General features: G+C 37.7%; 1 protein-coding gene and 2 long non-coding RNA genes across 3 annotated transcripts; 1 reads left to right on the top strand and 2 right to left on the bottom strand.

Annotated features, from left to right (window-relative positions):
* The first annotated feature begins 6,315 nt into the window (after positions 1 to 6,315).
* LOC125261813 (stonustoxin subunit alpha-like) lies at positions 6,316 to 27,758 on the top strand. The gene is made up of 5 exons (XM_048180361.1): positions 6,316 to 6,391; positions 11,161 to 11,253; positions 11,417 to 13,129; positions 24,605 to 24,646; positions 27,018 to 27,758. Exons 1-5 carry the CDS (start codon positions 6,316 to 6,318, stop codon positions 27,623 to 27,625), a joined length of 2,532 nt encoding a protein of 843 aa, XP_048036318.1. The 3' UTR covers positions 27,626 to 27,758.
* A 17,013-nt stretch (positions 27,759 to 44,771) lies between these two features.
* Positions 44,772 to 46,148, bottom strand: LOC125261815. The gene is made up of 3 exons (XR_007183442.1): positions 45,991 to 46,148; positions 45,727 to 45,901; positions 44,772 to 44,940 (listed from the first exon to the last, which is right to left on the bottom strand). It is a non-coding gene; the product is annotated as an uncharacterized LOC125261815 (long non-coding RNA).
* Positions 46,149 to 55,731: 9,583 nt separating this feature from the next.
* Positions 55,732 to 56,755, bottom strand: LOC125261818. Its single transcript, XR_007183445.1, has 2 exons — positions 56,624 to 56,755; positions 55,732 to 56,387 (listed from the first exon to the last, which is right to left on the bottom strand). It is a non-coding gene; the product is annotated as an uncharacterized LOC125261818 (long non-coding RNA).
* Between the last annotated feature and the right edge of the window lie 7,214 nt (positions 56,756 to 63,969).

The raw sequence follows: 63,969 nt of genomic DNA, 5'->3' as shown, positions 1-63,969 counted from the left end.
AACGGAGCGTTTTCATAGGAAAACGCTCACAACTCTCACAGCCAGCGTCCTCAAACGCTGCCCGTGCATGCTCTTCTCCCAGACAGATAACACATAGGGTGTGAGGATCCTCCGGAGTCAAAAACCTTGGGCAAGGATCCGCACACTTTCTAAAAAGTTTGACTTTGTCCTCAGACATAGCTCAACAGGGAATACTCACTTGGAGAAATAGACAGTGCAGTGACACGCACAGTCCCAAAAGACGAAAAAGATGGAAACTGTCTCTCCAGGCACCCCCTTTATACTTCCGGGTCGCGCCATATGACGTCATAGGCTGTCGCCGGCCAATAGGAATTGGAGTTGTTGGATAGTGCTTTTGACACCTGGGTCACGTGACGGTTCCCCAATGCGTTCTGGCAAACGCAGAGTGGAGTTCCCTTTCGAAAGGGAAACACAAACTATGAAGGAACAGTAAACGTTTTGGATGTTGTATAGGCAACAGTTTAGAGTTTAGAAATAATATGTGCTGCAACCAGGGATGCAAATTTTGATTTTTAACTGGCATAACTCACTGGCAGTGATGGAAAGAGCACTGAAAATCCCCTAGCTACAACCTGCACAAAATTCCCTTTATAAATTCCATTTAGCAAAAGAAAACAAGTCCTCCCTATCCCGTCTTTCACCCCAAAATAATATTAAATTAAAATAACAAGCTTTAAGTTGTATAATTAATGTTGTGACAGACATTTCATTTGTTTGTAATAATGATATTCTCAGAATTCTGAATTCAGCTCAACTTCAGGGAGTCTCACTTGCAAAATTCTGCTAGTTCACTCCATAGAAAATCCTACAATGCAATGCAAAAACCAGGAAGCATCGATGCTCACTTTGTTTGCTTACTGGAAATTTGCTCACATTTTCTGAAGCATGAAACATCTAAATCATTCAAGCCAAATCAATAAACATTATGCATGTAATAGAAGTAAAAAAAAAAATAAAAAAAAGACATTTAAATACTTTTCTTTAAGCCTGGACTCATTCAGCCTGATTACACCCACCTGTGTCTCATCAGCTTGTGAACTCTGCCTGTATAAGCCCCGTTTATTCAGTCATTCATTGCAAAGTAAATGCCGCTCTGCAATTCCGAGCATTCTCCTGGTTTCCCGTACCTTGGTTTTCGATTCTCTGCTTGTTGTTTGGTTTTCTCTGTTTGTCTCTGCCTTGGACTCTGTCATTATTTGCACTGTTAACCATGTGCTCTTGACCTTTCATCTGTTTGGATTATGTCATTGGATTAACCTTTAATACATTTCTGCATTAGGATCTGTGCGTTTCAGAGCAGTTCATGACAAGTGAATGAATGTTGTGATAAACTAGTGTTTAACATTGGAAGTGTTGTAGATAAATTCATTAAATGTAGTAAGATGAAGATGCTAATCCATCTGAGAATATAGAGGATAAATGTTAATTTATATGAAATACAGGAAGTTGATCAATCAATAATCATGAGAATTAATAATGAATTAAACTACGTATTCTAAAGATATATATAATCTTGATACTGCCTTTTTTTATTATTTTTAACGTATTTTAGGGGGAATATATTTTAGTTAAGCCCCTTATTCATCTTATTAATGTTTCTATAAAAATGTGCAGTTCCCTGTTAATTGTATAAATGCATTGATAAAGCCTATTTTTAAATCTGGGAATTCAGATAACGATTAATTATAGACCAATTAGTATTTTTTCCAGAGTTCTCCAAAGGAGAACTGGAGAAGGTTTTATTCAAACCATTTTTGCATAATTTAGAGATAAATAATCATTTACATAAAAATTAGGTTTTAGAAACAATTATTCCACAGAATCAGCTACTTGCTTGTTATTGAAAAATATTAAGGGGTACTGATAAAGGGCTTATAGTTGGTGCAGTATACCAGTAGCCTTGGGAGAACCCAGTCGGGGACCAATTCTCCTCTGGCGAAAGTGCTTTATTATTCAGGCAGCTATCATAGTTATACAATCTTTTTTTTAATTATTATTTACAATCTTTACATTAATAAGAAATTACTTTAAGTCTACTGCAGCAGAAGGCACATTGAGATGCATGTACGTTGTGGTCACTGTAAGTCAGCAAAACCACAAGAGCACATGAAGTGTGCCATTTGGGACAGGGTGTACTTCCAGATTGAATCTGGATACTATTTTCAGAAAGAACATCTTTAATAAATTCTACTTGTTCCTCACACAAAATGATTGTATACTATCAGAAAGCATTTCAGTGTCAGAGGGGCAGAACTCAGGCACCTCCCCTCCAACCTCCGGCCCCTCGACGTCCCTGTAAGGGAATGAACAAAAAAGAAAATTTTCAGAATACACTTTTTCTGAGACATTAGGAATACGAATATTACTACAGATCTCTGATCAGCTTCAGACTTCATCTCTTACCATACCAAGAACAGAGACTTTCAGGTAAGATGTGATTTTAATATGAACAGGTAGTAAGGAAAGCTTTATTTTTATAGCACCTTTTTAAACCGTGTTTACAAAGTGCTTTACATAAGAGAAATACACAGAAAAAAACAAAAAACAAATTCACATATAGAAATAAGATAAACAAAACTAAAATCACATAATTAAAATAGAACAATAAAAATAAACCAAAAAAATAATAAATAAATAAATATAAAAAAAGCCCTTGAACAATGTGTTCTGAGATGTTTTTTAAAAGTGCACAGAGAGCCGATGGCTCACAGGTTGTCAGAATGAGAGTTTAAGTGTAGGAAGAAAAATAAAGACTACTCGCCAGTTTAGCAGCGTTTTTGACACAACCAACAAATTCTATTTGATGTTCAGAGCGATCTTGCTGGAGTATATTTATTCAACAAATTAGAAAGGAATATTGGGGCCGTTCCATGAAGAGTTTAAAACTAATAAAGATCTTGAAAACAGGCAGCCAGTGAAGGGATTTGAGTTTGAGTAATGCGATTTCAGTTTTAGAGCAGTACAAGTTATTAATTCATGCCGTGCATTCTGAACTCTTTATAAGTGTTTAATAGAGCTCTTTGGTAACCCAGAAAAAACAATATTGCAAAGTCAAGACTAGATGTAAGCATGAAAAGTTTCTCATTTTCAGAACAAGAGAATATCACACTTTGATGTTTCTGAGTGTTTTTTTTTTTTTTTGCAATGCATTGTGTTTTTTAAAACTGTCACTGTCACACATGACAGTTCTTGGTGTCACTTTTAGTGATAGAAAGTCAAGATGTGGACAATAGATGTTCTCTGTGTGTCATTATTAACAAGACCTCTGTCTTATCTTTGTTTCTAGAAAGTTCTGAAACATACAGATTTATGTTCTCTTTTCAGTAGGGTGGAAATTGAATTGTAGATCTGGTGCAATGAGAGAGAGAAGTTGTGTGTCATCTTTAATAAATTCTAATTAAATACAACTAACAGAAGCTGAACCCAAAATTGAGCCTGAGGAACACACAAAATGACGACGTCTGGAGGTGTATACCCATTTGTCTAGAGCAGGTCGTTAGGGACCAAGGGACGAAATAGAGGCAAGCATGAACCAGGATTCAAAGAGTATTTATTAATCCACATGCAATAATTTACTATTTCAAGTATGTGAGTAGTTAAAAAACAAAAAAACAATAAAGAAAAATTTCTTTACAAACGCTTTACTCAGCATACACTTGTCCTACTTTACAGAACAAAGAAGTTGCTCAGCATAAACGAAAATTCATCTTAACTCACACCCCTCCTCCTCCCCAAAGGTTGAGAAGGTCTGGCTTAAAACCTAAATTCCCACCAGGGGTGGTTTCCCAAAGTGAACTATGGACCAAGTTCCGCGTTACAATAGAGTCAATGGGACCTGTGACAAGGACGACAACATTGTTTTCAGTTTAAAGGAACTGGTTCTGTTGAACAGAAATAAAAAAAAGCAATTAATTAACAAACATTTGAAATTTCTACACAACACATTTGTAAAAGAATACAAAAAAAAAAAGAGAGAGAAAAAAACTTTTTCTGAAAAAAAAAAAGATGATTTCAAATAAACTCTGTTCTTTTGAACTTTCTATTCATCAAATAACTGAAAAAAAATATACACAAATATTTTGTACAATTGTACACATTAAATGTTTCTTGAGCACGATCAATATAGAATATTTCTGAAGGACATGTGATGAAGACTGGAGTAATGATCTGAAAATCAGCTGCCATCAGAATAAATTACTTTGTGAATTATATTCATAGAAAACAGTTGTTTTAAATTGTAATAATATTTCAATATTACTGTTTTTACTGTATTTTTAATTAAGTAAATACTTTGGTGAGCAAGAAACTTCTTTTAAAAACATTAAAAACAGATCCCAAACTTTTGACGATAGTGTGTGTGTATATGTATGTGTATATATATATATATATATATATATATATATATATATATATATATATATATATATATATATTTATTTATTTATTTATATATATTTAAAGCAGTAATGTAAGTTTATACAATTTTAATATATGTTGTAACAGGGATCCACTGGAGGCGAGCGTTAATATGAACAGGTAGTAGAAAGAACAAAAACAAAGAAAGCAACCACTTGACATGAACAGGTTTGATTGAGCTACTTACCTGAACAGACAGCAGGTTACATTTACAATACAGGACAAAAACATGGGGAAGACAATGGCTATAAATACAAGAACTAAGAGAACACATGACTAAGACAACAATGGGAAAGTGACACAAGGAACAAGAGAACCTGAAAGAACAGAACTGAAAACCACATACATAACCAACCAAAGAACAGAAATAGACTAAGGGAGAACATGAGGAGCAAGGGAAGCAAAACAAAAAACAAATCAAACTCAAAATAAAAGACATGAAATCAAAAACAGAACACAAAACCAAAAACCCGTGACAAGTATATATTTTATTGTCATCTCAAATGGATCTGCTTTTTTTCCTTTTTATAACAAGATGTTTTCTATGCTAATTTTCTATAATAAAATACATATGTGATATCTTATAAATAAAGCATCAAACAAACAATGTGATTCTTATTCTCAGTGAATAAATATTAAATATTAAATAAAAAGTTTGAAAAAATGTAGGTTATGTATGTAAATCACATTAAACAAAATAAGAAGGAAGTAGTATGGTGCGTGATTTCTTAGTGTCTGTTTCAATGGTGAATCGTAATTTGTCGCTTTATAAATGTCTTGTGTGTTAACCAGGAAATACTCTGGGTTGGCTGAACTTACTCCCGGACGCGTTTTTGGAAAGCGTACCTCGAAAGAAACCAAGAGTTCAGGGTATATGAGACGGTGAACCTTGCTTCCTGGAAACCCCCTGTGATTTTCACATCGTTTTGAAACAAAAAGTCAAGATGATCCAATAATTTTTAAAAGTCTTATGCAAAAATACAGTATGGGTTTTATAGCCTTATTTCAGACTTTTAAACAAACCAGCATAAATACAATTTTCTCAAAACGCAAACTTTTACATACATGGCTCATATTATTGTAACGTCTAAAGTCTGTACACTGTATTCAGCACAAACTCTATGAAAAGTAACCAAGGCCCCGATATACTTCAAATGAAATCGAAGAACATATGTGACATCATTTTGAACAAAATTAGGCCAAAGGATTTTGTGTTCTTTTTGGAAGTTCAAAATGGTTTGCCAAAGCGAACTCAGGAAAATTTTGCTTCACTGCAAAACACTCGCCACCATTGGTCCGTGACAATAACGTAACAGGAGATGTGCACAGCTCCGCCTTCATTTTCACGGAGTCTTCTCACATTTGACTGTTGAGGTCATTGAGGTAAATCTCTGCGGGTGAAAAATGAATACTGGATAGCTGCTTTTGTACAAAATTAAGTTGTGCTTCTGATTAAATGAGGCACTCACTGTTTTTTGTGAGATACGTAAATCTTGCTTTTGCAATCCATTGAATAAACACCTGTAGTGCTATTTGCAAATTCAACAACCCATTAGAAAGCTTATGCTTTCTAAAAAAAAATCTTGCTGTTTTTCTCATTTTTGTTGTGTTTATTGTTACTGATCAGAAACTGTACAACCGTTCCAGGTTTTGACAGGATCTCCTTCAGATCAAACAGGTCTCCTTTTGACGAAAATGTCGGCACTTTTATGTATGAAGCAGCCGAGCTGCATCTAGGATCTATGGTTGCAACCCTAGCTGTGGTGAAACAGGTAAGGAACTCCCTCAGCAAAATGCAGAAGTGTAACCAAGTATTTCATTAAGGATTTGAATTTTTTTTTACTTAAAAATAGTATATATTTTTTTAATCATTCCTTTATGGAGTACAACCCAAACCTGGTGCGATTGAAGACTCTAGACTTCATTTTTAGACCAAGAAACATAAAATATCCAGGTAAGATTAAAATGTTGTTACAAAATTAGTAACTATCAACAATATCACAAGATTATAAATCATTAGAAGGAATTACGCTCTGGATTCACACATGCAATGCGCCACCACTGAATAAAAATCCATGAATAAATTCTGTTAGGATGTAAAACATCAACATGAAATTGAAATTTAAATTAATGTGAAAATGTATTAGTTCTTTATAAGTGCAAAAAAATTTTAATAGTTTCTTTTCAGAAATATCTCTTTGGTAATTTGCCTATATGCATTAGCAGAAAAAACATAATAATAATAATGATGATAATGATGATGATGAATATTGCTTATATATAATAATAATAATAATAATTATAGCTTATTATTGATACCAGCCAGAATCTTTACTACCTTAAATGCCTTGATTTTACTCATGAATATTTTTTGCAACCTCCGTTGATGACCTCCCTGTGTCTGTAGATGGGCGGTTGGTGCAGAATACATGAGGCTATAGTGAAAAATTCTTCTGTGTAGTTCTGCTCATATCCTTTGGTGAACGGGCCTCTCACTTTAGAAATTCGAACGACGTCTCCGATTTTATATTTAAATACATGTTTCTCATTCTTCTTTATATCACCGTACAGATTTTGAAACACCACAGCCTCATTTTCTCTGTTGACGTCCACCGGTCTCATCCTAATACTTCTGTAATATCTGGTGTTGTAGCGCTGCATAATATGTATGTATCGATGGGAATTAATAGCTGTTAAAAATCTCCACATTCAACTTTTTAGCATTCTATTAAAGCATTCCACAATGCTAATATTGTGCTTTTTCATTACATCTTGAAATTGTTTGTTGAAAAATTGCCTTGTTCAAAGCATTTCTAAGGATACTGATTTTTAGAAGGCAGCTGTCTGACTCTGAGATGGTAAACAGAAACATATTTTTTGTAACCTTAGTAACACAATAGGCTATTAGCTGTTTGATAACATAGTCAAGCAAAAGGCTAATCATATTCGTTTCCATTACGTATCCAACGTTGTAGAGAGCAAAACATAAAACGCATTGCCATTCTGATATATCGACTTGTAGACGAGCCTGTATCCGTCCGAGTGGATCTCTGATCTGGTGAGTGGAGGCGGGGCTAATCTGCACATTCCCGTGAAGCAAGGGTGTAGAGATATATTGAAGCTATTTTAAGGCATGAATTTTTTATTTATTTTTTTTCACAGGAAAAAAAAAAAAAACGTTTAAATAAGTAACTTTAGTGATAAAACTGACTACAGGGGGACTTTAAATAATGTGACCCTGGACCACAAAACCAGTCTTAAGTTGCACGGGTATATTTGTAGAAAATAATAGCCAACAATACATTGTATGGGTAAAATTATCGATTTTACTTTTATGCCAAAAATCATTGGGATATTAAGTAAAGATCATGTTCTATGAAGATATTTTGTAAATTTACTACCGTAAATATATCAAACATTTATTTTTGTGAGTGGATATGCATTACTAAGGACTTCATTTGGACAACTTTAAAGGCAATTTTCTCAATATTTTCTCAGTTTCAAAAAAATTGACCATTAAGATGTGTCATATCTCTATGGAAATGTGTAATTAAGGGTTCCACAAGATTAGACACTAACAGCTGCTGACTAAAATGTGTAGTTTAAAGTATAGGTCTGGCCTACCACTGGATCCTTTTGGAACAGCAAATCTGGTGCTTGATGCAGTTGGGAGAGGCTCCATGACATCTCCTGCCAGCTCTGGCTCACTGTCTTGCTCAGAACCAGAGGTCTCTGTTACATGCCTTGATCAATCTATAACACAAGAACCATTCGTGTATCTACAGTACAACAAGAACACACATGAACCAACATTTTAAAGGTCCAAACCTGTATCTTCTTCTGCAGAACACAAAAGTAGATATTTTGAAGCATGTTGATCAAATTTCGTACTATAGAAAAAAAAAAAATGCAATTGATGTTGACGGGAACCCAAAAATATTTGGTTACCAACATGCTTTAAAATATCTTCTTTTGGTCATACAGGTTTGGAATGACATGATGGTGAGCAAAAGATGACTGAATTTTAATTTTGGGGGGACTATCCTTTTAATCTGTTAAGTCATCTCAACTTAAAATCTTGAACTTGGCATGTGACTGACTGACTGTCTGTGTCTGGAGGATGCTCTGATCTGTTGGTGATCCAGAAGTCTGACCACACTGACTCTGACTAGCCTCAGGTAGGGAGCTGCTCTGGGTTCCAGTGGTGATGCAGGGGCTTGGGGTCTGTTTACACCCAATCTGCCTGTTTGTGCTTCTTTACAAAGAACTATGATATGTCTCCCTGTCTTTTCATGTTTGATGGATCCTGAACAAATATATGACAGCCTATGGTTACATCTAATCATCCAATTACCAGCATTCCTCTTTTTCATAACTGTATATTAGCCTAAATTACCAATTTGATCATTGCAAGCCCTCATTAAATGAAGTAACTGATCAACCCGATCTCTCTAATCTGATTAATCTGGTAACCTCTTGGAGCCTCACACAGTGTCTCATAGAAGTTATTCAGCAAACAAACCTAATGATAAACCTTAAGAACTTACTTCAAATATGATGTTTTCTTGATCTTTGTTACCTTGCAACCATATTCTCTCGTCCTTGGAAAAAAAAAAACCCTCTTCTTTCGACATGAGTTAAAATGAGATGTCAGTCAGCAAATGCCGGTGGCGAATAAAATGTTGGGGCGTCCAATTGGATGTCCAGTGCTTGCTGCTTGTATCTTTATTTTATAACAGATTTCTTCAGTATTAAAGGTGCAATATGTAATATTTTTACAGTAAAATATCCAAAAACCACTAGGCCAGTGTTATATATTTTGTTCACTTGAGTACTTACAATATCCCAAATGTTTCCAACTATTTGTAAACCGTGAGAAAATTGCAATTTTAACCAAGGCTCTGGGACGTGTGAGGAGTCGCCTGTCGATTGCGTTATACCCGCGTTACCCTCAGTTTCCGGTTTATTTTGTAGAAACCATGGAAACACCAAAGACGCTTTAAAATATTACATGTTTTAATAGACAAGGGAACAACTGTTTTGATATATTTATAGACAGAAAACTAATTGTTGTTATATATAGCTCAACATGTTTAGTCTTATTGTTTAAATCTAATTTTCTTGATTTTTTTTTTTTGCGAGTACCATGCTTTACCATGCCTCAGAGAAAAACACTATTCTGTCAAGTAGCTAACATAACATAATCAGATGCAGCTTTATTTTTAGTAACAGTAATACAGCATTTTCTCCATCTCACAATACGTTTTAAAATTAATTGCATGTCATCTATCAACACAAGCCATCCAGTATTTAATATGATATTGTAAAATCGATCTATCTTACTGCAGTGTGTAACAGTGTCTCACAGCAGCTGCCGAGCGAACCCACAGAGTTACGTTATAACATCATTTTCAACACACGCAAATGTATCTAATATGATAAACAGAGCTGTGTTACCTCATACTCATGACCGCAAAAGTGGAAGCAGCGCGGGCGACTGTGTCATAATAAAAGTTCCTCTGCTCGTGAGGCGTGTGTTGATCAATCGCTCCAGCTCCTCGTTCAGCTCCACAACACTCGCTCCTGCTCTGCTTCATACTACAGTAACGTTAATAATCGCATCCATGAACATGATTTCTTCCTGAGTCCAATCCCTATTCTTTTGCACCGTCCTTTGAGATGGAGACCACATGTCCCAAGATTCCGTTCTAAAACTTGGCGTCATCAAGCTTCGCCTTTGTTTTGAATAGGCTTCTAGTGACCTCTAGAGGACAAAATTATTACATACTGCACCTTTAACTCTTTCCCCGCCATTGACGGAAGTTTCCATCATTTGTAAGAAAACTCTTCCCCGCCATTTTTATAGGAATTTTCGACTTTCCACTGTCATAGGGTAGGGGCGCTATTACACATCTTCTAAAAGAGTACTTTTAGAATCTCCTGATCAGAACACAGGTGAAAAAGAAGCAGAAACAAACAATATCTTATGTAAGCAGATGCATATGTAAAAAAAAAAAAGAAAAAAAAGAAGTGATTATTAACATTAAACAGCACATAAATCAAAACTGCTAATGTTTCTGAATGAAATGTTGACCCAGGATGAGCTATAGGACTGTGAAGCTCTGGGGGTGTTGATGGAGTCGATCTACACCATCTGTGTTTTGACTATCGTTCTGAATCCCTTCTGGGTGTAGTCTTTGACTAAAACGCGTTTTTCTCAGCTTCTTGCTCGAAATGTTTTGATTAATTAAACTTTTTTTATGAAACTTACTCATATTAAAGTGTTGATAAATGCACATAGCTAGAATATTTTTTTGTTTAAAAGCAGAGACTCTGTTCTTTACGGAGCCCCGTACATGACATGCAAGAAAAAAATAATTGTGCTCACGATTTACTAATTTGTTCCCTTGATTTATAAATCATGTGCACGTTTTAGTAAATCGAGGGAACAAAATAGTAAATCGTGCACATGATTTAGCCTACTATTTTTTTCCTGCATGTCATGTCCGGGGCTCCGTAGTTCTTTCTTTTGATATATTGGATGTTAATACAACAAAGTATTCTACGGGCCATGAAACTTCTGTGAAAATGATCAAAAATGCTGGTGGTGGCTGGCAAATTAAAGAGTTAAACAGTATTCTTTATCATCAGATGTTATTTTGTTAATATATATTATAAATATTGTAAGTATAAATATTACCTTTTATTTGTCATTTACTGCAGCCCTGGCATCAGAGCCCATTGAAGTGGCAGCTCTAGGAAGACCTCTGTTTCCTGGTATGCTGTATGACTGCCGCAAGGATACCTTCATTCCAGGTGCTTTACCAACATAAAGAAAGAAATAAAGAAAATAAAGAAAAGTTTGTTATACTCACTTCACTAAATGCTGCATCACCAATTACCATTATAAAACCTGCATGTTTCTTCAACAGTACATCACTTCTTCATATGTAACTGTTAAAGACATTTCTCATTTCAGGTGTTACTCTGTGGAATAAGAAGTCACTGAGTGAAGATTTGGACACTCGTTCACAGCTCATGACAGATTTGAAGTTCAGTAGCTCAGACTCTCTCTCTAATAAGTCCAGTCTCCTGGATGTAAGTGCTTCCCTGAAGGCCAGCTTCTTAGGAGGACTGGTGGAGGTGGGAGGATCTGCCAAGTTCCTGCGTGACACCAAATCTTCAAACCAACAGTCCAGAGTTACAATGTATTACAAACAAACCACCAGATTCGAACAGCTCACAATGACTCAGCTGGGCCAGATCACCTACCCTCAGGTGTTTGAGCAGAAAACTGCAACTCATGTGGTCACTGGTGTACTATATGGAGCTCAGGCCTTCATGGTGTTTGATCTCACATTTTCAGAAGAGGAAAACAAGCAGGAGATTGAGGGAAAACTAGATGCCAAGGTCAAGAAAATCCCTGGATTTTTCACTGAGGGAAAAGGTGCTTTAAACATGACAGATATTGATAAGGAAATGACTGAGAGCATCACCTGCACATTTTATGGTGACGTCCGCCTTGATCAGAACCCCACCACTTACATGGAGGCCCTAGAGGTGTACAAGAAGCTCCCCAATATACTGAAGGAGAATCCAGAAAATGCAGTTCCAATAAAAGTCTGGCTCTATCCTCTTTCTCTACTGGATACAAAAGCGGCTCAGTTGGTGAGAGAAATTAGCACAAGTCTGGTTTCCACCACTGAAGATATAATAGAGGGGCTGGGACATGCGGAGAGGGCATGCAATGACCTCTCAAGAAAACCACTGGTAAATGTTTTCAGAGACATCAAAGAGAGGCTACAATCATTTCAGAGATCATTCAGCATTTACAAGACAATGCTCCTGAAAGCTGTCAGCAGGGTCTTGCCTGCTATACGACGAGGAGGGATGGAGGAGAAGTCACTGGAAGACATCCTGAAGATCCACTACAGCTCCCCTTTTAATGCTGACAACCTTAACCAGTGGTTAGATCGTGCAAAGTCTGAACTCAACCTCCTGAGTACTCAAACCAAGATGCTGGATGGAATCAAAACTGAAGACTCAAACCATCTCAAGGCCATCTTCCTTAATCCTGTTATTGATGTTGTGGTGTGCTTGACCTTCACATCTCTGAAGTATGAAGACCAGTATCTTTCAACCCTGAAGGAGTTTGTGGAATCTGATAAGTTTAAAGAGCTAGATGTGGGAACGAAACCGCATTCTGGCATGTTAGCATCAGAAGAGTGGTTCAACAACACTGATGTCATCTCAAAGATGAGAGAGAACTTATCTCTTTTCAAAAGTTTTTCAGAGGCTAATAAAGATGAAAAGAGATACCGATTCTTTATGTCTGTCATCTCCGATCCATCCAGTCCAGGCTCCTCCATCTATCTGTATGAAAAAGGGAAGCTGACAAACAGACAGTTCCAGCCCGTGTCGAAGCCTCCCCCGCCAGAAGCGAAGGAGGTCCTGGAGCGAAGTGTGTCCCTGAAACTGCAGAAGTCCCCATCTGGAGAAACTGTGCAGTACAGAGTGGAGTACCAGCAGGTGAAAGCAGCTGAGGAACAGTGGCTTGTCATAAACACACCCGATAAAGACTTTAATCTGACTGAGTTGGAGTTTGGAAAGCAGTACTTGATCCGCTACAGGATTGTGGGAAAAGTGGGAGTGAGTGAAGCCAGTGACACTATCAGCACCATACTGCCTTTAAGTAAGTGCCATATGCAAATTTTTTTGCATTAATGTTTATAATGTCATCAGTTTTACCATATTAGTTGGAGCCCGAGTTGGATTCTGAAAATGCAGATAAACAAGCCGATCGATCAGAACCTGATACTCATAGGTATTACAGTAGAAGCCGCGGTTCAGCTGAACGTGACAAACTCTGCATTTGAACAGCAAATACTTTTACAAATAATAAAACATACATTAAGTCTCTAGTTCAGGAGTGCCAGATTGCCATAGCAAAGTTGGAATTATCATTATTATTATTATGCAAATATTTCCACAGAGTGACGTAGCTTGGTGAGGGAGGATTCGATCTAGGTGTTTGAGCTGGGTCTGATTCTGCCTTCTTTTTTTAAATTGTTTTGTTGGAGACTTTGAGCTTTGTAACATTGCAGATACATGCACAAACAGCTACATAACACACTCAAGAAAAAGGAACGCATCATACGACCCCTTTAACTATATGAAATTCACAATTAAAAACAATACAAAGCCTTAAACAAGTGAAACGCAATAAAATATAGCTAATGTGATGGATCTGGTCTTTTTTTTTTTTTATTCTGCGTTGCAATTTGATCAATCCATTCATATGATCATTCCCGTGCTCTGATGAACATGAGTCGGCAAGCCCCATTCCCTCATATATGAGAGGACACAACATTCTGGTTGACGTCTGTTTACTGAAAAGTGAAATAAAACAGCTTCTCAGTGGTGTTTCACTGCAGACATTAGGCATCTAAAAAAGTATGAAAATTAATGAACTTGCTAATTAGAGCACTATCCAACGTAAGTTCACAAAAAGCCATATAACTATTAAAGTATACATTACTGCTCTCATTAAATGTTATTAGCTAAACCAAATCATAAACAAAATAGGTGAAATCGCTACTCATTTTGCATTATCATCACATAAATATTACCAAATTGTGTCAGAGCATGAACGTATGAACCAACAGTGTGCATTCCTCACCACAACTGCTGTGTTACGTCATCTTCTGCCAAACCACACATTTTTGTCTGCAGCTCCCAGACCACATGAGGGCACCATTACTTTAACGGTTTAGTTCTGTTCTTGTGTTTCTAGTTTGGTTTTCATTGTTTTTATATCTGTTTCTCTGTCATGTTCATATTTGAGTTCCTACAGTCTGCTAATTTCCTCCATTCTCTCCCTGTGTGTTGCCATGGTTATTTATTGATTTGATTAGAGTTTGAGTTCAGGTGTGTCTTGTTAATGTTGCTACCCTGGGGCATGTTTCCCGAAGCGAACTATGGTCGCAAGTTCGGTCGTTACCAATAGAGTTCAATGGGAGTTACGACCATGGTTTACCAACGATGCTTTCGGGAAACGCACCCCTGGTCTAGGTCAGGGAAGCAGCATAAATAAAATGTTCTGGAAAAATCAGTTTCAATAATTTCTTTCATTTTTTTTTATTTTTCTGTTTAGTTTCGTCACAAAGCCAAGAAAATAAATGAAGCGATTTCTTCGGGGCTGGACAAGGCCAAAACAATAACCAAAACGGCCACTAAACTAAACCCGAATTATTACTAACTAATGCTGCGTTCCAGGCAGGTTTTTGAGCCTGTAAAGCCGAGTTCAGACTGCACGATTTTCAAAGGAGTCGGGTCACTGTTCTTTTCACACTGCATGACTATCTTGGCCAGCATTCAGTCGCTGCTGTGTTCAAACTGCACGATGGATCGGCGACAGAAGGTTTCACACTGTGTGACTTTACAATAGGAAGAATCGCCGACAACTCTGTCTGGCACGCAAACTACATTTCACAACCAAACACACGTGAGACGTGACAAGGAAACAATGCGATATCACGCGTGCAAGACCGGAGTTCTCACGTGAGACTGGGATTATTATTAAAAATGGTAGCCCGCAAAAAGCTTGCAATACAAACTGCCTGTGCGCTGATTTGCAGCGAAAACAAGAAAAAGAAGAATATGGAGGAGGAAATGGTTGGGGAGACGCGAGGAACAAGGATTGTGTGTTCTGCAATGAGAGTTGTCTATAACTCCTCCCCGAACTCCCCGCTGCTCTGCATCTTGCTCTGTCATTGGCTGTCGGTCATCGCCGATGTAGTTTTCAGTCACAACACTTTTCACACAGCAGGATTTTCAATCGCCGACAGGTCCAGATATTTAGCATGCCAAATATCTCACGGGTGTCTGCGACTCGTCTGTGATTCTCTAAGATCGCGTCTTTGCTCATTCACACTGCGTGATTGTCACTCATGTGAACGAGCACTGATTTGCCTGTGATTTCGGGCATTTGTCTGTGATTTCTCAAAACCTGTTGGCGAGTCAAAATCAGGGCTAAAATCGTGCAGTCTGAACTCGGCTTAAGTTACGACTTCAAATCACGACTCACGACTTTGTAGCGTTTTGGGAAGCAAGGTTTTTTTCCCTCACAATCAAAAACACACTTCTTTGGTGACATTGTTGATTTCGTGCAGTCCTGTGACCTGTGTAGCGCTGCCGATGACTTCCGTAAACCCGACCGCACGTCGATAGGTGTGCTATTGCTCTCTCGCTCTGGTCGACATGCACGCGCGCCCTTCTGGAAGAAGTGCCCGTACAAGGAATTCCGCCCCAGTTGACGTCACTCAGGCCGATGCTCGAAAAAAGAGAATTTTTGGAACAGAAATACTCCATCATGCATCCAACTCATGTTTTGAAACTTTGGCCATGTTTAGCATGAGAATCCAACTCTTTAATAGTGTAAATAAGTCAGAATACATGAAATAGCATTATACCCCTTTAATAGTCGCGGGTGGTGAGTAAAACTGCATCAGATGTCTGTGTTTTGTTGGCAATCGGCGCTGCAAGTGCATATAATGTAAACAACACTAACATTTTTGTTCCCTTTTATTTATAATGATGTCACAGCTTGCAGACGAACTCTACGCAAAAGCTGCGCACGCTCGTGACTCTTTAGCTCTGCCCACGGCACTGACAGCAGACATGCCTCCAGGAGCTTGGCTTTTTTCGGAAAGACTCAGTACAGCGTATCTATCTTTGATAAATATTATAAAACTATAGACTTTTCGGAGATATGAAGGATGCAGTACTACTCAAGATTAACATGGCAGAAACTGTGTCTGTTACCTACCCTATAAGGAACATTTCACTTGTTCCAATCTTTGCATTGATTAAATATAGTAGCCTATATCCGACATTAAATGTCCATATTCTGTGATTTAAGTAGACACTATTTGTAATAACAATACATTTGTGAACATGAAGGAAACACTAATCTGTATAATGACTGGATTGCTCGTTCTGAACTGCCAGCATATTTTAAAGGGTTAGTTCACCCAAAAATGAAATTTGTCATTAATTACTCACCCTTCATGTTGTTCCACAACTGTAAGACCTTCATTCATCTTCGGAACACAAATTAAGATATTTTTGATGAAATTCGAGGGTATCTGATCCACACATAGGCAGCAACGTCATTTGCGTGACTTTCACTCTGAATGTTTGAGAGTTGGCAGCCCTGGCCATGACATTTGCCACAGCTGTGCACAAGGCTAACCGAGTCCAAGACCCGGTCCAAGTTTCGAGCTTTCTCAAGCCAACAGCAAAGTTTGTTCCCAAACTTTTTTCTCTAGTTACTGGTGCTTGCCTATGGAAAATCATCACTATTGTTCTCTTGCATACTTATTATGTTGGTTTGAGAGAGCCAACTTACTGAAATTCTATTTAAATGCAACAAAAGACAATAGAACCCAATTTAATCAGTGATGTTTTCTACACTGGACGCAGGGCCGTGTTATCTTAAAGGGCAACATGGGCTGCTGCCTAGGGCCCTGAACACTGGGGGGCCCTGAGAAAATTCTATTTTACGTTTTAAAACACGTTTTGATCAAGGTAATTATGCATACGTTAGAGCATGGTTGTCACACACACAAATCAATAGTCACAGAGGACACGCAGTACATACAGGACATCGTCATGTCGAACATATAAGTAGGCCTAAAAAAATGTGACAGTGGTGCTAAAAAGAGCAGCAACAACAAAAAAATAAATAAATAAAACACAGAAATAAAAATTCAGAGAAAAATACCCAAGCTTACGACTTTTTTAACCAAAAAAAAAAAAAATACAGAAGAACCCATAGAAAAGACAAGAAGACTATTTCCCTATCAGATACAGCTACAACATCAGCCACGGAGCTTTGCAAATCTATTGAGATATCCTCTGCCTCGCCCACTATAAGTAGGCCGAATATCAGCCTACCCCCTCCTTCGGCCAAAACTTCTGAATCAGGTGATGATACAACTGATACAAGGCAGCAGTTTTCTCCTATTCAAGAACATATTACATCCACTGATGTTGCTTGTTTGGGCCCTGCTGTCACAGAGGAATTGCATTGTTACTGGGTTAGTAAGGGCGTGAAAGCATCCCTGTTGTGTCAAAATAAAGACGCACCGTTCCATGCATCAGAGCAATTTTACAAAATCCAGAAGGTGTTTAAGCACAACCTTGTTCACTTGCTCTATGCGTAATGGCGAAGCTGTGCAAAGAGAATGACTTGTTTATTCTCCTTCGACTGGAAACGTGTATTGCTTCTTCTGTTGGTTATTTGGGCAGTCTGCGAGTTCTTTTTCTCACTCTGGTTTTTGTGATTGGAAACATGCGTGCGCGCACGCGGACGAACAGGAATCAAGTCAGCCTCATACAAATGCCATGCTTACATGGTTGGCACGGACACAGGCTCATGGAATAGATGCTGAACTGAAAGAGCAATGTGAAGACGAGCAGAAATATTGGCAAGAAGTTCTAAAACGGGTGGTTGCGGTGATACAGTTCCTGTCAGAATGCAGCCTTGCATTCCAGGGAGCCAATGAGACGATCGGGTCTCCAAACAATGGCAATTATTTAGGGATACTTAAACTTCTTAGCGAGTTTGACCCTTTTCTTGCAGAATAAATGAGAACATATGGAAATAAGGGGAGGGGAACTACATCTTATCTATGTAACACCGTATGCAAGGAATTTATTGCACTGATGGGACTGAGAGTTCAAGCTGAAATAATTCTTCAAGTAGAGAGCTCTAAATATTTTTCCCTAATAGTTGATTCCACCCCCAATTTAGCACATGTGGACCAACTCACATTTGTAGTACATTATGTTTCTACAGAAAGGCAAGTATTCGATCGCTTTCTAAAATTTCTACCCATATTTCACATGGGAGATTCACTTTTCAAGTCTGTATCAGGGATTTTAAATTAGATGAATCTTGATTTTAAAAGCTGCAGGGGCCCGTGCTATAATAATGCATTGAATATGTCTGGTCTTTATAGGGGTTTGAGGGCTCACATTCAGGAGGTGAACCCAGTAGCTGACTGGATACCCTGCGCTGCTCATTCACTGAACCTTGTTGGAATGAAAAGTGTTGCTTGCTGCAATAAGACAGTTTAGTTTTTTGGATTTGTACAGTCATGTTTTATTTTATTTTTCGGCATCCCCTAGGCAATGAAAAAGTTATTATGGATGAACTTGAATCAAATGAAAACGTTCGGCTAGAGACATTAAAAGGACCGACACTCGATGGGCCGCTCGCACAGGCCACCTAGAAATGTAATGCTTATCCTCAAAGAATGCAGCTCCAGTGTGTGTTTCCCAATGTTGAAATTGCATTAAGGATCTTTCTCACCCTCCCTGTGTCAAATGCCTCAGGAGAGAGGTCATTTTCAAAATTGGGACTTATAAACTGAGGACATCGATGCATGAACAAAGACTGAACTGTTTGACAGTAATGTCAAGTGAGTACAACATTCTGCTTCAACTTGATTTTAAGGATTTAATTAAGGAATTCTCTTTGAAGAAGAGCTGGAAGAAGCTCTTTTAGTAGTGAATTATATTGAATTAATTTTATTTGCTGGGCTGTTTCTGATTATGTACATAATTTTTAATCTACTATGGAATTATGACGTGCGCTTTGTGTTTGTTTATTTTTATTTCATGAGCATAACATACGTGTTTTAATACTATGTTTGGTTGATTGCACATTTGATTTACCGATTGGGGAGGGGGGGGCCCAAAACTGCATTAGACCAGGGCCCCACAAAGGCTTAACGCAGCACTGACTGGATGTGGCCCGATTCGACAAAAACTGATGCCACGTTCTATTTATGGCATACTGACACGAAGGACAAATGCTTTGCAACAGGTGCTTTGTCGCATCTGATGTAGACAGCCTGTAACTGTTGTGGCACGGCACGATGTGGTGCTTTAATGGACGCGTCCAGTGTAGACACAGCGTTAGAGTTATTATTTTTCTGAGACTAAAATTTCTGATTTTAAAGGCCCGTTCCCACCAAGGACCATGGGTGTCACTAGGCCCTTGTTAGGGGGGCTTCAGCCCATCTAAACTTCTGCCCAGCCTCCCTAAAAAATATGTGATTAACTCCATAATCTGTACACTGATTCGTGATCACTTCAGTCCCCTTTAAAACATATGAATCCGGTGGCAGGCTTTGGTTTTGCCCCGTCTTTTAGTCTTTGTTAATCAACACATTCTTCAGTCTGCTGCAGTGCCGAGCAGAGCACAAGTCAGAAGCAGAGGACAGGGTGTGTGCGTTCATCTGTGCCTCATTGGTCTGTCACCGCTCGTCAGTGTCAAATATTTGAGATGACCAATCAAATCAAAGTAGGCCGGCTTTGTGTTCACAGAAGCTGCTGAGCACAAATTTTAGCAGCGCTACTGTCACTTCAGTTAAGTCAAGTGCGAGATATGCAAGTAGCTAAAATAAACATTTCATATTTGACAGCTGCTTTAGATCAGAAATGTTATAATGTTATAATGACCAAAAAAAAACCAGTCAAACTAATAAACTTTTGTCTAATTTCACCATTTTGAGTTAAAAATAGGCCTGTGCAACACTATTCATGTAATCTAATAATTAGTAACTGTCATTGTGTGGGGACAAGTAAGGGATAATGGACATTGTTATCTTTTAGGCCTTTTGAATCTGAGGATGTTTACATCTCATATCTTCTACCTGCTGAAATGTGCATTCTAAAAAATAAATAAATGTATTTCCAAACTACCCTGTCACAGTCCAGTGCTCGTATTCTCATTAACTGTTTTTCTCTTACTGATCATATTTCATACCTGCTGAATCTACATTTTTAAATGAATTTGACTGATGAGCGAAAATTACGAAAATTAACCATGGTTCCCTTTCACTTGGTCACGTTCAACGTACGTCAGAAGTCAGGCAATGGACATTGGAGTGCGAGCTTTGCGTCACGCGCACCGCCCCCGTGAGCAGGTATAAATGTAGAAGAGGGTGCACTTGCACTTTGTCTTTCGCTTCAGAGTCAAGCAGTTGTGTTCCTGCAAGATCGCCTTTACTGTGTAAAGTACTACTAGTCAAGCTTTCTTTGTGGATCTGTGCTGGTGTTAAGGCACTTTACAGTGGCGGCCGCAAGCTTTGCAAAGCTCTCAACTGCTGTTTTCCCAGCAAGCTGTTTTTGTTCCGGTTGGTTTGCGATTTTTTTCCCTTCTAAAAGAGCTTCACAGATGGACACTGTGTCTTTTTCAAGATGTCATTCCGTCTGTGTGCTACTGAATGCGGTTCTTCCTGGTCCCCCAAACGGTCACAATCGTTGTGTCACATGCCTGGGCTTTCAGCATGCTGAGGCAGCTTTTGTGGATGGTTCATGTTCCCATTGTCTCAGTGTTGAGGTCTAGACTCTCGGTCCTTCTCAGGGGGCAGGGGGTCCCCTCCTCTATGCCCCGTACTGCTGTTTTTTATGGTCCACTCCAGGAGAGCGGTAGGGCGGAGTGTAGGCAGGGTGACTAGATCGTGGTGGACGCCCTATAGCGCCTGGACCCGGTCTGGTCCCTTTTCCGCCTTCACCACTCTGGATGGCGGGGCAGCCAAAGGATACGCTGCGATCCCCCCAGTTGAGCATGCCGTTGCGATGCAGTTGTGTCCGACGGCTGCTGGCTGGCTGGCAGGGTGAACCGCGTCTTCCATTCCGGGCCTGTAAGTTCTCCTCCAACCTCACGGAGAAGGCTTACAGAGCCTGTGGACAGGTCGCCACTGCCCTGCATGCCATGGTGTTGCTTCAGGTTTACCAAGCCAAAGTACTCATGGAAATGCCCCAGGGTGGTCTTGACCAACAGCTTTTGGGGGAGTTGTGCACCGCCACCGACTTTGCTCTCTGAGCAACTAAGGTGACAGCGCATTCGGTTGGTCAAGTGATGGCCACTCTTGTGGTCCAGCAGTGCCATCTTTGGCTGAACCTTGCGGACATGCGGTAGACCGATATATATCGGTTCCTGGACTCCCCTGTCTCGCAGGTCGGCCTATTCGGCGATGCGGTCAAGAGCTTCGCCCAGCAGTTCTCGGCCGTGCAGAAGCAGATGGAGGCTATCAAGCACATCCTGCTTGAAAAAAAGAAAGCTTGAATGTCAATATAAATGGAAAATAAATATAAATATAAATAAATATTCGATTATGTAATTTGTATGTAATATATAGGCACAGAGATGACGAGTCAGCATCAATTTAAAAGGAAACTTATTATAAATCTATATTTATATGGTGTTTGGACATAAATGTGTGTTGGCAGTGTGTGAACACAATAACCCTACAATCATAAAAATCCACCCACTCCTTTTTTTAAATCCCCATTAAACCAGAGCAGACTAATCGTTTTGATTGTCTGAGGAATGTGACTTCCAGTGCTTGAAGTGGGCACTTCTCTATTTTAATCAGCAGCGTACCCTTACTTTTTCTTGTGTACCGGCACTTCTCACATGAACTTTTTATAAAATATATGCAAATATTGGGGGCGTACACCCCGACTGTTACGTAACAATCGGTGTTATGTTGAGATTCGCCTGTTCTTCGGAGGTCTTTTAAACAAATGAGATTTATATAAGAAGGAGGAAACAATGGAGTTTGAGACTCACTGTATGTCATTTCCATGTACTGAACTCTTGTTATTTAACTATGGCAAGATAAATTCAATTTTTCATCCGAGGGCACCTTTAAGATTTGCATGAGCCGTTCCTGTGCGACGCTGATGATAAAATATGCAACCCATTTTGATTCTATTGAGAATAGCAAAACGCTACAGAGAAAGTCCAACATGATCTAAAACAGCCACTAAAATGACTAAAAAGAGGGGAAAATATCATCCTGCAAGATGACTACATTTAGGCCTACTAGAATTTATCACTTTCTATTGTATTTATTGTTGCAAATGTTGACTAGTTGTAGAATTTATAATAGATAATCTGTTAAGGGAATAGATTTTTCACTAAAGATTTTTATGACAACTCTGGCATGTTGTAGCTATAGTTTCTAACCATGATGCTATTTTTAATAACAAATGCTATAGATAAAAAAAAAGAAAGGAAAAAATGGTAATGAGGAGGAGCCATCAGTGGTCTTACCTGTAATTAAATCTTGGCTTTCAAAACTTTAAGTTAACCAATTCCCCCAATAAGTTCACAATGAATGTAGCCACTTTGATTAACTCCTAAGTACTGCTGAATTATTTGCTGAAAAATAACAATTAAACAAATTCATAATTTATTATTTATTTTTTATTTATTATTTTTTGTACTATGTACTCTGATGTGTCAAAAGCATCATACAGCTCAGATAAACGTGCTATATGTCATTTGAAAGGTCTCACGGAGTAGAATACAACAAGCATAATAGATTTGGGCTTTGACTAAACATGAGTGAGTTTTTGTACGCGAAGCTCTGCAAGACACATATGTAAATAATAAACCGATGCAGCTTGAAACATGCTCCGATTGTGGAAAACTGGACATCATTTACAGCAGATTCTCACGATTAAAATGAGTCAACATAATCCCATGCGTCGGTCACGAGTTATTCCATGTGAAAGAGCGATTTTATAAATGTCCATCAGAGGGCGCCAATGGCTAAACAAAAAGGCTACCTTGGTTCCAAATGCTGTAACTTTAGATTTCTTTGTGATCACCACAAAATTTGATCCAGATACTGCTTACATATAGAGAAACATCACCAAAAAAAGAATTGTGCTCCTACCTTATTGCATATCAAATATGAAATATATGTAACATTTTCCTTGAGCAAAGTTTTATTTTTTGTCTTTAATCTTTTTTTTTTTTTTTTTAGAGAGAGATTTGGAGTTATGAGTAATTATTTTTGTGCATGTCACTCAGAAAACAAAAATTAAAAATACCTACCTTTGTTCCAAGTGCTGTAACTTTTGATTTCTTAATGCAATCACCTCAAAAAAAAAAAAAAAAAACCTCTGAAAATACCCTCAGGGCTGGAGGGGTTAAATTAACGACTACTAGTCGACTATCTTTAGTTGATGGTACCCAAAAAAAAATGTAAATTACATACAGTGAAATGATTATCTATATGAAAAATGACAGAATAATGGTTAAAATATATAATTCAAATGAATAATAATATATATATTGTATAATTTCATATTAAATATTTTATATTAAACATTTAGGGCCCTATGTAGATCATACAAAAAAAAAAAAACATTTAAAAAAAATTGATATCTTTCCAGCCATTGTTGCCTTGAATTTGTTCATTGTTGAATATGGAGTCAGTGCAGTAAGATCTTGACCCCTGATCTGATCCTATAATTTAGTTATTTTACATAATTTACAACTCTAAACAATGTAGTTTATATTCTTTATTAAACATCTATGGCACTGTAGATCATATAATAATAACAATTAATATCAGGCTTTGTTTATTGCTGGTAGATTATCTGAGAGGCATAACCAGTGTGAAATCATAATGTTGCTAATGTAAGGATGGTAAAGTTGCAGAATGAGAGTAAAACAGGTGAAACTGGTTCAACCTGGTGAACTGAAGGAGAGAAGAGATCGACTCGTCAAACACTGGGTCACTTCTAACAGCACTAACATGAGTCTACTGTAGCCTGAATTCACTCTCAAAATCACACATTTAAATACTGATGAAACCAAATATGTTATTAGAAGAATTTAAAACCAGAACATCATTTTTATGATTTTAATAACTGAAGCTGAAATGTGTCTTCCATGTATTCAGTCATTTTTCATATTAAACAGTAGAATTATAATATACTGTCGGCTAATCAAATGATTGAGCAGGAGACATTTATTGATTGATCAGAGTCTCTTTGAAGAATTACTAAGGAGGTTGAAGTTTAATCCAAGTCTTATGAAGCGATATGATTTCTCTGTATGGGGAGCAAAGTGAAATTTGATCGATTCCCTCTGATCAGTTCATGTCTACAGAAGACAAATCAAATATGGTGACGTGTCAATAATATCAAACCCTCAGTAGTGTCTGTGTCAGGAAACATTTCTCTAAATATCTTCTGTGTTGGAGGATTTCTGCATGTGTGAGCGATGGATGCAGGGATCATTTTCTCCTGACATGATAATAACACTCTTCATGTCTCTTGATTTCCACAGACAAAGACTTTGTTCCCAAGACCAGGAACGACTTCCTACAATGTAAGTCACTGAGAAAACAAGCAGAGAAACTCACTGAGTGAGAAAACATGACAGAAGAGATTTAGAGTTGATCATGATAATGATGATTTTCACAGGATATCTGCTCAACTGTACTGAGACACTGATGAAATACTGAACATGAAGAGTTCAGATACATTTAAAGATCAGGGGCCATATTCACAAAACATCTTAAGGTTAAAAGTAGGTGATTTAGGAGAAACTCTTAAAAATCAGTCCTAATTTTAGGAGTCCTAAATTTTTGTTCTAAGAGTATTTCACAAAACATTTTAGCGCTAAAACTAGCTCCTAAATCTGTGAAACGTTAGGAGTACTCAAGAGGACTCCTGAGTCTCTAAGACCAAATCACAAACAGTCCTAATCCACCCAAAGACACTGTAGGCCTACACCACTGAGACAATAGAGATAGAGCCTTAGGTGCTGAACCTTTTCTTCAGAAATGCAGTTTACATTTTGATTTATAGATTTGAATCTACGATGAGACGGCAAAAAAAAAAAAAAAAACTTTAACAAATAAATAAATATTGTCCGATTACCTGTGGCAGTGGTTTTCATGAGTTCACACTTACAAATGATTGAATAGAGTAATAAAATATATAATAAGCGTATTTGGTATACTGTCCAAGGGGATGCTCCGAGCTTGAAATTTAGCCCAAAGTTCTCCCCGTATCCCCAGCTGAGAGTGAGGGACGGGTTGGCGGAGGGATGCAGAAAACTGTCAAAGTAACTATAGGCGAGTCGCCTCTCGTCTGTGTATTTATTCCTGTTCTCATGCTGATTAGAAAGACAGTTTGAATGTGTTTCTCCCAAACACTGTTTATAAAACATAATTTGTCCCTTGAATTCTGTATTCTCTTGAGATGCAGGCAACCAAGAGGCAGTCCACAATTAACTGTATATACTAGTTTAATTAGTGACACTTAGTCTATATTTTAAAACCTTTATTTGAATAGGGCAACATTTGTATTTTTAAACCTTTATTTTAATATGGAAACATGACACGTCATTCTACAATATTTCTATGATTAAATCCCTGACTCCTCCCCCATCAGCCAATCACTGTGTGTTTACTCCATAGCAACGAGGTCAGCCCCGCCCTTACTCTTAGCTTAAGACTTCAGTCTATTCCTTAGTAAAAGTTTGTCTCAGCAGCTTTAAGAGAAAACTCTTAGCTAAGACCTTTTACTGCTATTTAGGAGAACTCTTAGTGGTAAGATAAAATGTTTTGTGAATACGGCCCCAGATTCATAATTAGGGCCTGAGCACCAATGGTGTGAAGACCCTATTGTAATTGCTCGGCCAATTATTGTTCTTCTCCGAAATGAATCACATTTTTTACATGCTCAAAAACTCATGAAACTTTTGCACATGCATCAGAAGTGGTGAAAATGTATGTCTGATATGGATTTCAGAATTAGGTGTGACAAAATGGCTCGATAGCGCCACCTACAAAATTTCAATTAAGTGCCCTTCATGCTACGATTCACATACAGGTATGAAATTCGGTAGACACATGTAACAGCCCAATACCTACAAAAAAGCCCCAGGGTGCAAAATCTAAAAACCAACAGGAAATGAGATATTTTGAATTAACTTTGTAAAATTTGTGAAATTTTTGCCATTTCCTGACGTTGTACTTTAACAAACTCCTCCTAGAGCTTTAATCAGATCAAGGTCATATTTGGTCACTCTAAAGACCTTTGAGACGTTAAATTGCGAGTTGCGCTGAAGGGCTTGTCCGTGGCGGCCTGACAAAATCTGATGTTTCGCCATGAAAGAGGAAGCTGTTGTAACTTAATCCGATCTGCCCCAAACTTCACATGTGTGATAAGAGTCCTGGCCTGAAAACTTCTATCTGCCAATATTCAGTTAGTCATAGCGCCACCTGCTGGCAACAGGAAATGGCATGATTTACACTGTAATTCTCTCCCAGAAACACATTTCAATATGCCATGAAGTACCAGACATACTAGAAACACGTCAAATCATGCAAAACTTGGCTGAGTGCTAATTTATGCGATTAACACCACGAAAGAAACAGGAAGTTGTTGTAACTCAGGCACACAATGTCCAATCTGCTCTAAACTTCACATGTTTGATAACAGTCCAGGCCTGAACACATCTATATCACAATATTCGGTTACAGTCAAAGCGCCACCTGTTGGCAGCAGGAAGTGTGCCACTTTTAAATGACTTTGCCATAACATTCCTGTATTTAATCGCTTACATGCATGTCGCCCACTGTTCACTGTTTTCCTGAGGCCAACGGGTGGCGGTGAGCCCGGGTGTGAGGGCCCTTTCATCGCTGATTGCAGCTTTAATTCCTGATTGTGATGTGTTTTATTTCCATCAGATTCCCTTCGGCTCACTCTGGATCTGAACACAGTGAGTGGATGGATCCGTCTGTTTGAGAGCAACAGACTGATGGCTTTCATTCTCAAAAAGCTGCCGTCATATCCTGATCATCCAGACAGATTTGATCATTGGCCTCAGGTGTTGTGTAGAGAGAGTGTGAGTGATCGACGCTCTTACTGGGAGGTTGAGTGGAGTGGTGATAATGGTGTGTTAATATCAGTGTCATATAAGAGCATCTGCAGGAAGGGACGAGATAGAGAGTGTGTGTTTGGATTAAATGATCTCTCCTGGATTTTGTACTGCGATCCTGACATTTACAGATTCGGACACAATAAGAGAAAGATTAGTCTCCCTGTAAAGCCCATCAGAAGTAGAACAGGAGTGTTTGTGGATGATTATGATGTTTCTAAGAACATAAGCAGTACAACAGGAGTGGTTGTGGATTACTATAGAGTAGGAGTGTTTGTGGATCACAGTGCAGGAACTCTGTCCTTCTACAGCGTCTCTGGAGACACAATGACCCTCATCCACACAGTCCAGACCACATTCACTCAACCGCTCTATCCTGGGTTTCATGTTAGTCATGGAACAAAAGTAAAACTGTGATGATGAATCAGAACAGGCTGATTCTACCCACAATGCTTTGAGCTGATGATGAATCAGATGTTATAGAGTCTCTTCATTACATTAATACTGTGACACTGAAATATCATGTCAGAATAAAAGTGTGCAAGACAGATCAGTGTGTGTGTGTGTGTGTGTGTGTGTGTGTGTGTGTGTGTGTGTGTGTATCTGTGCTTTTCTCAATCTCTGTTAAAGGAAATCACATCAATTATAATTTATGAGTGTAGAATTGAGATTTGTTCAACATCTTTTAAGTGTATTTTAGGAGTCAAAGCACAGAAGCAACATTATTAAGTTGGCTTGAAAAAGCTGAAATGCTGTTTAAACTTATTATTAGTGCTGCCTGGAGCATCATCACTGGCAGCTGCCAAGACACTCCCTAGCAACCAGACAGAGTACCCTAGCAACCGTTTAGGAAGACCCATATCTCTGCATCAGATCATCGTATAGAGATGTGGGTTTGCTCTTTTTACCATAGACTGCATTATTATATAGAGATGAGAGGGTCTGTATCTCTTATCTTTGGAGAAAGTGTAACAGCTAACTTAAACACATGCGGCACCTCTCAGCCTATCGTGTAACAGCCTCTGCGCTCCTTTCCTGCGCACTGGCAGTCTTTACCACAGCTTTAGCATTAGCCCTTATGCTTTTTTGGCTAATGGTTGCAGGCTTGTCATCTAGTGGCTTTGTTTTTACTCATGCTAGCAAACAGGACTTCCAAAATGCTACACATGCTAGCAGTGAATAGCTACATGCTAATAACAACTAAGTGTTAAGTGTTAACATTAAGATTAACTTAAGATTAACTTTATTGTCCCCAAGGGGAAATTCTTTTCCACAGCACTGCACTTATTTAAAGGTGCCCTAGAACCCTTTTTCACAAGATGTATTATAAGTCTAAGGTGTCCCCTGAATGTGTCTGTGAAGTTTCAGCTCAAAATACCCCATAGATTTTTTATTATTTAATTTTTTAACTGCCTATTTTGGGGCATAATTAAAAATGCGCCGATTCTGAGTATGTCCCCTTTAAATGCTTGCGCTCCCCGCCCCCGAGCTCGCGACTCTATAATACATTGCATAAACAAAGTTCACACAGCTAATATAACCCTCAAAATGGATGTTTACAAAGTGTTCGTCATGCAGCCTATCAGATCATGTAAGTATAGTATTTATTTGCATGTTTACATTTGATTCTGAATGAGTTTGATAGTATCCGATGCTGCGGCTAACGGACACTGTTGGAAAGATTTATAAAGAATGAAGTTGTGTTTATGAATTATACAGACTGCAAGTGTTTAATAATGAAAATAATGAGTATACTGCCCAGATAGCAAGGTGACATTGATTCAATGTTGAAATTCCATCGGAATCATCATTTTGGTTGAGATTGAAAATTCAATGCTAAATAATATTAAATCAATGTTGAAATTTCAATGATTTTCAGTGTTGAAAAGTACGAACATGATTTTTGGTCAGCTTCATTTCCCCACGTCAATCCATCTGTCCCCTCATTCAACACTTTATTCACATTAGCATTCATGCTCCCCATGACCCTTCCTTCTAGTCTAGTCCCACAAAAATAAATAAATAAATTAATAATAAAAAAAAAAAAAAAAAAAAAAAAATCCTGCCAACTGAAGTATAGATAAACTCCAACCAGTTGGAAGTCAGTGAGATGAAAAAGTTGGACATTATTATTATTATTATTATTATTATTATTATAACGTAAATTCACAGCTACTTAAAACATCTCACCTGCACTTTTTCACCTGCATGTTTTCTCTGACGTCACGACGCACGAGCGTCTTGAACTTTCTGCTCGAATCGATCGATTTTCTCGGACTGAAAGGTAGGTTGAACTTGGAAATTTGTTTTACTTTATATATTGGATAATGCAGCGTTTGAATGTGTGTTTTACAGTTAAATAACGTTGTTTGTGAACACGAATACTAACAGAATCGTAATTAATCGAATTTAAAATGAATTCCTCCTTTACCGTGTAGCAGCGCGAGATATTTGAAATGCTGTGGGCGGGAAGTGCGCGTGCTGCGGGAGAAAACGCCCGAGGCACAGTGAGGATTCCTCCATTATAATATTGAGTTAAGTTTTTAAATTAATATTTGTCTGTTCTTTTTTTTTTTTTGTCTTTGATATGTTAGCTCTGATTGCATGTATATGTTTGCCCAAAATGATGATCCAAATCTGTAAGTAAAGACATTGTGAGCTAACGTTACGTTTGCCTAACTTTGTTTTACTTCGTCCAGGGAAAAATGTTAGGATTTTTTAGTATAAATCATGATCGTTATTTTAGTAGAAATAGTAGATTATAATAGTAGTATTTGCACAACTAATTAATTGACCTACTGACAACTTTTGACCACTAATAAGTGCTGTAAAAATGTTTCTTCTCTTAGGACCTAAAGCTTTTCAATGATGTTTGATGACTGAGGACACTTTTGAAATATTGTTACATGGTAAGTAATTTCTATAAAAAAAAATGATATAGTTGTTAATGAATTACTAATGTTGGATAAGAGTAAAATCCATGTTGTTTATTGACTTGCATGTTATCCTCTTTAACAAATTTAGACTTGGAATTATCCAAACCAGATTTTCATTAACTCCCCTTTATGCCATCCCATATGCATGTGATTGTTGTGGGGGTTTTTTTTCTGAAAAATATCTGTTTTGTAATAATTTTGTTTCCCCCTGTGTTAGATGCTTTACTACAAGTGAGGTCTGAAAAAAGGAGGCCTCAAAGTTTGTATTTGTTGTTTCTGCAAAACTGCCTCTGATATGCTCCTGATCAGCTTTCGGGCATTGCTTGTGGTGGAAATCCATGAGTTCATCAGAGTATCAATTTAATGAGTAAGGACATACTTTTTGCATTAGAGTAGCTTCAAGTCCTGAACAGTGAACTGTGGTTGTGTTTCAGTCTGTAGTACTGTGTTTCTGTCTTCACTGGTGAGTTTCCATTTGTATTTACTTCCATTTTACAGATGCAGGTTGCATTTATGTTGTCACGGTTTTCCAGGCTCTTTTTCCAATGACTAAAATGCACATTTGAGCTGTTTTAACTGAAAGTAACTTGCACTGTCATCTTAATATTTTTTTTTACTACTTAACCCCTTCCACAGACAAGGCTTAAACCTAGTCCCAGACTAAAATGCATGTCTGACCTGTTTTAACTGAAAACATATCTTAAAATATGTGTTTGCCATTGTTTTGTCTCAAGATAAACACTTTTCTAAGGCATGTCTATAAAAGCTACTTAAATAATTGAACTAAGGTCTGGTGCTGGCTTAGCCTAAGCCCTGTCTGTGAAACCAGGTCTGTTTGTCACCACGAAATGCCATTTTTACAGCCACTTGTTTTTCCTGAATATGATGTTAATATCCTGAATATCCTGTTCAAACAGTGTGTGGTTATAAATAAATACATATGTATGTAAATTAGGGGTGTGACGAGATCTCGTGGCACGAGATCTCGCGAGACTAATATGTGACGAGATTTCTCGTCGAGGCGAAAAGTAGTCTCGTGATGTTGCCATGACAGAGTGTTAGAGTGATTAGGAAAGAATATGCCACCGCTTCATTTACATTACGCCTCTACTGTCATTTTGCTTTGTATTTAAATAAAAAACATTTAATTAAGTTGGATAACGGTCGCCGCCGCTCAATATTTACAGAGTTACGCGCGATCGCTGAAAGTGAAAGTAAACGCGATCGCGCATTCAAACGCGATTTCAATACCCGCATTTTGAAAGCGGCTCCCTGATAAATGCACATATCTCTCAATATGAAAGCTATTTTAGGCTGGGCAGTGTAGTTGTAACCATCTCTTAGCTCTGTATCAGAGAAAAATTTGGTCTTATTTGAATATTGAGAGAGTGTGATTATGGTTGCACTTATTGTAAAGTGTTAGGCTACCATAAAAGATGAATAACAGTTTTCTCTTAAGAAGCACAAACAGTAAGGTTTCATTTGTTAACATTAGTTAATGCACTGTGAACTAAACTAACAATAAATGACTATTTTTATTAACTAACATAAACAAAGATTAATAAATACTATAGTACATATATTGCTCATTGTTAGTTGAAGTTGGTTAATACATTAATGTTAATAAATGAGACCTAATTGTATAGTGTTACCATTTTTACTTATACTGTTTTTATTTCTATGATCTGTTTGTGGAAAGGAGTTCAGTTAGGAGGTCAAAAGTTGTAGAAGCTCATAAATCATGTACAGTAAGGTCTGAAGAGACTGAAATCATACAGAAGAGAAGTCAGTCAGTTGAGTTAGTGGCAAAACCTTTTACAGTGCTTGAGTATTGTTGTCTTTTACTGCATATGATAATTCATACTCAGAAAGTAGAACTGAAATGACATTCATTACAAGATGATTAGTTAAAACATTTCAAATACACGTGCAGAATATTTTTTCTAGTCATGTATTTCACCATCGAGGATTTCTTAAAAATAGTGTGTAAAAATCCTGTCTCGTCTCGTCTCGTGAACTCAATCTCGAGTCTCGTCTCGTCTCGTGAGATACCTGTCTCGTCACACCCCTACTACTTGAGATTGATAAGGTGGTTAAATACTCCACTAGTAATACTTTCTAATGTCATTACAGCTACTGGGAATCAGCGCCAATCGTCCAGGACTCCACAAGGCAGAAATTCCCAAGGTTAGTATGGACATGTTTTACATGTTAAACACAGTTTGTTCTTAAATAATAAAGAATTGTGGCAGAAACTCCTGAAGGTTAATGGTAATTGGAAATACCATGTACATTGCAGCAATGCGTCACAAGAAATAAAATGCAATATCCAATACTTTTTTAACTTTTACTGTATGGAAATGGTTGAAAATTCAGGGGGCAGTGGAACTGCTGTCCTCCAATTTGTTAGGGGAATCATGTTTTTCAAATTGCATATCTATTACATGTGTTTTTTTTTGTTTGTTTTGTTTTTTTTAAGAAAAACAAGACAAGTTCCCAATGTCAGACAAATGTAAGTATCAATGGACGGTTGCAAAAAATTTATTATGGATTTTACTGAATCACAACCATGGGGTTAAATAAGGATTTTCTACTTTCTCTTTCACCTTCTGGGGTGCGTTTCCCGAAAGCATCGATAGCCAACTAACATCACAAGTTCCGTCGTTACTTACATAGTTCAACGATTTGGTGTTTCCCAAAACCATAGTTCAAACGAACATTCGTAAACTGCATCGCAAACTTGTGTGGATGGAACGACAGCTCTCGAGCTGTAGTTAAAAGCATGAAGAGACATCTTGATGCGAATGAGACCATACAACGAGTGAGTGTGAGTCTTTTATGCTGCTGGTGATTGCCAGGGTTGGGCAAAAATACATCAAAATGTGTTTTAAAATAAAATACCAAATACCTTAATTTTAAATGTATCAAAATAAACTACAAAATACAGCAGCCACAACATGTATCAAAATAAGCTACTGTATTTTTGTATTTTGAAAATACTAAAAAAATACTTTTACAAGGGAGCGTGAAATTTCTTTGCAAACCTTCCATCAATTAGTCTATCTGATCGATCCCTTCACCATTACACTGACTCAGTTGATTAAGTAAACAATGTTTGATAGCAACAGCTTTTCTCTGCCCAAGTCAAGCAATAAATCTGACATGCAACCAGTTAAAGGGACAATATGTACAGTAGGATTTTTGGATTAAAATATTTAAAAACCTCTAGAACAATGTAATATATTTTGTTGACTTGTGTACTTACATTATCCTAAATGTTTTCAAGAATGTTTAAATCCAGAGAAATAAGGAAATTTTAACAGGACACAGGCCATGTCCGTGCGTCTCCTATCAATGATATCATACCCTCAATTTCCCCAAAGTTTTATTTAGTAGAAACCACGGGGAAAAAAAAAAAAAAAAGCGAATAAGCGACCTCTAGCGGCCAAAATTTACATATTGTGGCTTTAACAGATCAAATATTCACATATCCCTGTGATCTCCTAGATGATGGATAGTTTTAAAGTAACCAGTTTAATTTAGTTACTTGGTGTTTGGTAATGAAGGGCCTACTTTGCATCAGCAACACTGACTCAATGACAAACAAGTCATTCATAAGAAGACAATTGATGTCGCCTGTATTAATAGCAACTATATTCTAACTAATTAATCATTTGATTGTTAATCATAAATATAGGGGGCTGCTGCTCAGTATAATAGTTTTCAAGAACATGATGGAAATTGGTAAACTATTTAGCCTAAGCTACTAAAACCAACACCTAAACATAACATCTGTTCTGAACTCAAGTCTGGGCAAACTACTGAGTAAGCACCAATCAGAGGCCGCAGTTTTATGATGTCATCATGTAGACTTATTACAAATTATTTTGCAGTATTTTAAAACTACAAAAATACAAAACACAAAAGTATTTTGATACAAAATACAAAGCCATTTTCATCAACCCTATCAAATACAAATTACAAAATACAATTTTGTATTTGAAATGCGTATTTGAAATACATGTATCATAAATACTGCCCATCCCTGGTGATTGCCGTGCTGATGAGGTGCAGGTGTGGGTGATTAGTACTCTGGTGAGGGAGTGCGCTGTGATTGGGTGACGGAGGAGCCTGGCGTGTCTGTGACAGTTTCCTGTAAGAGGATATTTTAAAAATGCGGGTTTAATGTACTTACTGATATTAAAAGATGTGCAGATGAGAACATGAACGCAGCGCGTTTAATTACACATTAAACAATTTATTCCATTTATAAAACCGTTGTGTAGAAAATTCTTAAAATGGCTTGGGCATTTTAAGTGATACTGAAAGTTTTTATTTTGGTCTCATCTGTTTTTCTGCACATATGTGCTTTATTAGTAAACAGACTTTGGTCTCTTTAATATCAGTCTAAGTGCATTAAGCATTTTCTTTACATAAGAGGACATGTAAACATGTAAACGTGTTGTGCTCATATTTTGGGCTCATATGCGTATCTCCACACAGTATGCTTTAATAGATATATACAGAATGTTGTGTTTGTCTTTAAGCCACATGATGCGTTTTTCTTGTTAAGCATTTTAATGTCCCCGTTCAAGTTCTGCAAATTCACAAGCGAGTGAGAGTTAGACTTTTATTTTTAAACCAAACAAAATCAAAACTTTCAAAAACACTTAATGTGTTACGACCCATGGCTCCAAAAAGGCCGCAACATAGGAAGCGACACACTGTCCTCAAATTTAAAGGATTAGTTCACTTTTAAATAAACTTTTCCTGATAATTTACTCACCCCCTTGTCATCCAAGATGTCCATGTCTTTCTTTCTTCAGTCGAAAAGAAATTAATGTTTTTGATGAAAACATTCCAGGATTTTTCTCCTTATAGTGGACTTGAATGGGCACCAAACGATTGAAGGTCAAAATTAGTTTCACTGCAGCTTCAAATTGTTCAACACGATCCCAGATGAGAAATAAGGGTCTTATCTAGTGAAACCATCGCTCATTTTCTGAAAAAATTTGAAAATTATATACATTTTAACCTTAAATGCTCATCTTGAACTAGCTCTCTTCTTCTCCTCTATTTGAATTCCAGCAGTGTAGACACTGATAAGTGTATTACTGCCCTCCACAGGCCAAAGTTTGAACAAATTTTTATATGCAATATGCTAGTTCAATAGTATATAACAATTAGTTCAAACTTTGGCCTGTGGAGGGCAGTAATACACTTATCAGTGTCTACACTGCTGGAATTCAAATAGAAGAGAAGAAGAAGAGAGCTAGTTCAAGATGAACATTTAAGGTTAAAACGTATATAATTTTCAATTTTTTTCAGAAAATGAGCGATGGTTTCACTAGATAAGACCCTTATTTCTCATCTGGGATCGTGTTGAACAATTTGAAGCTGCAGTGAAACTAATTTTGACCTTCAATCGTTTGGTGCCCATTCAAGTCTACTATAAGGAGAAAAATCCTGGAATGTTTTCATCAAAAACTTTAATTTCTTTTCGACTGAAGAAAAAAAGACATGAACATCTTGGATGACATGGGGGTGAGTAAATTATCAGGAAAAGTTTATTTAAAAGTGAACTAATCCTTTAACTCAAGGTTTTTTTAACAAAATACAATGTTAACCAAATGAGTGCAACTGTAATGTCAGTTGAATAATTTATGTAGAGTAAGGTGTAAGCATGACTGTAATGTAGTGTAGCACCAGTGTAAGTGTAACAAAAGTAAAAAATAACAAAGTCAAACTTTGAGGAGCCCCGAAGAATGGTCAAATGGCTCCTTTTAAAGGGTATTCAAATGGGGGAGACACTGGATTGTCACACCCCTCCCCTTAAGACAGGGTTTCTGTCGAGAATCCCTGTAACACAAAAAGAAATCATTAACCCTCAGAGGTTTGAGGATTTTTGGGGCCCTGGAGAAGTTTTGACATGCCCTGACATTTGTGCTTTTTTCAGTTGTTCATAAACATATAAATGACAAAAGTGTCATTACACTGTATTCAGCACAAACTAGGCTACAGCAATATGTGAGGAACATGTATGTACATGTTTGTGTTTTTGAAGGAATAATGTTTATTATCTATTATTCCAGGCTATTATCTATTATTTATTAATCTATTATTCCAGGCTGCGGCAGACGGAGGTGCTGAAGCAGGACTTCAGAAGCAGGACTTCAGAAGCCTGATCGAGACGGTACGAGCCACATCGCCCGCGACGAAGATCATCGTGTCCGGACCGCTTCCGACGTACCGACGAGGACATGAAAGGTTCAGTAGATTATTTGCTTTAAATTAATGGTTGATGTCTTGGTGTAATGAACAGAAGCTGCTCTTTGTAAATAATTGGAATCTTTTCTGGGAGCGTCCTAGGCTCTTCCGTGGTGATGGCCTGCACCCCAGCAGCATCGGAGCTGATCTTCTGTCAGAGAACATCTCCAAGACGCTTCGCACCATATGACTAGTAAGTCAAACCTCAAATCACAGTCTGTGTTCTGCCCACTTCATTGATAGAAATGTGAGTGTAGTACAGTCTATAGAAACTGTGTCTATTCCCCGAATAGTGAGGTTTAACAATAAAAATAAAGGATCTAGAAAAAACCTAATCGTGATCAAACCAGATTTTTGTAAAATTACTGAACAAAAACAATCTCTAAAACTAGGGCTACTAAACATTAGATCGCTGACACCTAAGGCAGTTATCATAAATGAAATTATCACGGATAATAGTCTTGATGTAATTTGCCTTACTGAAACATGGCTTAAAGCAAATGATTATTTTGGTCTTAATGAGTCTTGTCCACCTGGCTACCGTTATAAAAATAAATGCCGCCTGATTGGCCGTGGCGGTGGTGTAGCAACAATCTATAGAGAGATACTTAATGTTACTCAGAGAACAAACTACAGGTTTAATTCATTTGAAATTCTTATGCTAAATGTTACACTCTCAGATATAAGTAAAAAGTCGCTACTATCTCTTGCTTTGGCTACCGTTTATAGACCTCCAGGGCCTTATGCTGATTTCCTAAAAGAGTTTGCAGACTTTCTCTCAGACCTATTGGTCAACGTTGATAAAGCGCTGATTGTTGGAGATTTTAACATTCATGTAGACAATACAAATGATACGTTAGGGGCTGCGTTTACAGATTTACTAAACTCATTTGGGGTCGAACAAAACGTCACTGGACCCACTCACAGTCTTAATCATACTCTAGATTTAATTATATCACATGGAATAAATCCTACTGATATAGAAATTCTACCGCAAAGTGATGACGTCTCTGATCACTACCTTGTAACATGCGTACTGCATACTGATGATATTTGTCAAATTGCGCCACGATATCGACTAGGCAGAACAATTCTCCCGACAACTATAGATAAATTCACAAATAACCTGCCTGATCTGTCTCAGCTGCTCATCGTACCTAAACACACAAATGATCTCGAGAAAATGACTAGCAGCATGTGCACCATTTTCACTAGTACATTAGATACTGTTGCACCGATGAGATTAAAAAAGGTTAGAGAGAAAAATACTGTTCCATGGTACAACAGTATTACTCGCGCTATGAAAAGAGAAACTCGTAATCTAGAACGCAAATGGAGACAAACTCGTTTAGAGGTCTTCAGAATCGCATGGAAAGACAGTTCGTCCCGCTATAGAAAGACTCTAAAAGCAGCCAGGGCCGAGCATCTCCGCAAACTTATAGAGAATAACCAAAACAATCCACGGTTCTTATTTAGTACAGTAGCTAGATTAACAAATAAACAGATATCACCAGAACAAAATGTTTCATTACAGTTTAGTAGTGATGACTTTATGAATTTCTTTAATGAAAAAATCGAAAGTATCAGAAATAAAATTGTAAATGTACAACCTTTGACAGAGTTTTATGATTCAGCCTCAATTATCGCCCCTCAAGAACAGTTGCAGTGCTTTACAACTATAGGACAGGAAGAGCTACATAAACTTATCACTGCGTCTAAACCAACAACATGTTTATTAGATCCAATACCCACTAAACTACTGAAAGAGCTGTTACCTGTAGCAGAAGAACCACTTCTCAATATTATCAACTCGTCTTTATCTCTAGGTCACGTCCCACGACCGTTCAAGCTAGCAGTTATTAAGCCTCTCATTAAGAAACCACAATTAGATCCAAACGTATTAGCAAATTACAGACCGATTTCAAATCTTCCATTTATGTCTAAAATACTAGAAAAAGTGGTGTCGGTCCAATTGTGCTCCTTCTTGCAAAAAAACTCTATCTATGAAAAATTCCAGTCAGGATTCAGATCTCATCATAGCACAGAAACTGCGCTCGTTAAAATTACAAACGACTTGCTTCTAGCTTCTGACCAGGGCTGTGTCTCAATACTAGTGTTACTTGATCTCAGTGCTGCGTTTGACACTATAGATCATATAATACTCTTAGATCGTCTACAATATTACACTGGTATTCAGGGACAGGCATTACGGTGGTTTAAGTCGTACCTATCAGACCGTCACAATTTTGTTTATATAAACGGGGAAAAATCTAAGATCACGATAGTAAACTATGGAGTGCCGCAAGGATCGGTGTTAGGCCCTCTGCTATTTTCAATATACATGCTGCCACTCGGCAATATTATAAGAAAACATGGAATTAGTTTTCACTGCTATGCCGATGATACTCAGTTATATATCTCATCACGACCAGATGAAATCTCTAAATTATCCAAACTGACAGAGTGTGTTAAAGAAGTAAAACATTGGATGACTAGTAATTTTCTTCTATTAAATTCAGATAAGACTGAAGTATTACTTATTGGACCAAAAACCTGTACACAGAATCTCTCAGACTACAATCTGCATTTAGAAGGATGTACTGTTACTCCATCCTCGACAGTTAAAGACCTGGGTGTTATATTAGACAGCAACTTGTCCTTTTAAAATCATATTTCATATGTTACAAAAACAGCCTTCTTCCACCTCAGAAACATTGCTAAAATACGGAATATGTTATCTATTTCTGATGCAGAAAAGTTAGTTCATGCTTTCATGACATCTCGACTAGATTACTGTAATGCATTATTAGCTGGTTGTCCTGCTTCATCAATAAACAAGCTACAATTAGTACAAAATGCAGCTGCTAGAGTTCTTACCAGGTCAAGAAAATATGATCATATAACACCAATTTTATCATCTCTACACTGGTTACCTATTAAGTTCCGTATCGATTATAAAGTATTGCTAATGACCTATAAGGCTCTAAATGGTTTAGCTCCTGTGTACTTAACCGATCTTCTATCGCCCTACAATCCTTCACGCTCTCTAAGGTCACAAAACTCTGGACTTCTGGTTGTACCTAGGATAGCTAAGTCCACTAAAGGAGGGAGAGCGTTTTCACATTTGGCTCCTAAACTCTGGAATAGCCTTCCTGATAATGTTAGGAGCTCAGACTCGTTCACCCAGTTTAAATCTAGATTAAAGACGCATCTCTTTAGCCAAGCATTCACATAATGCATCTCATAACAGATCAACTGCACATGACTATCTTTGCTTAAAGTTATGAACAGCAGCTACGCTAATTATTCTCCTTTTGCTTTTCTGTTTTGCCTCGGGACACCCGCCCTGAGGTGACTAGAGAGGACTTCATCTTCAGTTTGGATCCAGCCTCTTAAGAAGACCTCAGATGACCATCACCTGTGAAGAGTCGGCGCCAGCTCCTGCGAGGACTTCAGAAGACGCAATCATCTGGATCAACATTCACATTGCACAATCTCTATATCCTAATTTATTGTTAATGTAATTCATTTTCCAGGAGCTCTTTGCTTCTACCTTCAGTTAAACTGCTAACAGTGATTGTAATTAATTACCTAAAGTATATTATTTGATAACTACATTCTTTAAATTGTAATGTTGACATCCATTTTCTGTAAAGCTGCTTTGAAATGATATGTATCGTGAAAAGCGCTATACAAATAAATTTGAATTGAATTGAATTGAATTGAATGTTTATGCGTGGTTATTGAAAAAATAAAAAACTTAAGTCACTGAAATAAAGCCAAAAAAATATATATTAAATCTGTGTTCACAAGACTTCTGGGTATTGGAGGTTGTAGACTAGAGTTTTTGCTTCAGAATGAAGTAAAAATTATAATGCCTACTCATTCATTTATAACAATATATTGATTTAGTTTTTGTAAGACACTTTTTGTCAAGAAACACAGTATGCGTGGAGGCGTGAATCATCATGAATAATGGGTCATTTACATCTGAGAAGCCAAAAGAATCGCATAATGACCTGTAATGACTTGCATATTAATGAGCTCTTTCAGACTGGTAGGCTGTGAAAAAACCCTCTGTGATCATGCTAACAGGATTAATGTCCACTCTTGACAAAAAAACAAAAACATGATTTTTGTGATCTCATGCACGCATGTATTATCGCACATGATGTGAAGAAAATTTTGTATAGCCCTATGTTAAATTACAGTACCAGTCAAAAGATTGGACGCATTACTAATGTTTTTAAAAGAAGTCTCAAGTCTCTAACCAAATAATGGTTTTCTATTTTAATATACTTTACAGTATAATGTATTTCTGTGATTCAAAGCGTCTTCACAAACTACAGTTCACAAACTACACATCATTAAAAAGATCTAAGACTCAAGCTTCACATTTTGACTCTTAAATCTTATATTGACTGTAATATGCTTAAAAGCATGCACATTTGGAAATATTGATGGATTCTCATATGTTTACATCAATTTTCTACACAGAGGAGTAATATTTATTCTATATTTATTGTTATCACTGTGAGCTCTGGATAGCCTACTGTGTTTTCAATTCATACTTGCAGCCGGAGGGCGCTCTGCCCCTTTTGTCCACAAATGCCTCAGTAAAAGAAGCATGTGACAATCAAGGAACTAACAGAGGCCAGAGATCGCTATTCAAAACACTTTTGAAGACAATAAATACACGATTGAAACGATGTATGCATGTATTGACTGAATTTGTGTCTGAATAGCGCTTGCTCCGTGGGCTCTGTCATATGGGCCCGAAAACAGTATTTGTGGGGAAAAGCAGGGTTGAGGCTGCAGCCAGTATGGCTATTGCCACTTTTAATAAAAGTGCCTCTGCCATGCTGGCTGTCATGGATAAGTTGTGGCTTCAGTGTACAGTTATCACTGTAAATACATGCAGTTACACTGACATGGTTAGACTTTCAAAAGCAAACATTTTTCAGTCCACCCGTGTGAAACACAGGCGCCAAAGCATAAGCACAGCCAAAAAGGTGAAAAGACACCGACAGGAGATTGAATAGATACATATGGTGCAGGCATGGACATTTAGGCTGTAAACAGACAGGGAGCTGTTTATTAGATTCATTTAGTTATAGATGGACATACAACAAACAGACACAGTTTTTATGACTGTTGTTATGTGTGTTTGTTAAGGTAGTTCTCTTCAGCTTAAAGGTGCCGTAGAATGTGTTTTCAAAAGATGTAACATAAGTCTAAGGTGTCCCTTGAATGTGTCTGTGAAGTTTCAGCTCAAAATACCCCATAGATTTTTTTTTTATTCATTTTTTTAACTGCCTATTTTGGGGCATCATTAAATATGCGCCAATCCAGGCTGCGGCCCCTTTAAATTCTCATGGCCCCTGCCCCCCTGGCTCTTGACTATAATACAGTGCATAAACAAAGTTTACACAGCTAATATAACCCTCAAAATGGATCTTTACAAAGTGTTCGTCATGCAGCATATCTAGTCGCGTAAGTACAGTATTTATTTAGATGTTTACATTTGATTCTGAATGAGTTTGATTGTGCTCTGTGGCTAAAGCTAACATTACACACTGTTGGAGAGATTTATAAAGAATGAAGTTGTGTTTATGAATTATACAGACTGCAAGTGTTTAAAAATAGCGACGACTCTCTCGTCTCCGTGAATACAGTAATAAATGATGGTAACTTTAACCACATTTAACAGTACATTAGCAACATGCTAACGAAACATTTAGAAAGACAATTTACAAATATCACTAAAAATATCATGGATCATGTCAGTCATTATTGCTCCATCTGCCATTTTTCGCTATTGTCCTTGCTTGCTTACCTAGTCTTCTGATTCAGCTGTGCACAGATCCAGGCGTTAATACTGGCTTGTGTAATGCCTTGAACATGGGCTGGCATATGCAAATATTGGGGGAGTACATATTAATGATCCCGACTGTTGAGGGATTTGTTGATATATCATTCCTATCCTGAGTTAGAGGTCCTTTTACTCAAAAAACATGGCGAAAATAGATTTTTTAAGGCTATTGTCAGTATTCTCTAATTTACTAAAAACACAAAATAACATATCCAGAATCCCCTCTGTAAAAGCCCTTTCATCTAATATGTCAACAAATAGAACCAAGAATTTTAAACCTGGACCTTTCCAATTTCCAGATTTTGTTTTTGGAAATGTATGCAAATGAGTGTATATTTAAGTATATAAGGCCTCATTTGCATATTAAAACATACATTTACACAAAACTTGTGATACATTTTTTTCTTATGTTTATGCCAGTAATAAACTGGAGAAGTTTCACAGTGATATCTTCTAATTAAAAAAAAATCCTATTCACCTGCAGTGTCTCACCTTAATTGTACATTCAATTACTTCCTTTAATTTAGTTAGAAAGTGTGATTCTTTTGTCTTTAAGTGCTGCTTGAATTTCAGTGAAGTCTCTGGATGCTTTCACAGGTAAAACCGACATGATTTGACATCTTACTAGTTTTAAAAAATTTAAAGTTAGAAAGATAATCTCTATTAAAGACAACCAACCTCAACAACATCTTTTACATAGACTGATGTGTGATATTCTCATAGATATTGTGTTTGTGACAGACCAATGGTCTCACTGGTTAACCTGCAGCCCTTTAGCCCTTTAGCACCATCTCTGCTATCTATTCGAGGAGAACAAAAATAAAATATGACACTTTATTGGTGTAAATCAATCAGACCACATCATTCTACCACTCTTTTTTTTCAAGAAATAATAAACAATATATTTTTAACTACAGATATAGAATTTATTATAGTCGTAGAGTGCATACAAACACTCCACAGTTGTTTGCATCACTGGGTCTGAAACCACTGTGGTGGATAAGAGAGAGTCCAATCCAGCAAGTGTCCATCCATGTGCCGCTGAAGGCATGACTGAAAGAGGAAAAAGACACAGACAAACATGTGGACAAGACCATAATTAGACACTGCTGATCTGAATGTAATAAAGTGAACTGCAGTAGACTCATAGTTTATATTGAAAGATAATTAGGATTAACCAGCCTTAATATTAATGTGAAATATACTGTATGCAACAGTCATGTATGTGTAACAGGTATACAAAGTATACTACTAAATATTGTTATAATTTACACAAAATTGTTCTTTTATACGTTTTTGTGATACCTGATCTAGGGGTGCGCTTCTCCTTTAAGTGATGCGAGGTCACAGTATGACCTAATTTCCTGTCCTGTCTCCTCCTCTTCCCTTTTGAACTGTGATTCAATGGAAGAGGTAGGTTTCTTTTGTCATCCAGTTAATTTTATTTAATCCTTATGTTAATTATATCTTTTATATCTGTATTTCCACCCAAACTTATGTGTAAAGTACTATTTTATTTATCCTTGGGATTATTTTCGTCATTTTACATTCTTTAAGGAATATTTCTGTCTTTTATGTGAAACAAGCACATGGTAATGGAGACGCACCATATTTGTTTTATAGAGTGTTATAAGGGCCACTCAATCTGAGGCTGCTTATTTGTCTCTATTGATACAGGTATGTTTTTCTGTATTATTTTCCTTATGTTCATGTTTTCTTCCTCCCTTTTGAACTGTGATTCAATGGAAGAGAGTGTTATAAGGGCCACTCAATCTGAGGCTGCTTATTTGTCTCTATTGATACAGAGAGAGTAAAAAGATCCAGTGAATCGACTGCCTGCTGTCCCGTGTCTGTTTCTGCATTCAACACAACGTAACACAACGCAGACCAAGTTTTAATACCCGGTGTCACTGGCCGCACATCACGCTGGGCATAAGCGAGCCGCACGGGTTACATATGACTGATAGATACATGGTTACTTCACAGTAGACACAAATATTTTTGGCTGAATGGTCAGTGTGTTTCATAAAGTATCATACATTTAACATAACATTTCCAAATTACTTTGTGATATATCTATGTTAAGACCAATGGAATCAAACTCCTGATCTCATGACTTTGACCACAAGATACAAATATATTTTTTTACATTTAACAATCCATAAAACACACACACACACACACACACACACACACACACACATCAATATTTTAGGTTTTATAGATTGCAGTGATGTGAGAGGACAAGAAAAACACGCATTAAAAGGAAAGAACACAATGGTTGGAAAAAGTGAAATAAGTTTGGAATGGCATACTGCCCACACCACTCATCTCCTAAAACGTAAAGTAAATAAATAAAATTAAACAAGTAAATTAAGTCTAACTTACTGTCCAAATATGAGGCTATTAAGAACTATCAAAATTGATGGTGCATCTGAATCAACTATTCTGGAGAGCCATGTAATCATCATATATCATTCTTACCGTTCAAGTGAGCCATGGACTCTGTTAACAATTTGGAATATTAAAATGTTGTCTACAAGCTGATGTTTGTCTTCGAGGCATTTTATACCTCGAGGACAGCCTGCATTTGCCAGGAATTCGGTTATGTTCTCAGTTGCCTGGCATAACTCATCGATGGTTGCAGCGTTGGCAATCTGGAAAATATACGTATATGCATTTTAATCTATTACAATGCAAATTAAATTTGCAATATCACACTCAGTGCAGTGCAGTGCACACTCAGCCCGACGCAGTTATCATTTTCATGTCCTGTGCCACGCTGTTTAAATAGGAAATGCGATAATGAACGCGATATTGCGTAGCTTGACAGTGAACTATGGCTCTGTCTATTAAATGCCGCTCCATTTGAAAGCAGGTGATGGCGATTTAGTGGTAATCAGGGAACCGGCTTTACTGACGAAATGCGCGTGACAATCTCATGCGATATATCGCCCAGCCCTATATAGGTGGGTGCACGACACGTGTACATTCTGCTTATTACACACACGGGGAAGTGCAGCAGCACACAAACGTCAAATATTGAACATAAAAAGGATTACAATGTAGTATAGAGTCTCTCAGTATCTGTCACCAGTGTGTCTGTGGTGATATAAGAGACATGGATGAGCACTGTGTTATAGTGTTTACGCTTAAAAAAAGTGCATAGAGCTGCTAATTTCATTTGTTCGTTTTCTCAAATATAAAACTTTTTGACATGTTTTCTTTGTGCGTATCAGTTCTATTTTAACATTTTCATTAATTTTAACAAAACCGTGATAATACTGATAATCGTGATCATTTTGGTGAATATTGTCATGATATGACTTTTTCATACTGCCCTATCCCTATTCACCATACAGCACAACCTATTGCTTACTCAAAACATGACTGAATATGATAGTGTATAGTTATGGTGTTTAGTTGCTAATACAAAAATTTACCTTTTGGATTTTATCTAGCAAATCCAAGTCACATCATCAATGGTTGGTGACACATTCCCACTGCAGATGCACTCAAACAATGCCAACAAACAGAATCCTGGCGAAGGTCCCTGTGGTATCACCATGCTGACTGCAACTGCTTTACCAACAAGGTAGTATCGCTCTTCTCTGACAGCTGGAGTGGAAAATTGACTATTATTATAAGGTTGTGAAAACAAATGGGTGAAATTTGTTGGGTTAAAAATGTTAAATTAAATAGCATACCAACTGAGTCAAGAGCAAGGGTTTTTTGGCCATCTGGGCCTGCCAGCAGTGCAGATTTTTCAATCGCTTCCATTAAAAGGGTGAGGAACTCTCTCCTCGGGCCTCCCAAATCGACGGCCTCCTCAATTTCCGCATTTATCCGAGAATCAAATGGAAATTCTTTTATATGGATCATATGATTTTTATTTGAATGCTTTACATTTTTCCAGTTGATATTAAATCTGCAGCTTGGGTTGTAGTTTATGTTTTGGCCAAGCTCCAGAAGAATCTCCTCTGTAGAGCATTCCAGCTCTCCCATGTACCTGACAATGTTTCCACAATACAATAAACAATTAAAGGGTAGTTCACCCAAAAATTCTCATGACTTCCTCATCCTCATGCTATGCACAGTGTATATGGCTTTCTTGCTTCAGATAAACATTTTTTAAAATAATATTCATGTAGTACAAGTGAATGGCTGCCACTTGTTTGACGCTTGAAAACCACACACACACACACACACACACACACACACACAGAGGTCGTGACGGTGATCCATACAACCCCGGCAGATTAATCAATGTCTTCTGAAGTGAAACAAATATTTTATAAATATAAATATAAACTGTTTTAACAAGCCACTTATATGACTTTAGAACCATCTTGAAGTTCTGGGTCATCTTGTTCAACAGTGTCATTGTCTGGCATTTTGTTAATGTAGCAAGTGTATGTTTCTGGTTCAGGATCCTTTAAGATGACTGCGTTGCAGTTGGAGAACATTTCTTCATGAGAACCAGAATCCATTCCTTCATCTTGGATGACCTCACTAGCCTCAAAAGGATCTGATGTTGGATTTTGCTGCTGACAAATGGCCTGAAAAATTAAATAAAAGATTTCATTAGCATTTATCAATGGTGACGTTTTTCTGTTAATTCCTTTGAAAACACATTATTGTGTAGGATATACTGAAAGTTTTTTTTTTTTTATACCTGAGAAGGCAGTTCATTTTAAATGTTTTTCAACATTGACACAATCCCTGTCTGTGTTCCCTGTGTCTCCACTGTTTGTGCACCTCATGTTTCCCTGCCACTCCGCTCACGTGTTATTTGCCATGGACACTCATTGGACCATGCCCCCTTGTTAGCTTGTTAACTTGTCACCTTGTTAAGTTAGATCCTCCACTTATTCCTCCATGGGGCAGCCATATTGAATTATAGAAGAAAGAATGCTCACCAGGTCCCAAAAACCACCTGCTAGATCCATGGCGTATCTATTCTCATTCAAAGTATTCTGTAACAGACCGCACAGGGACACCAAAGTGTAGGTTCCAACTGCAGGGTTTGTTTAAAAGGTAATCCAAACTCGAGGTCAAAGAGAGGCAAAGGGTCTTAATCCACGCAGGCAGTCCAAACAAACAACAGGGCAAGAACAGGGAAATCCAGGAAACAGTATGTGTGATTTCTGCCACGATAGCAAAGATGAATATCAGCCAATCCATAATTTTTATTTTATAAAGTGCAGTTGTCACCAACATTTTGACAACAGGGTGCATTTGTTACGTTACTATGGAGGAGGAAACCTGAAAAAGCAATGAATAAATAAATAAATGAATATACAAGTGAATTAATAAATAAAGAAGTCCACAAAATTGTACACAAAAAATAAATGTGCAATTAAATACAGAAATAATTACATAAATCTACAAATTCTAGTATAAATAAATATATTAATAATTAAATGTGCAAGGAGGTAAATAATTGAATAAATAAAGATTAATAAAAATGAACTACCACAATAAAAATTACAATTCATAAATGCAGGGTAATACAGCACTTTAATTTACATGCTAAATTACCTAATTTAACATGTAAATGAAACACGGTCATCTGATGTGCGGAGCCATGATAAATGTATGATAAATAAGTCCTCTTTCATTAGTAAACCTTTGTAACTGCAATTAAACAACTAAATAAATTAAACAGGCTAAATAAATTAAATGATCAATGGCCTAACTAATATCTGCTGAACATTAGGAATAAAAAAATATGCCGAAAAACCCAAACAGCATGTGACTAATGAAACACGGCTTATCATGGTTTATGCAGCTGTTACGAAAATTAAATAAATAAATAGGCCTAAATAAATAAATAAACAAACAAATAATGACGAACCACAGTAAAGTAGGCCAATAGGACAAAGACTGTTTTGTGTTTATAATAGTTCTTGTGTTTCCAGATTATAGTTGTATTATTTTGGATACCAGACATAATGTAGGCTATTTTTTTATTATTCATTTTCTATTTTATCCTTCTATTTACAGGATGTACAGAAACAGTCTACCAGTTGACGTGATTGTTACAATAGGACCAGCCAGGAGACAGAAGATAGGCAGGTGACAACAGGTGAGCAGATAGATGCAAGTTCGTGACAGATGAATGATATGGAGAATGATACTGTCCTTTCGTGATTGCAGAGTGACAATGGAGAATGATACTTGCTGAATGGAGTAGCAGAGTTCATACAACACTTCACACCAGATAGAAGACGAGGAGAGGAGCTTGGGTACATGGAGTAGAGGGCTGCATTGGGTTTGGGCTCCCGTGGGACCCAACGCAAATCTCGCGGAAGCGGGCGGTTTTACCTTTGCTGCGGGCGGGAGTGGGCGGTCAGAAAACTTTGCGGGAGACCCGCGGGGAATGGTGGGATTTGGCGTGTAGCCTAAATGGAGTCAACAAATGAAGATGATGAGAAGAAAATTAAAGCGGCTCTTTACTTGACAAAATGCCGTTAATGTTTCATAACGCTAATAAAAAATACCCAATGTTTTTTTATCACGTGTGGTGCTTTGTTTTTGCGGCTACTTTCTTATTTAAACGCAATCATGTTTAAAGTCTGTTATTCTGGATGTTAACTTGAACGAATTTAGTCTGAGAGTATTTGTTTAGGCCTATTTTCAAAGGCTTTGAGAGAAAGTCAGCGGGAGCGGGCGGGTTTGGACACAAACATTGCGGGCGCGGGCGGGAGTGGAACACGCGGGTTGCGGGAGCGGGCGGTCCTGGTCAGATATTCAGTGGGAGCGGGCGGGTGCGGGTTGAGGAAATCAGTCCCGCGCAGGGCTCTAACACGGAGTACAGGTAAGTAGCAAGAGGAGTCCTTGAGGTAAGCATTCAGGTAAGTCCTTTGATGCAAACGAGACCGGACAATGTGACTGTGTGTGAGTGTCCCTGCGTTCCATTCGGAAGGGCTCATCCCTATGCCCTAATCCCTTCAAAGGGTTTACCCTCCGGAGTGAGAGCTTCGAAGGGGTGAAGGGTGTAGGGGTAAAAAAAACTCTTCTTTTGGAACGCACTTCTGTGTCATCTTAACGAGACAATCCAGGAAGCGCCTTTGTCGCACATTTTGTATGCTGGTTAACCCCCCCAAAACATGCATTTTGTTTAATGTTAGTTTATTTATTTACGTTAGATATAATGTATATTGTGTCTATGTATTTGAAACATTTTAATGGACTGATAAAGGGAGCTGTTAAGTATTTTTTCAGTTCAATTTCATTTTGACCATAACAATGTACCAAATCTAAATATTGCAGAAAAATACTATACATACATTTATAGGTAAAATCGAACTCCGAGCCTCATGTACCCATTCTGTGACGTCAAACAACTTCTCTGAGCAAAGGATCTTGGGGGCCCGAAGTGTCCATCAGTTGTACCCTTTGAAATCCTTCATTCCGAAGGGCCCTTTGAAGTGGCCAGTTTTGAGCACTTTGGTTTGGAACGACCCTTCAATATGGCAGCCATGATTGTTTTCACTCCGAAGTGCCCTTCGGAGGGCGATATATCCCGTTTGGAACGCACCGTGTGTCTTAAGTAGTGCTGGTGATGAGTGAGCTGATGAGGTGCAGGTGACGGTGATTAGTATTCCGGGGATGGTGTGCGCTGTGATTGGAGGGTGCTGGAGCCTGGCGTATCTGTGACAGTGATTGAGTTGGCGACCTGCGGCCGTATTCACAAAACATCTTAAAGTAACACTCAAAGGGGAAATATTAATAATTATTCATAACTCATTATGATTATTAATTATGATTAATTATGAATATGTGAGTCAGTTCATCAGATTAACTGGCTGCAGCTACATTAAGATTAATATTACAATCAGTTAACCTGTTTGTCCAGTGAACACCCAGTGTTAATTGTTTATTAATTCTAAGAAATGTTCATTTCCAGGTTATGGAAAGCAACATTCTTATTGTACAGTACTACTCAGAGCACGTAGTCAAGATCTAAATCATTTAAAGGTGCCCTAGAATTGAAAATTGAATTTACCTCGGCATAGTTGAATAACAAGAGTTCAGTACATGGAAATGACTACAATGAGTCTCAAACACCATTGTTTCCTCCTTATATAAATTTGATTCTTGCAAAAGACCTCTGAAGAACAGGCAAATCTCAACATAACACCGACTGTGACGCAACAGTCAGGATCATTAATATGTACGCCCCCAACTTTTGCATATCGTTAGCCTCATAGCATAATTGCCTAAGTCATTCATTTTCAAATGATACTTAGGCAATTATGCTATGAGGCTAACGATATGCCAGCCCCATTTTCAAGGCATTACACAAGCCAGTATTAAAAGGGTCATATAATGCCATTTTTGTACAAGTAAATATGATTCTTTAGGGTCTAAATGAAAAATTTGTAATATACTTTAATAAAAAATTCTCATTAGTATTGTAAGAAAACACTAATTTTACCTGGTCAAAAACAGCTCTGTTTTCAGCAAGCCATTTCAGTGCATGTGTCTTTAAATGATAATGAGCTTTGCTCACCCCGCCCCTCTGTTCTGTGGGGCGTTTTGACACAATACACGTGGAGTGTTGCCTTGACAACAGCTGAGGGTATATTTTGGAGAAAGAATGGCAGCGGGAGTCTCTGAGGACACATCTGTGCAATCGTATCAATTTGAACCGGAGTCGGACCCGGAACAAGATGACGGCCCCGACGAAGTTCGACAATTAAGGCTCGAACAGGACGTTTCTGAATGGTTGGTTAACGTAATGTCACTTTGATCTATCTTTGTATGTACTGGCAGGGTAGCGTAGTGAGATACGAATGCTATGTGTTTACTGATGTATACGTTAGTTCATTGACAGATTGATGTTACAGCTAATGGTCATGAAAATTTTTTTTCCGGTAAATGTAGGCTTGTCGGTGATGCGTGATTCATGCAGTAATAACTATTACAACACGATTTTTTAAATTTACCACCTGCGTACACAGTTTGTAATAACACAATAACCATAACGCGTTGTTCATTATAAACGTGGGATTATGAATTATATTGAGAACGTCGTACATAGAAAGCGTGCCGTAATGTACCCTGAGTGTAAACTTTAGCCGCATTCATCGTGAAGCGTGCAAGCGATTTGCAAAGATTAATATAAAGGTTAATAAAACGTTACACTCACTTCTTCTGGAGGTGCAGCAGGAACACGAATAGTTGGTACCGATCCTTTTTTCAGGAGCAGCTTCTTAGCAAAACCTGCTTTATACTGACCCTCGTTTATAAAGCAGTCTGGTGAGAAATGATTTGCACAAACATGAAAGCATTGACGTTGATCGGGGGGAATATTCCCTTCAAAAACAAAACTCAGTCACTGCGTCTTCAGCGGTTCGGATATTGGAACATCAAAATGACTGCTGTGTTTGTCATTACACCCAAGAACAGAACACCACAATCGCTTAGACGCCATTCTGCTCGAGCGTATCAACAGCTCGCTCAGGACAGGTCTGTGTTGAAACGCTGCTGTCAATTAACAATCGTGGGAGGGGCGTCCGACCATGTGACGTCACACGGTCAGACGGCTCGATTTGAGACGGCTGAAAACATATAAGGAGATTTAAAAAAAAACACTGGATGGATTTTTATCATTATAGGATGGCTGTGTACAGGCACTGCCAACACACATTTCAGTACAATCAACTTGTAAATGAAAAATATATCTATAGAAAACTTTAAATGTCTACTTTTAAACAAAACAATTCAAAATGAAAAGAAATAGGCCACTCTCTGGTTATGCAATCCCTATGAAATGTGTATTTCTCTCTAGGTGCGTCCACTACTGCAAAGATGGTGAGTCAATCTCAGCTGACACTCCTCATTTTTTCAGCCGACACTGACAAAAAAAACACCAGTTTATTAATAAACAATTTAAATGTCTCCTTGCTATTTTTTAAACATTCATAATTATATTTTTGCCGGTTTATGGCTAGCTTTATGTGCGTGTGATTGCAGAATAAACACTCATTATGGTTTAGTATTCTATCCAGTATATATTTAAGTTATTAAATCAATATAAATGTGCAATTTTTCGACTAATTGCTTAAATGAACAACTAGTAGTAGTCTAGAAAAAACGTATTTCTCACCGAACCGAGTCCATTGAGATCATCAATAAATGCCTCAGGGCCAACAGTGTACAATGTTATCTTAGTAAATACTACTAAAAATGACATAATTGAATAATGACATATTGAATAATAAAGCTCCAAAAAGTGTTTTGATTTAAACCTAATTCAATAAAGATAAAACTTCAAAACTTCAATAAAGATAACTATACATGCTATACTTGTCATGACCATCAAGGTGTGGGGGCGCTGCAGTGCAAATTCCACTCATGTTTAGTACAAAAGCAAAGAAAGCTGACCTCAGGCCTGTGTCAAGGTAAGGCATGTTATTCGCAATTATATGTTGTGGCTGGGTTGTTATAGGTCTGCGTGACACTCGCTGTATTAAACCTAATTTAACGGAGGGATTTTGTTATTCTTCTGTAGCCTGACGAGTTGTTCTTGCGAACTCAAAGACAGCCTGATGCTTTGACTATTTGTGGGTGGCTGTTTGTTGTTTTACCTATCAATTTGTGTCGATAATGTATAATAGGGTAAATCCTATATGCTTGCATAAAGCAAGTAGTGTACAGAGTCGTAGCTGTTATGTATCTTTCTATTCTAACTCATTGTAAGCCTTTTGAGGCACGTGCACGAACCCAGTGTGGTTCATCATTGAAGATGACGTTGACTGCTAGAGTTGGTATCACGGGATGTGCTAGGTCGTACCTCCGGATTAACGTTAACTCCTGGATTCTTTGCATTGATGTGGTACTTTAGAGTGGACGAACTCCGGTGATATGCAAATTCCTTGCTGCAGAAAACTTTCAATCAGGCCGTTTTTTATAAGTAAATGTTCCAGTCAATGATCCAGGCAGCGCCAGCGGGTTCTCGTCTCCCTCCTTCATTTTACAGTCGAATGGTGGCTAGAACGGCTCCAGGTTCAAAGGTCAGTACGGAATGGATTAATCTGCGTTATTTTTTTAAAGCGTTATTTTTTCTCAGATTAATTAATCAAAATTAACGCATTATTTTGATTATATTATTAATATTATTATATTATTAATTAAAGTGCTGATCATAACCAACTGTTTCATTAAAGCTGCAGTCCGTGATTTTTATCGCCATCTCTGTTATGCAACAGTTATCTGTACGTGCGTTGTGCCTCGGCACAGCTCGTCAGCGCGGATGAATCTAATGTTTGCTGTCAGTCACCGCACCGGTGTGGATACTGCACTTCAGAATCACAGATTCTACGTCTTGAAAGTTTGACCAATATAAGAATTTTCACTGGAAAATGTCATCTGAACAAGTAAGTAACATTTCTGCCACTTTTGTTCTGACCTACTGAGTAAAAAAGCATTAGGCCTACAATAAATCACACTGCCAATGATGATTAAATCTAACGATCGCTTAGCTCGGATCATGCCAAACCGTGCAAATTATTAATCTAGCGTTAGCGTCAGTTCTGGCAGGTCACGTCAGTCAAGCTTGCATCAGCTGACTCCCAGGTGACTTGCGTCTACCTATAGGAATACGACGCCTATTACGGCATCTATATATAAGCTCCTCAGTATTATCAGCAGCTATTGCATTTCTCAGGAGCAAATTACCCTCCTCCATCCCCAGCTCCTCCTCTCTTCAGCCAGGATTGGCCTTATTATTTCCCCTGAATCAGACTAATTCTTGAAAAATGTGCATGTTAAATCATGACATTTAATGATATCTGCATGTTGGTCCTGTTCTGTTTACCCTGGGGGGGTTATTGCTGCTCTCCCTGCTCTTATCCATGCTAGGCTGCATGGATGCGCAGGGAGTTCTTGCCCAGAACAGAACCACTCCCTTGAAGTGAAAATAATATTTACAAAAGTTTACAACAGTATGGGTTTTGGGCAAACAAATCAGATTCATAGTCAAACAGGCAGAAATCAAATAAACCGGGTAATCAGAAATAGTAACAATAAACAAACACTCACAATCTTCTAATACACTCACAATCTCTCTGGCACGACACTCAAACAACGACGAAACGAACAGTATAATCAGAAAGTCAATGGAAGCGAAGAAAAATGGCGATAGCACAAAGTCAACAAGGCACGAGGCAAAGGCGTTTGGGGCGGCCCTTAAGTACAGGTCAGGTACTTAGCTGGACCAATCAGTTTTTCCTGAACGGTAACTGGAAACCACGCCCACCTGGAACACAGACACGACTATACATACAGAAAGAGTATACACAGACAATGACAAATGAAAACAGACAAAATACCTTAGGGTCTTAACAAAACTAAAAGAAAACAAACTATATAAGAGACAACCTAATGGCTAGCATTTCTCATTATAGGCCTACATAAAAAACTCAGCTCAGTGTTAGCATTTACTTTGCTTAAATTCGATGCAAATAAGAATCGCCTACATTTATTTTCTGTATTATTACTGTACAATTATTACTGTAATTTCAGCACTGTGATTACGAATTCGTTTATCCACAATATTTCAGTTGAATTCATCTGCTTCCACAGCTCTCAACAAACTGCAGCAGATTAATACTTGAAAGAATGAACTGACACATTTACTTTTGAATTTTTTAAAAGTCTGTGATTGTAGTGACACTTAGCAATAAAAGGCAGCAAACACACGTCCCAAAGTATTATTATATTATAAAGTATTTTTCTGTACCTGTAGCTGTATGAAGTTACTAAAGTGTCCTGTGTGGTTGCTAGGCATGATCTTGGTGGTTGCTAGGGTGTTGCTATGTGGTTGCTAAGGTGTTCTGATTTTTTGTTGGGTGGTTGTCAGGTTGTTCTGGGTGGTTGGTAGTTGTCACAGATGGTTTTTATGGCGTTCTTAGCATGTTATTAACATGTTTTAACACTTAGTTGTTTAAACAGCATTTCAGCTTTTTCAAGCCAACTTAATAATGTTGCAGCAGCTTCTGTGCTTTGCCTCCTAAAATACACTTGATTCCAAGATCTTTAACAAATCTCTATTCTACACTCATAAATTATAATTGATGTGACACTATGTGAAGTTAATAAACGTAATTTCGGGAGGAGTACGCCCATCTAATCTTCCAATTAATACCGAGGTATAAAACCAGCATCTTACCTCTTCCTGTTGTTAGTTCTTTTGGCATCCCTCCTCCTCCCCTTCTCCTCCTTTTGTACTTATTTTTGCCTGTTATAGGGGGGCAATCAGAGCTCGAGTAGGATATTCTTTCCGAGCCCCTCTACAGCAGACAGCAAGCCAAATCTGTTTACCACTTACGCTAAGATTATATGGGCACACAAACTCGTGAAAATAGAACTAAATCAAGGTGATTTCCATTGACAAACAGAGATTGAGAAAAGCACAGATACACACACACACACACTGATCTGTGTTGCACACTTTTATTCTGACATGACATTTCAGGTCACAGTATTAATGTAATGAAGAGACTCTATAACATCTGATTCATTATCAGCTCAAAGCATTATGGGTAGAATCTCTCTGTTCTGATTCATCAAATCAGTTTCACTGAAGATCCATAATAAACCCTAAACCCAGGATAGAGCGGTTGAGTGAATGTGGTCTGGACTGTGTGGATGAGGCTCATTGTGTCTCCAGAGATGCTGTAGAAGGACAGGGTTCCTGCACTGTGATCCACATACACTCCTATTCTCCTGATGATGGGCTTTACAGGGAGAACTCTCTCTATGTTTTTGTGTCTGAATGAGCAACTGGAGTAAGAGCAGATCAAACTCCAGGACTGATCATTACGTCCAAACACACACTCTTTATCCCATCTCATCCTGCAGATGCTCTTATATGACACTGATACAGACACACCACGTCCACTCCACTCAATCTCCCAGTAAGAGCGTTGATCACTCACACTCTCTCTACACAACACCTGAGAAAGATCAAATCTGTCTGGATGATCAGGATACGACTGAGTCTCTGGCCAAGTGTTAGTAACCACTGTGTTCCCCTCAGACAGAAGGAGGTCTTTATTCACTGTGTTCAGATCCGGAGTGAACCGATGGGAATCTGATGGAGATAAAACACATCACAATCAGGAATGACCAATCTGATCTTTAAATGTATCTTAACTCTTCATGTTCAGTGTTTCAGCAGTGTCTCAGTACAGTTGAGCAGATATCCTGTGAAAATCATCATTTACATGATCAAGTCTAAATCTCTTCTGTTGTGTTTTATTTCTTCTTCTCCAGGAAGAACATGAATACACTCAGTGAGTTTCTCTGCTTGTTTTCTCAGTGACTTACATTGTAGGAAGTCACTCCTGGTCCAGGAAACAATGTCTGTGGAAATCAAGAGACATGAAGAGTGTGATTATCATGTCAGCAGACATGTTCACCAGATTGAACCAGTTTCACCAGTTTTACTCTCATTCTGCAACTTTTACCATCCTTACATAGCAACATTATGATTTCACACTGGTTATGCCTCTCAGATAATCTACCAGCAACAAACAAAACCTGATATTAATTGTTATTATTATATGATCTACAGTTCCATAGATGTTTAATAAAGAATATAAACTACATTGTCTAGAGTTGTAAATTATGTAAAATAACTAAATTATAGGATAAGATCAGGGGTCGAGATCTTACTGCACTGACTCCATATTCAACAATGAACAAATTCAAGGCAACAATGGCTGGAAAGATATATTTTTAAAATGTTTTTTTTTTTTTTTTGTATGATCTACATAGGGCCATAAATGTTTAATATAAAATATTTCATATGAAATGATACAATATAATATAAGGTTCCAGTTTAATAATACAAAAATACAGAAAATGTATTTTATTTATATAAAAAACTACATTCCTTGTGTACATTTACAACTTGAGCGCATCTCTCTCCGTCTGTGACGCACACAAGAGCGTCCTTCAAGTTAAACGACTCAGTCGCTGTTATGACAAACTGTTGTGTGAAGTGGAAATATGCTCATGACTTTCAATTAGTAACATTAACAGAGTAAATAAAATAAAGGTAAAATGTAAGTAATTCAATGCAGAAAAGCATCTCTTAAAGGCTCTGTATACTTCAAGCCATTCAAGTCATTCTTCATTTAGAGGTAAAAACCTTTGCAGTAAGGACTTGATATTCATGATATTGTCTTGTTGATTTGGCTTGTGACTGACAGTGTAGGCTATATCTCACAACTGTAACTTTGTCTTTATTATTACTTACTTTATGTAACATTTATCATTGTGTCTGTAAAACACTTGAAGAAAATGGCTGATAAATTAGTTTACTTCAAATGTTTACTTGCATAACTGTAAAACTATGTATGAAATATTAAGAACTGTTGCATCACTCAAGCCATTGTGGATAGATAGATAGATAGATAGATAGATAGATAGATTTTAACAATTTAACACATTGCTAACATGAAATAGCATATCATTAACATGTTTTAACACACTTGTTTGCATGTATAGTATATTTAGAAATGTGTGACTTCAGTGGAATTTATTTCCATTTCAGAAATGACACCAGAAAGAGGTGCTACCAAAATGGAGAGTGTGATGTTGAAATGCATTCGGACACCATTACAGGTGAACACTGGACATCGTTTCTTTGACAAAGTTTTCATTCTGTTTTGTATTTAATATTTTATCTTTTTATTTTTAATAAATTCTAATTCATAAAAATATGACTGTTGGGTGATTATTATTATTCATTGATATTTACTGTTATAGTGCTATGTAAGTAATCCGCACTCCAAATGAACCCTTAGTTGTTCTGTATATTTTTTCTGACTGTAAGTGTAAATGCTGAAATTCTGCTCCCAACTAGGCCCAACGTTGCAATATTATGTTATAGGCCTATTTTTAATTCAAACTGGCCAAATTAGACAAGTTTATTAGTTTGACTGATTTTTTTTTTTTTTTTTTGTATAACATTTCTGACCTAAAGCAAATATGAAATGTTTATTTTACATGCATTTTACATATAATATCTCTTATATCTCTAATAATATCTCACTTGACTTAACTGAAACATTAGAGCAAAGAGGATATACAGAAAATGTGCTGGGCAAACTAATTAAAGTAGTGAGATCAAATGGGTTACTTAACTTTTTCATTTTGAAAATATATTAATAAATGTGTAACCGTATTGAAAAATGTTTCTCATTTGACTGTATTTTGTGATAGCTAATATAATCTCCTTCCAATGATTTACTATATAGAGAACTGGATTTCTCATGTTATTATCATTAAAAAGTGAGGCCACCACCCTGCCATATTGGTATTCCCTATACCAGTGGTTCCCAAAGTGGGGGTCGCCAGATGATTTCCAGAAATAAAAATATATATAAAAAAATAATGATTAGAAATAGCAGATTTTATCAATAATTGTAACAAAAATCTAAAAATAGTAGTTAAATTAAAAAAAAAAAAAAATGCAAATAAAAAAAGCCATCAACCTTTCTATTTTCCTTCCCCTCGATCATGACTCCTGAGGTGATTACAACAGATTAACGACATAATAGCAACAGCATCAGTTGTAGCAGGTCAATTTACAGCACCATGTTAAACATTCACAACATTCATGTGCACATAGGTAATTCTTTAGGCTTTAAGATTTGGATATTATTTTTGTTGAAATGAAATGTTGGTTAATATGGACCAAAGGCAATGCAGGGAGGCCAGCGGAGGAGAGTGGAGGAGCACCACCGTCATGCCTTGGCAGTTCATATGCGGAGCAGTACGCGCTATTGTGCTTCCACATATGATGTGTTTGCACTGCGCAACTGATCCGTGGGTGCTTATCACAAACACAACATTTACTTATTTTTATTTCAAATCCAAAAATTGTTACTGAACGTGGCATGTCAGCATTGCTATTCTCTTTGTATAGGTCTACACTGTATTTCATAGATGCCACATTTAAACGCACTACATTTAAACATTTTATTCAATTCATTACTTTAGATTTATATAAAGTAATACTTTTGATTTTTTTATTACGTTGCTCATGCAAGTGGCAAACATTTAAAAACATTTAAACATAAGCTGTATGTTAAAATCACAAACATTTTAAAGTAAAACTAAAAGTTGACAAAAACAGCCGACTCGTCTTTTCTTTCCTTTAAAATCTTTTTACAAGAAATCCATCAGGTCATAAAGAATTTTGTTTTTCCACCTTCACGAAGAGACGAGTGCTAGTCTCCTTGTTCACCTAAATGCAGGTAACGTGCCCGTTTCCTTGCTTTACCCGAGGCAAAAAAGCCATGTGTTGACAGTGTAACAGAGACTGTATGTGTCTATGGTGAAATTACTAGTTTTTCGCATCAATACATGTTTATTTATTATTATTTATTTATCATTTTAATTCAACGCGGTGCAGCGCAGCAAAAATAGACTGTGCGTATATGATTGCTGCGCTGTGCCCTTGTGGAACGCACTGCTGGACTACATCCATGTGCTGTGGTGTGCAGTGTGAACGCCCTTATCCGTTAATATGGGCATGGGAAAAAATATGCAACGCATACGCACTGCAAACAGAGTATGTGTGAAACAGGCGTTACTGCGTGTGCGTCATTGTGCACATTGTTTGTATACCTCCAAAGATAGTGGGGGTCGTGAGTCTCTGGCATTGTTATTTTGGGGGTCGTGGGCTGAAAAGTTTGGGAAGCCCTGCCCTACATCAGGGGTCGCCAAGTAAGTTTGGCATCGGGCCAAAATAAAAATTTGCCACTAGATGGTGGGCCAGAACATAGTCAAAGGATAATTTAAGAAAGTAATTGAAAAATGCAACTAGAATTGCCTGTGACTAGACGTGCTGATATTCGGTAATACAATATATCACGATAATGAATATGAATGATATTGTTATCCTGGGCACTTAAAATAGAGTGGATAATTATTTATTACGGATTCATTCATTCATATTCATGCATTTTATTAATATTTCATGTTAATCATTTATGGCTTATGATTTATTAATATTACATTTAGATTTCATATATTCATGTTCTATATTCAATTGTTCTTCAAAGTGTTCCAATGTGACAGGTCATGTTGACACATTTGTGGTTAGATATTGCAGGGGTTCCCAAACTATTCAGCCCACGACCCCCAAAATAACAATGCCAGTGACTCGCGACCCCCACTATCTTCGGAGGTATACAAACATTGTGCGCAATGGTGCACACGCACTAACGCCTGTTTCACACATAGGCCTACTCTGAGCGTATGCAGTGTTTTTTTTTTTTTCCCTTGCCCATATTAAAGTCCCCCTGTAGTCAATTATTTTATCCCTTAAAAATCATCTTTGATCACCAAAATGACATAATTAAAAATAAATCAAGTGAAAAAAAATTCTTCATGCCTTAAAATAGATTGAATGTAATTCTACAACCTTGCCTCATTTAATATACACGGAACAATGAATATGCAAATTAGACCCGCCTCCACTCACGCAAGCTCTGAGAGTCTACTGTTGCTGGTGTGACGATTTGTTGTTCCCTTTCGAAAGGGAACTCAACTCTGCATTTACTGCATATGGGGAACCGTCACTCGTGACAGGTGTCCGAATGCCAAAGAATCACAACACTCCAATCCTATTGGCCGGCGACAGCCTATGACTAGGGCTGGGCGATATATCGCATGCAATTGTCACGCGCATTTCGTCAATAAAGCCGGTTCCCTGATTGCCGCTAAATCGCCATCACCTGCTTTTAAATGGAGCGGCATTTAATAGACAGAGCCGTAGATCACTGATAAGCTACGCAATATCGCGTTCATTATCGCAGATGAATCGCCTTCGATAATGAACGCGATATTGCGTAGCTTATCAGTGAACTACGGCTCTGTTTATTAAATGCCACTCCATTTGAAAGCAGGTGATGGCGATTTAGCGGCAATCAGGGAACCGGCTTTACTGACGAAATGCGCGTGACAATCGCATGCGATATATCGCCCAGCCCTACCTATGATGTCATCATAGCGCAAACCCGGAGGTATAAAAGGGGAAACAGTCAGTATCTTCTCGTCTTTCGGGACTGTTCTGTCTATGCCATTGTTTTTCAACACCGGTAAGGAATTACTCTATATATGCCTTACAAACGTTCAGGAGAGTGTGTTCATCCGTGTCCCAGGTTTTTGACACTTGATTTACATGTTTCTGGCGTTTTTTTCTGTCTGGAGAGAAGCACACATAGACAGTGCTTGAGGGCGCCGTCTGTGTGTGTGCGTGTGTGTGTGTGTTTGTCTGTTGTTCACTGTGAGCGTCTCTGTTGTGGCAAAAAAATCAACTCCGACTCTACTGCATAGACAAACACGTCCAATTGTCTTTAAAGCTTTTATTTCTTGCAAGAAAGGTCATACAGAAACACAAGTAGCTGCAGAGTGTAAGACCAAGAACGAAAGCTTCCCCTCACTTTTATATCTCTAACCTCCAAGGCCGAAGCCTCTGTCCTTTTACCATATTAGGAACATCTCTTAGTGTGTAACTTTCCACACATTGTTAGCACAGACATGTTTTTAACATACATCTTGCATGTCCCCATACCATATCTTGCTCTTTCTATTTCTAACATCTATGTTAAACATTACCACTTAAGCCAACATCATACCATGTTCCATAAGCATCATATTTCACAAGAATACAGGTAAAAAGCATATGAAAAATTAAAATTTCCACAACAGTCTCCCTATCAGGAAGAGGTGTCCGCATCTGTGCCTGGTGATTCTAGCCCCGTGTGTGCTGTGGCAATATGGCGGCTGCAATCATAGGGCTCGCAGGTGAGCTCGTTGGGAAGTTTGAGAGAGTTGTATTCTCTCTCTGCTTCCCCAGGGCTGACGAGGATGAGTGGATGACTATGACGTCCGTGTTAGACGTCATCGCGTCCGATAGTGAGCGCTCCTCTGGCTGCTGGGTATGTGGAGCTGCTGTGTTTTTGGGTCGCGCTTTTCGGCGGGCTGGAGCTGCCGTGTGAGCGTGTTAAGAAAGGGGCCGCGCGGATGGCTCGACGAATGGTTCCTTTCTGTCCATAAATGCTGCAGCTCCCATAGACTTTCCATTCCTTCCTGATCTCTTTGTTTGCGATTGGGAGGGCATGGAAAACCCTCTAGCCGTTCAGATTTAGATCTGAGCCCAGACAGATTGGAGGAGGAAGAAGCGAGAGTGAGATGGGTGATCGATTTTAAACACCATTGCGTTTGTAATCGTTCCCCCGCTATTTAAAGGGCCATTTATATCTACACTCTCCTCTTCTTCTTTCACCTCCTATATATATAATGTATATGTATTTATATGCATGTATATATTTTATATCATGCTCAGATACTTCTTATGGTCAGACCGATGGCTGGGCCCATAGTGATTATTTCTGTTTTCCCACTTTTTCGGTTTGATAGTGAGAGGATCTTTTCGGCTTAAAAGAACCCTAGATTCTATCCTTATTCATGTAAATAAGGGAGTATTAGGGATCTTCTGTCTTTTAGCCACAGGAAGATGAGATGGGTCTATTTTATGTTTTAAAATAAAACCGTGTTTCCCTGTATAGTTTTTCTGAGCATGTAGTTTATCAGGAGGCTGGCCCATCTCGAGCTGAGGCTCTGAGACCAAGCCAGAGGTCCAGTATGTAGTATTAAGTTACAAGTGATCAATCCGATCAGCCGATCTAAACAATGATCAATCAATATTGGAATTAAATGTTTAAACGTATGCCCTGAGAGCCTGTTCACATTCAAACTGGATTGAGTCTGAATCAGATCTGAATCAGTGTTTTATTAGTAAATTAGGCACATGTTTATCAGATGAATCTCGCCTGCAGTTTCATTCCTCTCTGAAAAACACATTCACACTTACAGAAGATTCACTTCAACACAGTTTGATCTGAATCAGGACAGATTGATGTGTTTTACTGAAGTGTCTCTCTCACCTCTGAACATGCTCTCATGACTGTAATGAAAGCATTGAGCATCATTCATAATGTTAATGAACGTTTCATTGACTAACACTACATGAGTTTGTCTTCACATTTAACTGCAGCTCTAATGATTTATAGTTAAAACCAAAGAACATATTCATCTGTTGTAATGTTTATACTCAGAAAATATGATTGAGTTGTTTTGAGAGATTGAGTTGATTTGAGAGAATCATAGATGAATCTCATCTGTAAATCTCATGATTCAGATTCACACAGTGAGAAGTGATGAGACGATCAGAAGAGAAAGAAATAACAGGATTGTAGGATTTGGACTTTTGAATTTTATCTCTAGGACTGTTGGAAAGGAAACACTAGCCCTGGTGGTCCTGGTCAGAACCCAGGAACTCAGTCAAGCCACAGTTTTTTCCTTTGATGACTTTACTGAAGCATTTGTGTGTGGTCTGTAAAAAAATGACGTATGCGTATTTGGCGTGCTGTCCGAGGATTTGGCCCAAACCCAGAGTACTCCCCAAAAATTGCAAACCAATGCAGGACAGCAGCCGGAAACATTACTGATGACCCCCTAAAATTGCACTGCGTATAGGCTAATTGTGCTGTTTGGTGGGTTAGTTTGAAGGGCCGGGAAAGTTCTCGTCATGTTTGATGAAAACAATGCTGCAGCAGTGAAGGCTAGTTTAGACAGGGCTGAGCTCCTGCAGG

Source organism: Megalobrama amblycephala, unplaced genomic scaffold (genome assembly GCF_018812025.1).
Source record: "Megalobrama amblycephala isolate DHTTF-2021 unplaced genomic scaffold, ASM1881202v1 scaffold493, whole genome shotgun sequence".
Lineage (NCBI taxonomy): Eukaryota > Metazoa > Chordata > Actinopteri > Cypriniformes > Xenocyprididae > Megalobrama > Megalobrama amblycephala.
This window is presented reverse-complemented; position numbering and strand designations above follow the sequence as displayed.

Coding starts and splice junctions, on each gene's coding strand:
- LOC125261813 (XM_048180361.1), top strand. CDS start 6,316: ATGGAGTACAACCCAAACCTGGTGCGATTGAAGACTCTAGACTTCATT. Junction 11,254..11,416: donor CAAGGATACCTTCATTCCAG/GTGCTTTACCAA, acceptor TTCTCATTTCAG/GTGTTACTCTGTGGAATAAG. Junction 24,647..27,017: donor CAGGAACGACTTCCTACAAT/GTAAGTCACTGA, acceptor TATTTCCATCAG/ATTCCCTTCGGCTCACTCTG.